The sequence below is a fragment of the Camellia sinensis genome, chromosome 1, assembly GCF_055761805.1.
Source record: "Camellia sinensis isolate YWXY chromosome 1, ASM5576180v1, whole genome shotgun sequence".
Classification (NCBI taxonomy): Eukaryota; Viridiplantae; Streptophyta; class Magnoliopsida; order Ericales; family Theaceae; genus Camellia; species Camellia sinensis.
This window is the reverse complement of record NC_138961.1, coordinates 238,137,967-238,210,055: the sequence shown is the minus strand read 5'-3', so window position 1 is coordinate 238,210,055 and position 72,089 is coordinate 238,137,967. Positions and strand designations below refer to the sequence as shown.

Below are 72,089 nucleotides of genomic sequence, written 5' to 3'. Positions count from 1 at the left end.
TGTGCATGAGAGAGAGAGATTTGTTTGGAAAACTTGTAAACCAAACAAGTTTTGAAAAAAAAATTGAAAAAATTTGTTTGGTTTGATTACTTTTGAAAACTTATTTGTAGAGAATTTTTCTCAAAATTTTTTGAGAAACACAAACCAAACAAGGCCTCAATTTTTAAAAAATTGAAACCAAACATACTAACTAGTTACTTCTTCAGCACTATGGCATACTTGTAAAATATTTTAGAAGCCGTAATAATAGATCTAGCCTCAACGCTAGTCCAGCGGCGAAATTCCTCTTCTAGCTTCTCAAGCCTAACTGTGTTGATCAACTATGTATTTCTTCATCTCATGGAGTATAAAATTATTAAGGTTTTTCCATTGCAGTACACCTCTGCTTATCTTTACATACCTGTAAAATTTTCAAACACACTTCTCCAATAAACAAAATTAGTGTACCACCAATGCAATTACAAAACAATAAAATATCATATTTTCTTTCGATTCAATAATCACCTCAAATATCAATTACTCAACATATCAAATGTTCTTCGCACATATATCCCACTGATACCATATATAATGATCATGCCATTTGATTGTGATAAAAATCTTTAACCATTTTATAGCTTTCTCCTCAAGTCGAGGACCTTCAAATAATAATAAACAATTCATTTTCAAAACATAACAAACTAAATAACACGAAGTTTTCACTATTATCAAATTTGTTTCAACCTGTGGAGATATATTTTCTGAGTACCAACACGTGGCAAGGTGACGCCGACGTGTCAGCCGAGGTGCCACGTGTCTTGGTCGTTGTGCCGAGGTCATCTCGGCTAGGCCGAGGTTGCCTCCGAAGATATCGAAATCCGAGATAAGCGGATAAGGGACAAGAGTCCTAGAATGAAGAGGGAATTCAACTTGGATATGGACAAGAGTCCTAGATTGGGAAAAGACTTCAGTTTGGGTAAAGATAAGACTCTTAGAGAGTTTATCCTAATCCCACTGGAAGTCCCAGATTAGCAGTAATCCTAAGTCCATTAGGGCCAGGCTCCTATTGGGACTAGGATTGTATTGGCTATAAAAGAGAGGCACCCCCATGGGTCTAAGGTATGTTTTTTTGATACTCAAGCTTGTGAGTTTAGTACTTGATTTATCTTTGAGAGATATACTGACTTGATCGTCGGAGTGCCCCCGGGTGGTCGAAACCACCGCGGGATTCTTATCTTTCTGTTGCAGGTCAGTCAGGTGCCATCTATTCTGCCAGTGCTCTCCAGCTGGTTACTAAGTGGGCAGTGTGGTCGGAAAATCACCCACACAATTTGGCGCCGTCTGTGGGAAAGAAAGAAGAATAGATGGCCAATGACGGACAGAAGGATCAGATTAGAGACAATGCTCCTGCTGGGAGTGGGAGACCTATCGATCTCGACGTTGAAGGGGACAACCGCAACACAGAAACTCGTGACCAGAGTCACGGAGTAAAAAACGGCAGCCAGGAAGGTGACGCACCAAAGACAACAGATCGAAGCGGATATCACAACGAAGATGACCTCCAGGTATGGAAGGATAATACCTGCGGAGGAACGAAGACCCTTCCAGAAGGGATGCGAAGACAGGGGGCATGAGCGCTCCCAAGGAGATAATATTCAAGTATAGATGAGCTCAACCTGAGTGAGCAAATCCCGGATCCCAGATCCCAGAAGACATGATCTCGGCCTAGATAAGTAGGTTCGAGAAAAGAAGAGCTCAACCTGAATGAGCAAATCCCGGATCCCAGAAGACATGATCTCGGCCTAGATGAGTAGGTCCGAGAAAAGAAGAGCTCAACCTGAGTAAGCAGATCTAAGATTCCAGAAGATAAGATCCCGGCACCTGAGTCCGAGAAGAGAAGAGCACAATGAGCAGATCTCAGATCTCAGAAGATAAAAAGGAAACACACAAGATCAGACTAAAGTTGGCCAGAATTGAGAAGTATGCTAGGGCCGAGGAGGACATGCCGGGAACAAAGGCGTCGGAACAAGAAAAGAGAAACGGCTCGCCGTTGCGAGGCCGAAAATCAAACTCAGGTTGGAGCCAAGTAAGATCAATAGAGAAACCAAGGCTGACAACCTCGGCTTGAATTAAACCTCGGCGACAAGGTCGAAGCTACATGTATGATGAGAACCCAAGTGGATTTTAAGTTCACACTGGGGGGCAGAGAGAAGAAGAATGTGTTTACCACTTGTTGAAATTTGCAGCAATTTACAAATTGGTTAAACCAAGACGATGCTTAACCGAAGTTAAGCCGCAGATGATGCTTAACCGAAGTTAAGCCGAGACGATGCTTAACCGAAGTTAAACCGAGACGATGCTTAACCGAAGTTAAGCCGAGATGATGCTTAATTGAAATTAAGCCGAGATGATTCCATGTCTCCACTTGTTGAAATTTGTAGCAATTTACAAGTTGGAGTCAAGCTGATTCATTGTCTTCACTTGTTGAAATTTGTAGCAATTTACAAGTTGGAGTCAAGCTGATTCCTTAATTCACTTGTTGAAATTTGTAGCAATTTACAAGTTGAAGTTAAGCCGAGATTATTCCTTAATTCACTTGTTGAAATTTGTAGCAATTTACAAGTTGGAATTAAGCTGATTCCTTATCTTCACTTGTTGAAATTTGTAGCAATTTACAAGTTGAAGTTAAGCCGAGATTATTCCTTAATTCACTTGTTGAAATTTGTAGCAATTTACAAGTTGGAATTAAGCTGATTCCTTATCTTCACTTGTTGAAATTTGTAGCAATTTACAAGTTGGAGTTAAGCCGAGATTATTGGTTCTCTTCACTTGTTGAAATTTGTAGCAATTTACAAGTCGAAGTAAAGCCGAGGTTATTGCTAAACACTTGTAGCAATCTACAGGTTGGTTAAACCGGAGAAGATGCTTAACACTTGTTGAAATTTGTAGCAATTTACAAGATAATGTTAAGCCGACATGTGATCATCTGTTGAAATTTGCAGCAACTTACAGGTTGAGTAAAAAGCTAAGTATGTTGTTTAAACACTTGTTGAAATTCGTAGCAATTTACAAATAGATTATTGTTTAACACTTGTTATGTTAATCCTTGTTGATCCCTGTTACAGTATATGTTAATCCTTGTTGAAATTTGTAGCAATTTACAAGTAGACTAAACCGAGATCACCGTTTAAACACTTATTGAAGCCTGAGACAAAGTTTGCAAAGTTAACATTGAGTAGTATATGTTTCACACTTGTTAGAATTTATGAAAAGTTTGCAGGTCAGTATCTTGCTGAAGTAAAAGTTTTATAGCTATTATACCCGAGGTATGTAACCCCGAGAAGATTACACAAAGGAGGCAAAGTATGAAAGGCATGCACAATATTCTAAGTATAGAATCGTGTAAGAGCAGTTAGAAGAAGATCAAGACAGAATTCATGGTGATTAACACGCCCTCACCATACAATATCATCTTGGGAAGGCCATGGTTGCATACAATGGGGGCAGTTCCCTCAACGTTGCATCAACTATTGCGATTCCCCACAGAACATGGGATTGAAGAAGTCAGAAGAGACCAATTGCATGCAAAGAATTGCTCCATGGCAGCAATGAAAACTATCTGTAAACATTCAGGAACCAGGGAAGGCAGAGATTGAAGACGAGGACATGGAGGTCCTAGATGATGTCGGCAAGGAGCCAGCCAAAAAGAGTGAAGAGACACTGAAGAAAATCCTCGTCCAGGAGGGCGACGAAGAGCGCTTCATTCAGAGAAGGAAAGTTGAATTAGACATTCAAGAACAAGGAGGCACATCTGCCATATGCAGAGCTTACATTATCTAAAGAACAAAAAAGTACAGGAGTACAAGCGACAAAGAAAGAAGGAAAAACTTCAAAAACTGAGATGATGCTTAACCGAAGTTAAGCCGAGATGATGTTTAACCGAAGTTAAACTGAGGTGATGTTTAACTGAAGTTAAACTGAGATGATACTTAACCGAAGTTAAACCGAAATGATGTTTAACACTTGTTGAAATTCTGAGAGAATTTACAAGCTAAAGAGTGCACAAAGTTAAATGTCGACAAAAGATTCACCAGAGTCAAACGTCGTTTTGATTAGAACCACTAAGTGCACGCCAGAAGTGGTGACCAGAATTGTGAAAGGAATAAATGCTTCAAGAAACAGCGATGATAGTTTGCAAAGGCCAAGAGAAAGAGGATCTAAAGGGGGTGAATTAAATACCAGAAGTTTTAAGACATCGGCGAAAGAAGAACACATCAGGTCTGTGACTACGGCACGAAGCCAACTTCCCTAATGTGATCCTAAGTACAACTTACGTTCACATTAGGGGGCAGAGAGAAGGTGTAGGGGGAAGGAATGATAATTAAGGAGCAAGGAATGTTTACACTTGTTGAAATTTTTGAGCAAATTACAAAGATGAGTTAACCGAAGATTATGAAGTCTACCACTTGTTGAAATTTGTAGCAATTTACAAGTTTGGTATAGGCGAGATAAACACTGAAAGACGTTTCCAAGATATGATCAACCGAGATGACCAACTAGCTTGTTAAGAGCTGAGAAAGTTGGCAAGTACAAAAATGAAGACCTTAAAAAACTAGGGACTGAAAGCAAGAACGTCGGACTAATCTACTTCGACGGACGACAATGGTTCAGCCTCGGCAGTTAGTTGGAGGAGCTTCTCTACCGCTACCTCGGCATCAATTTTAAGAAGGAAGCAAACTACTCGGCATCAGCGGTAGGTTGTGTCTCACCCCCAGAAGACAGTTGGAAAGAACTTCTCAGCAGCCTTCTCAGCCACGAGCTCAGCATCAACCTCCTGAAGAAATTGATCAAAGCTCTTCTCGGCGATTGGCACCTTGGAGTTTGAAGGCAAAGATTGAAAGCAAGAATCTGGAAAAAGACACAGAAAACAAAAACAAGAATATAATTCGTAATCAAGAATGGTGATGAAGCTATCAAGAAATCAAGACAAAAAGATTGCACAAGTGTGTCAAGCCAAGAACAGTGGTAGAAATCAACAGATGTGTGAACAGTGTGTATTCAAGAAGATGATTTGGAAATAACGGGTAAAACAAGCAATGGTGATTAACAATGAAGCAGAGCTTCTTGGAAAGCAACAAGAAATAAAACCAGGAGGAACAGTGGCTTACCAGAAAGAGGGAAGCCAAAATGAGATTTGCCGAAGTCTGACAAACAATGACAGAATGACGTAAAGCTTCACTAGAGGAGAGAAACGAAGACAGTTGCAGAAGCTTGAAAGCTTGGAACAAATGATAGATTTAAGCAAAAGAGCTAGAAAGAGAAGAAGCTAGAGGATTAAATGAGAAAAGAGAAATAGTCAAGAAGACAACAAAGTTCATGAATAAAGCCAAGTGCACAGGCACTAAGTAAGTATGTGAAGAACAAGAAAGTAATGAACTAGACATGATGCTAGCAACATGAAGCGGATATGACAAAGAACAGTTCTAGGCATTTTAGCAATAAGAAATAAAAAACTTGAAGACAGACGAGAACAGAAGGTCACAGATGGCAAATAAACAGATTCAAAGTAAATCAGAAGAGTTATAAAAGATTGAGCTTAATAGCAAGTAAAGAGTTTATGAACCTACAAAGTGAAATGAACGTCGATATGAAAATCGCCGGAGTCAAATGGATGACTGGAAATCGGGAACTCACCAGAGAATGTGAGTGGAGCAGTTGCAAAACTCTTGGAGTTTACGAATTAATGGAACCAGAGTCTCGGCTAGGAGGTGCGATTTCAAGCAGCTTGGAAAGCATGAATCTTGATACTTGACACAAGTGGACAGTAAGGTCCAGGGAACTTTGAGGTCGGCAAGTTTGATCTCGGACAGAGGGGCACAGGTGAACGAACAATGTAGGTTCCATCACCTCAGAATGCCGAGGTAATAGAACCTAGGGGGCAGTTGTGGGGATATATTTTCTGAGTACCAACACGTGGCAAGGTGACGCCGACGTGTCAGCCGAGGTGCCACGTGTCTTGGTCGTTGTGCCGAGGTCATCTCGGCTAGGCCGAGGTTGCCTCCGAAGATATCGGAATCCGAGATAAGCGGATAAGGGACAAGAGTCCTAGAATGAAGAGGGAATTCAACTTGGATATGGACAAGAGTCCTAGATTGGGAAAAGACTTCAGTTTGGGTAAAGATAAGACTCTTAGAGAGTTTATCCTAATCCCACTGGAAGTCCCAGATTAGCAGTAATCCTAAGTCCATTAGGGCCAGGCTCCTATTGGGACTAGGATTGTATTGGCTATAAAAGAGAGGCACCCCCATGGGTCTAAGGTATGTTTTTCTGATACTCAAACTTGTGAGTTTAGTACTTGATTTATCTTTGAGAGATATACTGACTTGATCGTCGGAGTGCCCCCGGGTGGTCGAAACCACCGCGGGATTCTTATCTTTCTGTTGCAGGTCAGTCAGGTGCCATCTATTCTGCCAGTGCTCTCCAGCTGGTTACTAAGTGGGCAGTGTGGTCGGAAAATTACCCACACACAACCATAATACACATACAAGAATTTTCCAAAACACAGCTATTAGTGTAACCTCACAAACACTTCATATTTCAAATTTTTGTTCACACAATAAGAGGATTATAGTTCTTTTTGGTATTGTCATCTCATTTTCCATTTCCTTTTGAGTTTGAATAGAAATTTTGGAAAAAACCTTCAATTATATAAGCAAAATAATTTCTGAATATTTTTTTTACCTTAAAATACTCAACACCAAAACCTCACATTAATCCAGATATTCAAATATATTCATCTTTTAACATTTGTAGATGGTACCATAAAATAAGAACAACTAAAGTATGACAATAATTGCATAGAAGCCTCATACATTCACATTTTTCGAACCAATTTCAACATTTAGTTTGAATTATTTTTAAATATTTGAAAAACAAAGTAAGCACTAGTCAACTATACGAATAAAGATTTAACTTCACAGTAGCAATCTTCCCAAAGACTTAAAAGAATTAACACAAAATCTTAACTTTAACAATTTTTACTACAAGGCTAGATGGCAAGTATGAAATATATATTGAACATTTTCTGTAACTAATAATCTGTGAACAACCAATGCGATGCAAGCCCACACTCAATGACCATAAGTTATAGAACATTTATAATTCTTCATTTAATTATTTGACAACAATTCATTAATCAGTCATAAATTAATCATACAATACAAATAAATAAAACAGAAATCTAAAAGAATATTGATCAAGAACATCCAATCTAATATATAAGATTCTTGCAAACACATCATGAAAACCCTTTTTATGAGCACACAAAAGTGGGCACACTTTTATTTTAAATAAACTTTAACTAAAAATTACAAAACCAAGATTAATGGTGTAATAATTCAAAACCATTTCCCACACACAAAACTAACTTCTTAACACCACGAAAGTTACATGTAACACAATAAGACATAATTAAACGAAATTGTTTCATATGAATATTGAACAAAATAATTTTTACCATTACGTTCCAACCCAAAATATTTTTCACCAACAAGGCTGAGACAACTAATTCAAGCAATAGGTATATTAGACTGCTAACTATTATAAAAAATTCAAACCCATGAATACATATTCACACATTTAAATCATGTAATTTTATGGAATATAAAAACCCTCAAATATTTGTAACTCATAAATTTGGTTTACCGCAGCTAATAAGAATGATTTCAGAGTGAAACCTACAAACATTGATCAAGCTCCAAACTAACTGTTCAAAATAATTTTTCCAACACATTGCAATCCTCATTATTTTTAACAAAATAAAATTATTAATTTACATAACAACTTTTTTCCTTTTCGAAACCAACAATCAATTATACTAAATAATGATGCCAGATTAACATTATGCTAGTACTTAGAATAAACCAATCTTAAACTAAGAATTTGTAATCATACAAATATTTTCATTCACCACATTCCAATCCTTTTTTTTTAAAAAGAAAAATAAATAAATAATTTAAAGCGAAGAAGACAATGACTCTACCAGCAATTATAATTATGTAACTTGCTCAAATAACATAATTGATCATCAATATATTCAAATGATATATTTCATAACCAATCAATTGTTTTAATATATATAAATTCTTTGTAACTCTTTACAAAAGCTATGAGGCTAATCAATTTACAATTCAAGTCTCCCATTATATATTAAATGACATTTATGGTGAATTATAAATAAAACTATGAAATAAATATTTTGGCATTTACGCATTGTAATCTAATTTATATTTTATAAATAGGAAACGTATGGCAAAATACCATCCCATCTTATATTTATAATAATTGATTATGTAATAAAGTAGAGCTAAATAAGTCATAAATATATGTATGGCTGTGATATGACCAAAATGATTGACCAAAATCAAATAAGACTAATCATATTTACAAACATCATTGCCCACACATAATTTGTTTTATTTTTTTTTTAAATAAAAGAAACCACATAAATTTCCAATCACACACTACATTAAACAATATAATATACGGGATATAGTAAACTCTCAAAATATTTGTAACCACGACATTAACAAGGCCAATGGCCTTTAATTCACTGATTGTAAAATTCATGACACACTTTAAATTTTTAACAGTTACAAAATAATTCAAATCTTAATTTTGTCAATAATGAACCAAAAACAAATCACAAACAGAACAAGTAATCTAATGTTATCATACTTTTATTATTTATCTACTCAGGTCAAACCTATTATCACATACAGAGTTGCATACATTCTATCATGTCTCAAAAATCACAATTCACTTTTAAGTTTTTAACAGTTACAAAATTTATAACACATTTCCAAATACTAATATTCAACGGTCACATGCTATCACTTACATATAATAAGTGTAAATCAAAGATTGAGCAATAAATTAAAAATGCAACTATTTCACGTAATACTTAGCAACAAATTTGAAATGTTATTTGATAACAATTATATTCCATTTCAAGTTATTTTAATTTATCATCCTTGACTATTACTATTATTTAACATTAACATTGCAATACACAATATCCTCAAAATTAACCACCAATGATTAAAAGCTACCAATTGCATGTACAATAAAAATTTCAAATATGCTATAATATTATTTATCATAGAACATATGACAGAATTATAAAAGCCACTTAACCATCATAAAAGTCTAATTTCAAATAACCTTACATATGAAATTTATATCAATCATTCTCTAAAATGTTTCACAAGTTAAACACAAAACTAATTTTCCCTTATATATATATATATATAAATGATTATAATAACTTTCTGTTGCCAAGAGATAAGTATTAATTTTCTACAAATTAGAGGAAGGCTCAGAATTACATACAACAGAAACTCATGAACCAAATAATTTAAGAGGAATTACTTAACAAACCAATTTCAAGCTACATATCTAATAATAAATAATTTACAACAATAAAAGTAGAGATATATAGTTGTATGATTCTAGAGACAAAGATACCAACTAATTTCACATATGAAGAGTAAGGGAAGACTTCAAATTCAACAACATTTGTTTTCCTTACATTTGAAATAGGTATTTAAAAAAAAAAAAAAAAAAAAAAAAAAAAAAAAAAAAAACCAACGACTTTATATTGTTAGAAAAAAAAAATTTATACAGTAATATAATTTAATTAATAAAAATGATTAAGAGATTTACAATAAATAAAATATGAAAGCAAATAAAGTCACATAGAGTAAGAAATAATTAGCCTGTGAGATTGAGTGGCATGTAGGCACTGCCCTAAAATCATTGTTGCTCCCCACCTAAAGGTACAACCGGAGTACAACGGCTCCAAAATACAACCCAAGTGCTCACAGCCTTCCTCATCCAATGTTCATGTCTACCAAAAGAATAGTCACGAACCATAGTTGCCCAGAAATACATAAAATAAATAAAGTACTCTTATGTTAAAACTCACATATGCCTTCTTGTGATTTTTATCTATCATACATATTTAGAAAACACAGGAATATATCTAAACGAAAATCTCATAACATTTAATCATTACAAAATTATAATAATCAACACCGTTGGGGAAATTATAATAATCAACACTGTTGGGGACCCCAGCACCCCCAACTCCACATGTCTTGCTGTGAGAGCAAGACTGACATATATATATATATATATATATTTGAACCTATCAAAAGCCAATGGGTTGGTGGGGTCTAGGGCATTTTCCTATAATAATAAAACTTAATAATATCTTTGTAATCGAAATATTTAAAATCAATATTAATGTTCATAACGGTCAAACAAATTAAATAAAAATAATTAGTTTTATTTTTATTAAAATTCCAACAAATTGAACCCAAAATCATAAGCAAACATGCAAGTTCTTCATAGCGACAATCAACAAAATATCAAAAAATTCCACGTCCATAGCCGAGGGTATATCCATACGGAGTCATGGACAAACCTGGCCCAGAAACCTAAACATCATGAGAAGCACCTCCAACATGCTCTCCCATGGAACTTGACCCAGCTACAAAAAACCTCGAGGGGTTCAATTCCTCCATCTGAATCTTCTCGCTTTGCTTCGCAACATTCTTCTTTAGATCCTCCATTGCAACCTTCAATTGCTCAAGTTGCTGAAGTCCAAGCTCACTAACCGGTGCTTCCCACCAACACCTGTCTCGGCTAGCTTTCCTCATCTTGTTAAGCTCTTCGCCTCTTTTCTCCTCTGCTTCCAACATATCAAGTGCTTCAGTAAGTTGCAAGTTGAGCTTGCTAACATTCGCATTGCAGGGAGCCTTGAGCGAGCCTGAATTGGGTGGAGAGTGTTGAGAGAGAAAACAATCTACAACAGTGTCAACACAAGGGTGGCCAAAAGAGAAGGCCTCTTTTCCAGGAGAGAAAACGACGATGGCAATTTCAGCACCATATAGGGTGCAGAGTTCGCTTGCCTCCTTGAATAGCCTAGAACGACGCTTTGAGAAGGTACTGAGCAGGTTGCTTTCCATGGCTGCAACTGATGAGAAAAAATGAATAATAAAATTATTAGAGAAATAGGGAATTGAAATGGTGACTATCTAATGAGAGAAACATGAGAGTATGAGTATACATAGGGTGACTCCATATATATATAACTTTAATTTACTCTGAAAGTTATTGCATATTTCCTTCCTTTTAGGTTTTAATACTATATTTACATGCCATTTAATTTAATTACATGTTTTGGGGCAAGTTACTTTGTCTCAAAATTTCCATATCCTTTTACTCTTGTATGCTGACAACTACCCAATGTGATATAAATCTCAAAACAAAAATGAGTGTCGATGCTTAAAAGCATAGCGAAAGCATGCAATATTATTTTGTCATCTCTCAAAATTAGATTATATTTGGGGCCTCATAGATTGTCAAATTATTAATTTTTTTCCTTCTTTGTACAAATGCAATCAATCATAATACTTAAATGTTTATCACTAATCCAAGTATATAATCCTTACTATGGCAATATAATTTTTTTTTTTTGCAAATTAATATCATTGTGATACATCCGTTATACCCAATATACTCGTATTTATGGCCATAAATTGCCAAATAGAATGTGATACAACTCTTCATTTTCATTAAGCTTCCTTTATTGGAAAAAAGAAAATTAAGAGAAGAAAACCACACATATAAAAAGTGTATAAATTTATTATGGTTACATTACTACATATTACCATGTTAATTATTTTGTTTTACCGCATTTTAATTGTGTTTTTGTATTTGAGCCCTCTGTAATTTTGAGTCGTGCAATCACAAATAACTTGGTTGTATATGGAAGTGATAGAAAGATAAAATACGAGAGAATAAACTCACATGGGCAATAGTGGAGGGGACTCTAGAGTATATTAGGCATCGTTTGGCAACTTGAAATTTTTGTTAAAAAGTCAAAGTCATTATAAGCTGTCATATCACTCTCTCTATTTTTTTGTACATCTTTTTAGAAAAAACCAAAAAAAATACTAAAATAACATGTTCCCAAACCAAGCCTAACTTTGAGTGGCTTAGAAAAACAATGTGAGATAAATCGAACAAGCCAATTAAGGCACTTTATTTAAGAAGGCCTCTAAATTTGTAACTCTCAATTATGTATAGATTAGACCCATCATATTTTAAAAAAATTATGGAACCCATCACGTCATACTAAAATCCACATAAATTTTAAAAAAATTATTAGTGAAATATTTAGATGATATAGCCGTACTTAAAAAAAAGAAATCAAATAAAATAAATAAAAAAATTCTTGGGGGCATAAATTTTGCAAGGAACACTTCCATTTATCCCATTATTGTTATTAGGAGTTTTAAATCCTTTAATATGTAATTGTAACCAACCTCATAAAATTACAAGACAAATGGTAATCTATTGGGCCGAGTTGAGCTAGTTTTTTAAGGCTGGCTTAATATTTTGGGCTGAATTTGGAATTTTTGTTTCTCGGCCAACCTGGCACACTAATAAAATTTCGATATGCATTGGTGGTCAGATCTGTTCGTCAATGGTGTGGTGGGAGGAGAGAGAGAGAGAGGGAGAGAGTTTGATTTGGGAACCGTTGGAAAGAATGAAAAGAGATTGACTTGGGCAGAGGAGAGAGAGGAGAGTTTTGAGAGAGAAAGAGAGAAGCCTAAGTGACCTTCACTGCCACGTCATTTGGGATCAGGTGATATATTGTATAGATGAAATATTTTTCTATAAAGCTAAATAGTTCAATAGTTGAAATTTCATGATTCTATTTTAAAATTGTTTAGCTTTGTAAGTTCTGTAATTGTGAGTGGTTTTGATCCCTATATCATGGAAAATTGATGTGTTTGAGTAATTATTTGATATTTGTATATGGAATTGTGAAAAAAAAAAAGAAAATAAAAAAAAAGATAGTTTCGTGAAATTATATAATTGTGATTCCTTTTTTCTATGGATTAAAATGTTTATTTCTAATGAAATTAAAGAGAACTTTAGGCAAATCATTATATTTTGCAAACTCACACATTGCATTGCATTTCATTGTTTTGAACTCTTATTGGTCCGTTATTTTGGATGTTGGAATATTGGAAAGGGGTTAAACGGCATAATAATCCGGATAGTGAATCGGTTTTTGAAAAATGTGGAGTACTATATTGGTATTTGTGCGGGCAATCAATGTGTCCAATTGCCTTATCGCGTGCTTGATGCTAGATTAATGTACAAAATGACGTTTTCAAGGTACTCAATTGCCCTTTTGTACTTGATGCCAAAAAATGTGAAAAAATGTTTGTATGCCCAATTGTCCTCCCATGCTTGATGACTGTAAATGTGGGGCTATTGTTATATGTATAATATATATATATATATATGTGTGTGTATGTATATGAATATGTATGTATTTGGCTCACACTATGGGATTCTAGTGCATGTTTACTGCCTCATTCTTGATATTGGTTTGTTTTAATAAAGGTGTATTAATGTATAATTCTTTTGCATAGAACAAAGAGATGAATTTTGGACATGATATTGCGTTGGCATGATCATACTTTTATCAAATGTTTATGTCTCGTTAAATACATTTATATTGGGTAATCTTACTTATTCCTATCATAATTGACACTGTCAAGCCAAGATGGAGTTATACCTCGTTGACTAGATGATGGAGATATTTTGATGGACCACAAATGCTCATTTTGATTTGCTACTCGTGACACAGCTACCGAGCTAACTTGTCCAGATAATATTGGCGCTGTTTGGGAAGAGCCGTTGGAGGCTATTATAGCCTAAAATGAAAAACAAGCCAAAAAGCTTTACTATTCACCACTTTTTACTAAAAAAAAAAAAAATAGCCTCAGCTGCCATGTCAAAGTGTCAAATTTCTACATCATGTGGAAAATTACAATTTTGCCCCTTCACATCAATTTAAAAAAATATAATTTTAGGGACAAATTTGTCATTTTAACTTCAAACATCATTTCAGCACACTTTTCAATACAACAACTCAAATAAAAATCCATCTCATCTTCCCAAACACAAACTAAAATAGCCTACTAAAATAGCCAAAAAGCCTCTAAAATAGCCACTTCCCAAACGAGACCATTCTATTTTGCGTAATCAAGACCCTTGTCTTGAAAGATGCAAGCCATTAAGGCATCCTTATTTGTATCTCTCTCTAGCTCTTTGAACTACTAGTATAATTATTTGTATATTAGAAAGATATTAATGTATTGTGAACATGTAATCTGTTGGGAAATTCATGGAGAAAGAAAAGTATTTTTAGATTCTATTTATATCTTTATTAAACACTAACTTCTATTATGAAATGGAAATAAGAATAAAAGGGTTGATAACTATAAATGATTAAAATATTGGTGTGTTACATTTTACTTTAGGAGGGGCAATACTTCGCCATAAAAGTTTGCAGTCGTTGTCCTAGCCAAGAGCTAGATGGCAATGAGAGATAAGAGGTTTAAGAGTAAATAGACCATGTTTGTCAGCCAAACAATGGAGAGAGTCATTTTGACGATGGAGTGGCATGACACCTAAGAGTAAGTGAACAAGATCCCTTAAGAGATCATATTCCCAATGGCAAAGATGATGTCTAAATTGTAGATTCCAAATTGGGCCCTCACGAGAGTGTGAGAAGATTTCAGCAATGGTATTATCTTTCTTGGTGGAAATGGAGAACAATCTGGGGAAAGCCTGAGAAAGAGGTCTAGTTAAGATCCATACATCAGACCAAAAAAAGATGTTGATACCTGAACCAAGCTTCAAAACCAGATTATTCAAGAGGAAGTCACTAAATCCGTCACCTCCCCGACCAACCTCACAAATTTCATTCCAAATATTAGAGAAGGAAGATGCTTGCATATCATATGGGAACCAACTATTGACTCTGACTTCAAATTTATTAACTATCACTTTTCTCCAGAGTGCATGCTTTTCAGAACCATAACGCCGCCACCATTTTGCGAGCAAGGCATCATTTTTTAACTTTAGAGATTGAACAACGAGTCGCCAAGCCTTCTCCATAGTTATAGCTTTCCAACTTGCAAGGTGAATTCCTCTTTTTTCGCCACACCCACCCCAAAGGAACTTTCTCTGTAATTTTTCATGTTCAGAACAAACGCTGACTGGCATCTTATAAAGAGACATAAAATAGATTAGAAGGTTGGCAAGAGATGCATTAAGCATAGTTAATCATCCTTCCAAGGATAGATACTTCCGCTTACAAGAGGATAAACGAGACTTGAATCTATTGCTAATTGGTTGCCACACCAAGACTGACCTTGGATTGACTCCAATTGGAAGGCCTATGTAGGCTAGTGGAAGATTCGCAATTTTACAGCCAAGAACCTCTGAGGCCTAATGCATGAAACTATTTTAAACTCCAATTCCACAAATGGGGCTATTGTTAAAGTTTACTTTTAACCCAGACATTAGCTCAAAACTGATTAGGATGTTCTTGACTTGATTGAGCTCCTCCAAATCAGCAGATGCGAATAGCAATGTGTAATTGGCAAATTGGAGGTGAGATTACGAACCCATTAGTACCAACAGCAACCCCCTAAATCAAGAAGACAATCAAGTCCTTCGGCCACAATCAAGAAGAGAAAGGGGGAGAGAGGGTTCCCTTGTCAGAGGCCTTTGATCATGACAAATTTGGAGGAAGTAGAACCGTTTACAAGAACTAAGACTGAAGCTGAGGAGAGACACTCGCATATCCAAGTACACCGCTTGAAGCTTGGAGTTGAAGATCATTTGGAAGAAGAACTTGAGTTTTTGGCGCATCATTCATTTTCTATTTCTTACTTCCATTTCTAAGTGTTTAAAGCTTCAAAGAGGTAGGGATTTTCTCATTTCTTCTTAGAATGACATGTTAGGGTGATTTCAAGATTTTTATTATTATTATTATTTTTTTTTATTTCGTGAAGGTATGGCATGATTTGGTATGAAGGAGCATGATTTAAATGATTTGATATGAAAAGCATGATTTAAATTGTCTTGTTTAAATCTATGTGATACATGTTAGTTTATGACACTTGAAACTAATTTTTGGGTTAGTTAAATTTACGTATTTTAGGCTTGAAAAGTTACTTAGTTGGTGGGTTTCATGAATTTGGAGTATAATGTGGCCATGTTTTATAATCTCAAAAAGTGTTATCTATGCCATATTCTAAGATTCTTGATGTAAAGGATATGATTTTTTGGAATAACTTTAGATTTTGTTAAATCTTGAAAGTATTGAAAATTTGGGGAAAATAATGTAGTTGGGCTGATAAGGCGATTAAATATCATAGTTATAAAAATGATTTGATTTGGTTGAGTTGTGCGATTGTTTCATATTTCAAAATTGAAAAACCTAAATGACTCGTGATTAGATTAAGATTTAATTGTACCAATTCCCAAAAGGGTATGAGCAAGCTTGACTTGGAAGTCTCACAATCAACGAGAATGAATACAAGAAACACAAATGGAAACACCACATTTATAAAGTGTTGTAATCAGAAACTATAGAAATACAAACCAAAAAGCTAATATTGCAACAGAAGGGGATTACAAAACAAGAAAGCTGACAAATGAGAGGGTTTTACTTTCTCTGTTTAAATGAGAGGATCAAACTATATTCATAGCATCACTAGTAGTCTAATCACAGCTCAAATATTTGAAATAAGGAAACTGAGTACTAACTATAACTATTCATGGACTGAAAATGTTATATATTACATAAATAAAATGAAAATGTTAAGTGCCGCCAAAGCTATATATTCAAGAACAAATCCAGGAAGCATTTCACGCTGTAACAAGTGAAAAACAATTAAGAGTTGAGTACTGATATCATATCCCCCATTGAAGCTAAAAAAAACAGTGCAATCTTCCTAAGAAAAAACTCAGACAACCATAAGCAACCAAACAAATCTTTCATTACACAACCCAAGCATGGCCAAAAGACTTAACATTCTATCGAAGAATTTGTAGGCAAGGGAGGAATAAGGGACTATTTGCATATTCAAATCAATGAGTCAAACAATTTAACTATATATAATATTGCTTTTAGTGAGTGAAGGAATTAGAAACAAAAAACTCTTTCTTTAGTAAAGTGTTTTTGAAAGCACGAGTAGCGGAAATTTCTTACTAAAATAAACCAAAAATAAAAAATGTAGAATCACAATTTTTCGAAAAAATAATTTACCATCAAGAAGGAATTATTCTATTGTCATGTCAAACCATCCCTAACAGATAAGATTGGGAAAAAAATAAGAATAACCTGACAGCTTTAATTGACATAATTAGCCCATGACAAAACCCATTTGAAATGAAGAAAAACCCACTAACCTAATTGACATTATTATTATTAGTAGCCAAATTAAGTTGAAAGAGTATTCTTTTACCTGGATTCGTATCCTCACATCCTTGATCTTTGGTCCCGTGTTAGCGTGTTTGTTTAAATTTGTAACCTTCTCAAAAGAAAAAGAAAAAATCAGCCTATAATAACTCTTTGGTAAAATTTAAAAAAAAAAAAACCCAGAGGATTTAAATCCATTTGCAATGCATGTTTTCCTTTCCAATAGTTAGGAACAAAAGAAGTGCTGAAATGATGTATTCATGGAAAAGGCTCATTATGTCTATATTAATTTCTAAAGTTCAAAAAAGTTAAATTGTGAACTACATTAATTTAGGGTTTTTGGGAAGTTTAAATTTTAGTTAAAAGGACAAAAAGTCATTACAAAAAGCCAACTAACTCTTCTCTCTATTTTTTTTTTTTTTTTTTTGGTAGGTCTGTTCATAAAAAAGTTAAAAAAAAAAAACTACAAAAATAGCCAATTCCAAAAAAAAAAAGGCTTAATGCACAAGACAACCAAGAATACTAAGGAAGTACCTACTGTACGGGGAGGAAATAATTCTCCTCGTAAAATCCTGTTGACCAAGTCCACGCTCCTCCGTACGACGTTGCTTTGTCACCTGAAAACACAAACGTGAGCTAGCCGGCGGGTGTGTGCCGGAAACCTCTCCGATGCCTAAGTCAGAAAACTTGACAAATAGACAAAGCTCTATGTTCTCAGAAAAAATTGTGTTCAATTACCTCCTCCAAGGTGATGTTTGTGAGCTTTTATAAGTTTCCTGTGGCACAATCCTAGTAGGACTTGTATTTCTCCATGCAGAGTCCTCCTAGGATTCATACTCCTAAGGATAATGCTTATCCTTTTACACCCTCCCCCACTGCTTAAACCAAGTGGGATGGTTTTCACCATGGCCGAACTACTATATGACCGAAATAAGCTTGGCTATGCAGAGCCACAGATAAGGCCGAACTGTCCTTAGCTCGGTCTTCTCCTCCAACTCCTTATCTCGGCTTTTCCCTGTTCAACCATGGTGTGTTTAGATCAAACTTCCAAGTAGCAAGTTCTGACCGACCTAACCAAATTATGACACGACCGGACTAAATGTAAGGCCGGACTTACTTCAAATTGCCATCGGACTGGAGTTGCTTTACACATTCTTGAACCGGAGTAACCACACCTCTCCTGGGCCGGAATAACTACACTTCTCCTGGACCGGAGTATCTATGCCTCTACTGGGCCGAAATATCACTACGGCTTCTTACCGATTCCTTCACACTTTGGGCCGCAGGGCCCAATTCACAGCTCGGCCCAATTCTTTCCCAAAAATTACCCTCTCAATTGCCCCTTAATTTCATCTGCACAGCATGACTGAGATTACAAATCCTTCAACCGAGCTGAAGTTCTACAAGTCTTTCCAGCCGAGGTAAAAACCCTTCAGCGTATCCAGCCGAGCTAGTTCTACTCCGAGCGCTGCTTTATCCGGTCAAAACGTCTCTTCAATTACGACTGTACCGCTTCACATTCCCTTGCCACGTGGCGGGCTCTGATAGGCTGTGAGCTGTTATCACGCCGCCTTCGTACTTCGAACTTTTTGAACAGTCCCGCCCCTTTTTGCCGCTTTTTTCTCTCTCCTCTTTCACAAAATAACCTTTCTTTTTCTTGAATCATTCACCTTCCATTCTTCATCTTCTCTCTCTGTGTTTTTACTGTTCTTCCGTTACTTCTGAAGACTGCTTTTGTTTTCACTCTTCCATCTCCAGTCTCCTTTTCTTCAATCTGGTAAGTAAATCCATTCTCCTCACTCTGTTTTGCTTTTCGCATCTTGCTTTCCATGTTTTTGCAAAACATACTTATATATTTTTGTTTTTGCACTTTTATGAAAAAACCAGTAGAACTTCAAGTGTGTATGAACTATTATGTAGAAAACCAGTCTTAGATCCAAAATCACATAGCAACCGAACTAGGATCCTGTTTGCTTTAAACAGGTAGATCACTGCAGTCAATAACCGAACTAGAACTTGAAAGTCTCAAAGAGTCACCAACGCCTGATTCATTTTAGCCGAAATAAGATCACCGAGTTTTGAACATATCAAACTAGGAACCTCAGTTTTCAACCGAACTAAGCTTTTGGGGCCAAGCCAGCTTTCTTAGTTTCTAAACCGAACTCAGAAAGCTGCCCCTAGAGGCTTAACCGAAGCAACTTTATTCACACCACAACCGTTTTAGGCCTTGGGGGCTAAGCCAGCTTTCTTAGTTTTTTAGACCGAACTCAGAAGGCTGCCCCTAGACGATAAACCGATCTGACGAGTAACCTGCTCAAACCGAGCTACCAAACCTCTTGATGAACCGAGGTAGAACCGGTTTATGAGGCCGAAGTAGGGCTTTTATACCTTGCTTTTGAATTGTAGCACGGTCCAACGATCAGTGCTTTAACCCCCTCTGTTTTCTACTTTGCAGACTTAGGTTACCCAGGCACTCCTGCGCGCGCTCAACCGAGCTACTGAGCACGATTTTTGCACCGATATAAATTATAAGTAAATTATACATCAGATGGGTAAGTATAGGTATCTAGTTGAGACACCTGGTGGCATGGCCGAATTTAGGAAAGATTACCATATTCCTGATGATGTTCATCTGATGTTGGCCGAAAAAGACGTTATTTCGTGGGAAAAAGAAGGCTTCGTCCCTTTTACCCTTCAATCCATAATAGAAACCGGACTACGGTTCCCCGTCCAACCATTGATCTGTGAATTTCTTAGGCAGACTAGGTTATGCCCCACCCAACTGTCCACAAATACATACCGCATTATTATGGGAATAGCCGCACTAAACCACCAAACCGGACTAAACCTTGGCCTGGCCGAAATTTTCCACCAATACTCCATCGGCTCAAAAGATGCTGGGTGGGTCTATTACCTTAGGATTCGCCGCCGTCGAGAGAAGATAGTTAAACACACACCGGACAAAGACCTTAATGACGATGATTTTTTCTAGGTCTCTGGGAACTTTGAGGATTTTCAAGCCCAAATTCCTGGCCGGCCCATAAATTGGAAAAAGGGGGAGCCCGGTAATTTGACTTCGGTCTTCTTCCTTGTATTTTTATTATTTCGGTTTTTTAGTCTATTAACCGAACTAACAGTTCTCCTTTTGCAGATTTCGCCCACCTCCGTTCCCTATATAGCTATCCCAACCTCGCGATATTGCGAGCCGCACTACGGTGTAAAGAAAGAAGTTGGGCCAAGCTTCTAAACTTTGAACCGACCTACAGATATAGCGGTCGTCGAAAAGCCCGAGTGACCGATTTCCTTCTTGAGGAAGCACCAGAACCGGACCCAACCTTACCCAAAATACGACTTGTCCCATTAACTGCTGAAGAAGAGATGGCGAAGAAAAGCAGAGTTAGGGCCCTTCTGACCGCAACAACAAGGGCCGAAGTGCAACCATCCACAAAAACGCAGCCCGCCGTTGTGGCCCTCCCTTCTCAGCAGCCTTCTTCTCGCCCCCCAAAACGCGCCCGATCTACATCGACCGAACAACAACTTGTTTATGAGGTTGAAACCATCCCCCAAAGTCCTCAACCTGCCCTCCAACCGGAGCAAACTGACCGAGCAGAATCTTCGAAATGGGCTCCGCAGCTGACCTTCAACGACCGAGACATCAAAGCTACTGATTTGGTTGTTGCCGAAAAAGATCATCTATTGGCTTTTAATCTGGCCAAAAGTGTGTGCCTCCCCAAGGACATGGAGCACCACCTCAAGCAATTGAACACCGAGATGAAGTCCATCCGGTCTACATCGAAGTCCATGATTTTGGTAAGTAGCTCTGTCCGTTTTTTCTTGTTTGAATTTTCCAACTTTTACTTCGGCTCAAGAGACTCTTCGTTTTGTCAGGCCTTACAGAAGAACAACGTAACTTACAAGAAAGTCCTGGAGCTTAGAAAAACCACAAGGCAGGCAATGGCTGAAGCCGAAGCAAAAGCGGCCGAGCTAGATGAAGCCGAAAAGAAAATGGCCGAGCTACAAGCGGAGAACGGCCGTCTTGCCGATCTGGTTAGTTCGGCCGAGGTAGAGAGGCAGAAAGCGGCTATTGCTATGAAGGACAAATATCTGCGCGAGCTGGTAAAACTTGAAAAGAGAAAAGATACCGAAATAAGCCAACTAAAAAAGAGCGTGGAGGCGGCCGAAAAGCAGGGTTACAAGCAGGGTTATAAGAAGGCGGATGAAGCATATGTGAAACAGTGCGATGCCGCCAAGGAGTTGTTCTTCAAGTGCGGCTGGAGGGCGGCCGTTGAGAAGCTCAGCCTTGATCCACAGACCGAGGTTTTCAGCCCTCCAGCCTATTTTATACCGAGCTCTCTTGCGGACTATGCCAATGCTCTGCAACAAGAGTTTCTGGAAGAGTCAGAATCTGATGACTCCATTTCTGAAGATACTCCGGTCGATAATGTGGACCAGCCAGTTCGGTCGGAGCCCATTGTGGAAGACCTAACAGTTGGTCTTCCCAGTGAAACCGTGGTTCCAGCCGAAGTGACTCTCCCTATTGTGAATGAGCTCCCTCAAGAAACCGGTCTTCAAGTTAATGGTGATGCAGCTTTTGACGCCGAGATTGAAGATCTTTTTTCTTGATTTTTTCTTCTTTTCATTTTTGCTCTTTGCCGTTGTAACCGAACTATGAACCTCCTTTGTGATAGTTTCAATGAATGAAAAATTTTGCTTCAACTCTTATTCCGGTTCTGATATGTATGTTTGTACTTTGTAATGCCTTTAGTTACTCCAACTGTTATTTCGGTTTTGGCTGGTTAAACTACGCTTACTAGCCAACCACTCCTTAGCCGATATAATTACTTCGGCTGAGGAGTACAAAGTGTTTAATCTAGCCAATCCAGCTTCAGCCTTGCACTTACTTCGGCTGAAGAGTAAGAAGTGTTGGTTTATTCCAGCCAACCACTCTTCAGCCTTGCACTTATTTCAGCTGAAGAGTAACAAGTGTTGGTTTATTCCAGCCAACCATTCTTCAGCCATGCACTTACTTCGGCTGAAGAGTAACAAGTGTTGGTTTATTCCAGCCAACCACTCTTCAGCCTTGCACTTACTTTGGCTGAAGAGTAACAAGTGTTGGTTTATTCCAGCCAACCACTCTTCAGCCTTGCACTTACTTCGGCTGAAGAGTAACAAGAGTTGGTTTATTCCAGCCAACCACTCTTCAGCCATACACTTACTTCGGCTGAAGAGTAACAAGTGTTGGTTTATTCCAGCCAACCACTCTTCAGCCTTGCACTTACTTCGGCTGAAGAGTAACAAGTGTTGGTTTATTCCAGCCAACCACTCTTCAGCCTTGCACTTACTTCGGCTAAAGAGTAACAAGAGTTGGTTTATTCCAGCCAACCACTCTTCAGCCATGCACTTACTTCGGCTAAAGAGTAACAAGTGTTGGTTTATTCCAGCCAACCTCTAAGTTAGTTTTTTCCAGCCAACTTAGAACAATGCTTGCAATATACCTAATCTTTACTAAGGCTAACTTTTATAAAGAACATCTTGTGCTGAAAAGAATTGCTTGTTTTATTGAAGGAAGAAAAAATTACACATGTTTGAAAAAAGAAAAGCTAAAAGTAAAATAACTTGAGATTGGCCGTGTTCCATGGCCTAGGGATTGCTTTGCCATCCTTGTCTTCTAGGTGGTATGCCCCTTTGCCTGCTAACCCAACCACCTTATAAGGACCTTCCCAGTTCGGGCCTAACTTGCCATCTCCTGGGTTTGAGGTGTTTCCCATTACTTTGCACAGTACCCAATCTCCAATCTTGAATTGTCTCGGGTGGACCTTTTTGCTGTATTTTCTGATTAACTCTCGTTGGTATGAGGCGATGTGAACCAGTGCTCTTTCCCTTCTTTCCTCTGCAAGGTCCAGTTCCAATGTTATGGCTTCTCCATTCAAGTCAGGATCAAAATTCTCGCTTCGAATTGTGGGGAGGCCAACTTCTAGTGGGATTACTGCTTCCATTCCGTAGGCTAAGGAGAATGGTGTTTCTCTTGTTGATCGCCGAGGTGTGGTGCGGTAAGCCCATAAAACATGAGGAAGTTCCTCCGCCCACTTGCCTTTTGCTTTCTCTAGCCTTTTCTTTAGTCCATCCAAGACAACTTTATTTGATGCTTCTGCTTGCCCATTTGCTTGAGGATATGCCGGTGTAGAATTGTAGAACTCTATCTTGTACTCTTCACAAAAGCTTCTGAAGATTCTGCCGTCGAACTGAGTACCATTGTCTGAGATCAGTGCTTTTGGTATGCCAAACCGAGTGATGATATTCTGCCAAACAAACTTCTTCACGTCTTTCTCTTTGATTGATGCCAACGCTTCTGCTTCCACCCACTTTGTGAAGTAGTCTGTTGCTGCGAGAAAGAACTTCCTGCCGCGGGGCGCTGTTGGAAGTGGTCCTACTATGTCCAAGCCCCACATTGCGAAAGGCCATGGGCTTGTCAGTGGTAGGAGTTCTCTTGCTGGTTGATGTATTTGGTGCGCGAATTTTTGGCATTTCTCACACTTTTTCACATATTTCTCTGAGTCTGCTTGCATATAGGGCCACCAATATCCTTGCGAAATAGCCCTGTAAGTGAGCGACCTTCCCCCTTGATGACTTCCACACACCCCTTCGTGTATTTCAAACAAGAATGCTTCTACTTTGCTGGGATGAACGCACTTGAGGTAAGGCCCAGAGAATGACTTCTTGTATAATGCCAGAGATGGAGATAGCCAAAATCGCTGTGACTTTGCCCTTATTCTGTTGGCTTCTTTTTTCTCTTCCGGTAGGATGCCGTCTTTTAGGAACAGGATGATGGGATCCATCCAAGAAGGGCCTAATTCTGTGCAACATACTTCTTCTGCTTCGGGGTCTTCTATGCTTGGTCTTGGTAAGAAGTCGACGAGTAATGGATGAGGGATTGATGTATCTACCATTGAGGCAAGGCCTTCTAGTTCGTCCGCTCGGCTATTTTCCTCCCTGCCAATTTGTTCTATCCTTACTACATCAAATTTCTTGATCTCTGTTCTGACTAACTCTTGGTACTTGGCCATTCTGTCGTCTTTTGCTTCGTATTCGCCAGAAATTTGGTTTACCACCAGCAAAGAGTCACCGTATACCATTAGTTCGGTGGCCTTCATGTAGTATGCCGACTTGAGTCCTGCGAGAAGCGCCTCATACTCCGCTTCATTGTTGGATGCTGGGAAGCCAAGGTTGATTGCTTGCTCTACAACCAGGCCGTCTGGAGAGATGAGGACTATGCCAAGCCCTGCACTATGTCGGTTGGATGCTCCATCGACAAAGAGCTTCCACATCTCTCCAACGAATAACTTCCAGCAAGTGGAAGGATCAGATGATGTCGTGGGGTCTAGAATGGTGTTTTCTTCAAGGTCCATGTTGGCTGTCTGCCCTTCGTCCTCTGTTTGAACTGCTGGTAAGCCTTTGTTTGTCTCTTCCTTGTTGTCCTTAGTATGGTCTGCCCTGGTGCTTGATTGACTACCTTCTACTAGGGGTTGCGCTATTCCGGCGTCAACTTCTGTCCCTAGTTCGGTTGTGTCAGTTAAGTCGACTGGGCAGATATGATGACTTCCAGGAGTAAACTCTGCGACGAAGTCTGCCAAAGATTGGGCTTTTATTGCGGTCTTGGGTTGGAACTTGATGTCGAATTGTCCCAACTCTACTGCCCACTTCAAAATTCGCCCACTAAAGTTCGCCCTTTCAAACAGAGCTTTTAATTGAAAGGCTGTGAGGACGACTATGGTGTGGGCGTGAAAGTAGTGCGCCAATTTTCTGGATGCCATCATTAATGCTAGTGCTAGTTTCTCCAAGGGCAAGTACCTTGTTTCGGCTCCCAACAATGTCTTGCTGACATAAAAGATGGGCAAGTGTTGTATTCCTTCTGCACGAACCAACACTGCGCTGACTGCGTGCTGAGAGACTGCCAGGTACAAAAAGAGTTCTTCACCAGGTACTGGAGTAACAAGTAGTGGTGGGGAAGACATGTACTCCTTCAAGCTTTCCAGAGCTCGGTCGCATTCTTCATCCCACTCAAATTTGGCCTTTAAAGCTTGGAAGAATGGTCGTAGTCTGTCTGATGACCTGCTTATGAACCGGTTGAGCGCAGCTGCCATACCGGTGAGATGCTGTACTTCTTTGACTGAGTTTGGTCTCTCCAACTCCTGGATTGCTTTAATTTGAGAGGGGTCTGCTTCTATACCTCGGTTGGTCACCAGGAAGCCCAAGAATTTGCCCGATCCAACTCCGAATGCGCATTTGGACGCATTGAGGCGCAACTTGTGTTTCTTCAGGATCTGGAACATCTCGCCTAGATCTTTAAGATGGTCATTCTCATCCTTGCTTTTGACCACCATGTCGTCGATGTAGGCCTCCATTGTTCTGCCTAACAATGGTTCAAACATCTTGGTGACCATCCGTTGGAATGTCGCCCCTGTGTTCTTTAGGCCAAAGGGCATGACCTTGTAGCAATATAATCCCCTTGGTGTCGTGAAGGATGTGACCTCCTGGTCTGGTTCATGCACGGGCGATCTGGTGGTAGCCTCTGTATGCATCCAGGAAGCTAAGTCGGTTATGCCCTGCCGTTAGGTCCACCAGTTGATCTATCCTTGGTAGAGGAAAACTATCTTTTGGGCACGCCTTGTTGACTGTTTTGTAGTCGACGCAGACACGCCATTTACCATTCTTTTTTGGCACTACGACTGTGTTGGAGATCCATCTTGGGTAGTGCACTTCTCTTATTGCTCCTACCTCCAGCAGGTTGCCTACCTCTTCTGCCACTATTTCGGCGTGGTGGAGTGCCGATCTGCGTGTGCGTTGGATGACTGGTCTGGCGGATGGGTGGACATTGAGTTGGTGACTGATGAAGTTTGGATCAATGCCTGGCATGTCGTAGGGCGTCCAGGCAAACACTTCGATGTTAGAGGTCAAGAATTCCAAGACCTCTAATCTCTCAGCGCTGGATAACGATGAGCCAAGCAAGAAGAACTTATCCGGGTTCTTCTCATCTATTTTTACCTCCACCAATTCCTCCACCGCTTTCTGATCAGCCTCTTTACCGACATCCGCGAATAGTTCATTACTTTCTGGTTCTTCCACCGAATGAACATATCCTTTGGCAGCGCGGCTGCCATTCACCGTGGCGAAACATTGTTTTGACATGATCTGATCTCCATAGACTTCTTCAATTATACCGGTGTCGTTGGGGAACCTCATTACCTGATGGTAGGATGACGCTACCGAACGCATGGCATGCAGCCATGTTCTGCCCAAGATGATGTTGTAAGTTGAGGGGACCTTCAATACCCAGAACTCCACTTGTTTTGTTACGCTTCCCGCTCTGACCGGAAGAATTATTTTGCCAACGGGCCATTCTGGCATGGAGTTGAATCCAATTAGGGGAGAAACTGCAGGCGCTAAGTCTTTGTCTTGTAGCTTCAACTGTTTGAATGTTTCGTAGTACATGATCTCACATGAACTACCCTGGTCAATCAGAATCCGCTTGACGTCAAAATCTTTGACTCGGAGAGTGACGACCAGAGCATCATTGTGAGGACAGTATATTCGATCCAGGCCTTTATCCGAAAAAGACATGACGTTTGTTGCCTCTGTCTTCCCTTTCTTGGTGGCTGGTTGGGCACCTAGCACTTCTCTAAAGTGCTCAGCCTTTTTAATTGATCCTCTGAGCTCGCATACACGCTCAGGTTCAAAAACTCCATGTATGACATTGATAATACCTTGAGGCGGTGCGTCGATTGGCATTCTGTTGGGATGGTTATTATGGTCTTGGGGGGCCGGTTGCGTCCCTCCTTCAATGTATTTGTCCAAGTGGCCTGCTGCCACCAATTCTTCCAAGTGCTGTCTCAGTGGCGTGCAATTCTCAGTTCGGTGCCCCTTTTCTTTGTGAAAGGTGCACCGTGATCTGTCGTCGTAATTTTTCTGAGCTTCCCCTAGCTTGGCTGGCCACTTGACAAAAGGCTCGTCTTTTATTTCGCTCAGAATCCGATATATTGGTTTTTTGAACACCGTTGTTATGGCAGTGCGGATTCTCAACCATCTTTTGTCTGGGTCTTCTCCGTTATGTCGTCTGCCACGCCCGTTTTTATTCTGCCGATCTACTGCATTGACCTTTGCTGAGGTCCTCTTTTCTTGTACCGCGGTTGCGCTAGATTTTACTTTGGCACGTGCGTCATCCTCTTCTACCCTGATGTGCTGATGCACTCTCTCCATCAGGGCTTCCATGGTAAGGGGTGGCGTCATAGTGATCGAGTCTCTTAGTCTGTTTCCGACTGGAAGGCCTCTTTTATACTGCGCAATGGCTAGATTGGTGGGGCAGTCTCCAATCTGGTTGAATGTCTCCCAGTAGCGACTTTTGTAAGATCTGAGGGTCTGTTTTTCACCCATGTCGATGGAGAGTAACTGGTCTATCTCCACCAGTGTTTTAGTGTTTGTTCGAAACCTCGTTACGAACGCTTCTGCCAATTGGGCCCAGGAGGCTATGTTGCCCTCTGGGAGCTTTTCGAACCAAGTCAAGCCTAGGTCGCCAAGGCTTGACGGAAAGAGTATACACATTAAGGCCTCGTTTCGCCTGTACATAGCCATGACTTGGCGAAAATGGATCAAGTGTGAATACGGGTCCTTCTTCCCTTCATATGTAGTGAATTTCGGCTGAAGGAAGCCTGATGGTAGGGTTGCGTTTTCAATTGTGGGAACAAACGGCGAAGTCTGTAGTCTTGCTAAGGCTTTGTCCGTTGGTTCATATGCTGGGTGCGGTATTGGCATTCCAACCTCGACGCTTCCATGCGTCCGAGGAGCCAACCGTTGTAAGGCAGAGACTCTGTGTGGATCGCGTGCCCTGGCATCCTCCTTGCATCGTGCTTTTTCTTCGAGCACGGTTCGTAAGTCGGATGACCTGGGCAGCTCTGTCTGTCTAGATCTGGTTTGGTGTGAGTGCGAAGGCCAATACGTGCTTCCTTCAGTGTATGATCTTTCGGATCTCGTCCTCTCAGACCTGGAGTGACGAGTTCTGGAGGATAAGGAATGAGTGTCGCCTGTCCTGAGGCTTCTGCTTTCTCCGTGGGAGGGTGTAGTATGCCTACTACGATTCTCTGAGTGGCGAGGGGGCGTCTTGTGCTTGCGCCCCTCTCCTGTCGCCACATCTTTAGTCTTCATCTGGCGTTTCAAAGCCTCCATGTCCGCCGCCATCTTCCGAATTAGTTCATCTTGCTCCTTCACGCGATCCTCCAGGGCTTGAGGATCAATCCTCCTCCTTTGCCTGTCAGGACTTTGAGAGTGACGAGGGCTGTTATTCCGCCTTCCCCTGCCACTCCTCCTGGAGTTATGTTGTTGGGGCTCCAGATCTGCCATAGGAGGGACAGAGGGTAATCCTTCTCGCCTTGCGCCCCCGTCTGGAGTTAGCCCGTCGACGGCGGACTGCGGTAGTTCTTCAATGTGTGCCATTGATTGAGAAAAGGAGAAGCTTAGTCAAGAGGTTTTTGTTCTTGTCTGTTTGTTCCCACAGACGGCGCCAATTGTACGGGAAGGAAATAATTCTCCTCGTAAAATCCTGTTCACCAAGTCCACGCTCCTCCGTATGACGTTGCTTTGTCACCTGAAAACACAAACGTGAGCTAGCCGGCGAGTGTGTGCCAGAAACCTCTCCGATGCCTAAGTCAGAAAACTTGACAAATAGACAAAGCTCTATGTTCTCAGAAAAAATTGTGTTCAATTACCTCCTCCAAGGTGATGTTTGTGAGCTTTTATAAGTTTCCTGTGGCACAATCCTAGTAGGACTTGTATTTCTCCATGCAGAGTCCTCCTAGGATTCATACTCCTAAGGATAATGCTTATCCTTTTACACCCTCCCCCACTGCTTAAACCAAGTGGGATGGTTTTCACCATGGCCGAACTACTATATGACCGAAATAAGCTTGGCTATGCAGAGCCACAGAGAAGGCCGAACTGTCCTTAGCTCGGTCTTCTCCTCCAACTCCTTATCTCGGCTTTCCCCTGTTCAACCATGGTGTGTTTAGATCAAACTTCCAAGTAGCAAGTTCTGACCGACCTAACCAAATTATGACACGACCGGACTAAATGTAAGGCCGGACTTACTTCAAATTGCCACCGGACCGGAGTTGCTTTACACATTCTTGAACCGGAGTAACCACACCTCTCCTGGGCCGGAATAACTACACTTCTCCTGGACCGGAGTATCTATGCCTCTACTGGGCCGAAATATCACTACGGCTTCTTACCGATTCCTTCACACTTTGGGCCGCAGGGCCCAATTCACAGCTCGGCCCAATTCACAGCTCGGCCCAATTCTTTCCCAAAAATTACCCTCTCACCTACATAGCTAGAAAGTGGTACCTACTACTTGTGATTTGGGCTCATTATCACTAATTAGCTGATGGAGATCTGAGGTTAACTTGTGTTGAAATTAGATCTTTGCTTGATAGATGAATTGGACACATTCTTTTTATTTTTATTTTTATTGGCATCAAAGCCCAACCAAATTGGACACATTCTATAACCATAGAATGGCAAATTGCTTCTTGAGAAGTCAATATCCATTTTGTTTGGTGACACAATTAGAGCAATACTGTGCTTACCATTTTCATTTCCCATTTGATTAGGCACTCATCACTATCGTTGGTATAATAAGTCTCGCATAAATGTTGTTAATATCCAAGGGTTATGAAATTGAAGAGTAAAAATGTTTATGTAAACACCAAGGTGTGGGTGTTTTTTGAATATGACCCATAAGACCTCATCCTCTATCTTCCCTTCTCTTCCACTCCACCCCAAATCACTCCTAACCAAGCAAAACTCAAGTTTAAACAAAAAATAAAAAACAAAAAACAAAAAACCTCAATAATTCAATGCCAACTGATTTTTGCTCGAAGGCCCATCACATTGAATTTTGCAAATCAATACTTGTACTCTTCAACAAATTTTAATTTAATAATTACCCATAGTAGAATGCAATAATGTCTCCATGATAAAAGTATAAAGAGTAGAAACTCAAATCAAGAAATCAAAGAAATTCACAAATTACAAACATTGAGAGCAAGGGAGCAACAATCTACAAATTATGAAAAACGGATGATCATATGAAAAGCAAAAATTTAGATTCCACAATTTAATAAGAACAAAAGTCCTAATTATGCCAAATCCAGTTATTTCCAACACAACCAAATTTACCTTTTCTTTAACATGTCATGATCAATTCAAACACACAAAAAAATAAAAAAAAATAAAAAAGCCCCAACATATTCGATGCAATCCAGTTAAAAAATAAATAAGCTATAACTTTGGTTTCTTACTTGATCAACAGTTAAATTAGATATTTAATGGACAACTTCAAAATAAGGGAAACACTAAAATGGTGTTCTCCCTTTGAAGCATTGGAATTCATGCTAAAAGAAGGGGAAACACAAAAAAAATAAAATAAAATTGTGCACAACTTATTTCAGCATATATATATATATATATAGAGAGAGAGAGAGACAGAGACAGAGACAGAAAGGTGAATAAAAAATGAGTAAGACCTCTCCATTTCCCTACCACCCAGATATAACCAAGCACATGAAGCATTAATCAGATGTCGATGGCTTAGGAACAATAGCATAGATTGCATTAGTTTTGAACTTTGTATGGATGGGATTTTTCTTTTTTTCTTTTTTTTTCCCCCTGTTTGGATGGTTATGAAGCTTTTCTTGGATAGATATGAAATTGGGGCTAACCAAGGTTACAATAAATTTTTGGGAAATGTTATTAAAGAGAGCTAAAAATCCTTTGTTTGAGTGCAGGGAAAACAGAAAACAAACTTATTTTTCCTACTAACCAAAAAAAAAAAAGGCAAACAAGTGAAAAAGAAGAAGAACAGGAAAGTGAAAACTAAACTAACATACATGGTCCTAATCCAAAAGTTCAGTTAGTGAGTAAATACATATAATTCCAACCAGTCAGTATATATCAGTAAACCTACGAATGTGGGTATCAAGGTTGTTAAAATCGGGAATCTAAGTAGGATCGGTGAGAGGGTCTAGTGGATCGGATTGTAGGATCGGATCGAGGATCGTAAGATCCTACTTTCTATTAAAAAAAAAAAGATAAAAATTAAAATTAAAATGATACATATTAAAAATAAGGTGAAAAATCATAAAATTTACGATCCTACTTGCGATCCTACTTATGTGTAGACGTCCCCGAACGTCCCGGGAGGGAAATCCCGTGTTGTTCGTTTGGGGTCACTACAGTTCAGGACTCAATGTCACGGTCCTGTATCTAATCTCGCAGAGTGCAATGCAAGACTGATGAATCATCAAAGAGTCCAAATCCGACAAATCATTTTTAAAACAGATTTTTTGAAAGAAGTGCCAAACATGGATTGCTTTGCCAGATACAGAGTCACCACCTAAATATTTTGTTTTTGGAAAATTTAGGAAACCCTGACTCGTTGCCTAAGGCCACGTGTCCGTCATCACCAAAGTTGCCTCGGCTCGGGAACTTGGGTACGATTGGGGAAGGTCACTTCGTGAGCACCCCCGATCAAAGATCGGTCTCTACTAACCATGATATCGAGTTTTGAAAACATTATGCGTTCTTATTCTGGTTATTAGCCTAGATTTACTATGTGATGCACACAGCATACAATTATAGACTAGGTCACCTGAATTGGAACGAAACATCTCATGTTTGTTTTAAAAAACGGTTTGCTACTCGCAAGTAGGCTAAAATGTGGATTTGCCACCCTCAGGTGGGCTTAGAAAACAAGGTAATTTGCCACTATCTAGTGGGCTTAAAAATCACAATTGATGAATTGTTCCAATCTAAATAACCCAACCTTCACCCACAGGCATTCAGGCAGGTATATCATATAAGCAAATAGCCTCATGGTAAGCATGCTATCATGGCAGTCACTCACACGCATGCAAGGATGCTAAAGCATAAAACTTACCGAGTACTCCAAACCAAAACAGAAGTTATGTTAGAAATCCATGCATGATCCTAACTATACAGAAATGCCTAATGCAATACATGCAAAATGCAACTAAGATAGGCTCGGCTATTCTAAACATGGCATATGATGATGCTATAGCTAGCACATATTCAATTTGGAATTTGAAATACAAATGCACTTACTATGATGCGCCGAGCCTGGTGCATGCAATACAGATGAATGATGCAAACATGCTATCATACTATATGCTAATTGAAACATGCCCTAATTTAACCATCATAAGCTGGTAAATAAAAGGGAGAAAGACGTGGGGTTGGAAGACATACATCACACGCACGCACACTTATTACAATTGTGCCCTCGCTCAGAGGGTCCGAAAGAATAATACAGTCCAAATAAATACAAAACCCTAATTAATTAACAAATTAATCTAGGAAAGTAGGTAAATTGGCACGCAAATCCATGGACCGCCTCAGCTCTGTTCCAAATGATGAATGATGCATGCTCGAGTTGCCTTGCGTAGAAATCCATTACGATGCCCCGATTCGCCTCTGTTTGCAATTGTTTTCGGAATATTGCGAAACGCTCTAGAAGGCCGCTGATTTCTGATTTACTGCAATAGAGAGCAACAAAGGGGCATGGTAAAGTATTTCACATATGGATGCATGACTACTCTTCAAGGAGTGTAGTCCTCGATTCTCGTGCCACCAATCACGCATATCGATGCATGATGGCCGAGGAGCCGAATTGCACGACTCAATATGAGATGAAAGCACGTGAAAACACAACAAGACCTAAACTCCATCATGGGTAATCCAGAGTGTCGGCGACAGAGAATTGAGACACGTTTCGCCACTCGGAGTACGAAACGTCCCTCGTTTCCCGTGCTCGGGCTAACTCCTATCCCAAACACAATGCAAATGAGATGGCATACACAATGCGACTAACACGCAACCTAGCATACACAATGCTATGAAATGGCATACACAATGCTCGATGTAACATGGCATACACAAAGCTCTAACAAGCAACCTAGCATACGCAATGCTATGAATTGAAAAGGCATACACAATGCATAATGGACTTATACCAAAATGAGTGGACCTCAGCCACACTCACATCAGTGGCCATTAGATGAAAATGAGACAACCGAAATGCGTGCACACATGCACGCATACCGAGGACCGAACCTAAGGCATCAAATGCCACTCTACCAAAGCATGGCAAGGGATAAAAGATGGCCTATGAATATGTAATTTCCAGCACTAAAACATGATGCTAAATGATCCTGAAACATGGAAATATGGCACCCGATGCTTGGAATAAGCCCCGAAACTCAATACTAGGCACATGCATTGAACCACAAGTATACAAAGAAAGCATTATTTGATCATGAAGTCAAAAGACAGAGCCAAGGTAGTCCCAAAATATGCACATTTCTAGTTTAGAGCATGGCCAAAAAGTGCTAACATGATAGACTAAAATGGCATGCAAATTCGGCTAGCGAGTATAGTTTACATGGCATGTATATGAAGCGAATGAGAACTCATCAAACCAGCCAAAAACAGTGAATAAAACATGTCAAAATATGCCCAAATAATCACTGAAATGCAGCCAATGCATGCAAAAATGAGGGGCTTCTTTGGAGGGCCTTGCAAGGGGTTGTTAAGCACATACAAGATAGACACTTAGCATGACCAAAAAAACTCTGAAAATGAGTTATGACAGCCCTAAAACTCACAAAATTGGCCTTGAAATCAGTCAAGGAAGCATACGATGAAAGGCCCCCTCAAAAGGCCTTGAATGAAATTGTTCTACACATGCACTATAAACATAAAATATGATCAAAGAGGCCCCAGATAGACCTAAGGTAGACCTTAAAACCCACAAAATTGGACCCAAAAAGTGACTTCAAAGCATGCAAAATAGAGCCCCTTTGGAAAGCCAATGATGCTAGTAAAGAAAATGAGGGGTGAGAGGGTCACCCCTCTATGATTTCAAAGCTCAAAACCTCATTAAAGCCACTGAAAATCCCCTGGATTTCAGTGGCTAAGAGGCCAAAACAAGTCCAATGCAAATGCTCTAATGCATAGCCCTAAATATGAAGGAATGAAGCCTGCAAGGAAGGAGATGGCTCCAAACAGAAAAGTGACCTCAAGAAAACTTAAAGAGGAGGTCAAAAAAAGGCTTTTTCCAGTTTATAACAAATCTCGAAAAAGTTCACAAGTAAGGCTAAAGTATGATGCAAAAATAGCCCTAAAAGAGAGATAGAGGGTAAGGGGAAGTAGACGACCTCAAACAGCAAAGTGCCCTTAAACAAAGTTGAAGATGATCTGAAAATATGACACTTTCTAGTTTATGACAAAGCCCAAAAATACTTTCAAGTGAAGCTAAGTATTGAAGCAAAAAAATGCAAGTTTAAGGGAAATAGGCACTTACCCTTGAAGAGCCGACCTCCAGCAGCTTTTGGACCAAGTTGGTGAGCTTTAAACCTCTGCAAATGACTTCCAAGGTGTTAAAATGGATGATGGAGGTGTGGTGCTAAGGGTTGTAGTGCAGATGGACCAAGAAAATTAGGGTTTGAAGCTTGGAATAGTGACAATGGAGGAGGGAGGTTATATGCCTTAGCAAATTTTTGCTCAACCCTTAGATGTGAAGAGGAGGGCCTCTCTTATAGAGAAGAGAGGTCAAAGCTTCTCTTGGAAGCTTCAAAGATCCTCCATATGTATGGAGGATGCACCAAATGCCCCCCAGCTGGCACAGCTATAAAGTATTCAGAGAGGGCAAAAAGCAAGAAGCAGGCCGGCTAGCTCAAGTGGCCAGCCGGCCACTCCCCCTCATCGGCCGACCAGGGGTCAAAAGGTTCAAGCCCCAAAGCTGGTCGTCCATGAAGCCCTTGAAGTTAGCTTTCCAATGCCGCAAACCTTGCATTAAAATTCCTCCTGTGCAAAATGTTATGCCCGTTTTGGTGAAGCCGCGCAGATTCGGTCCAAACGGACTTCAACCAACCATATCTCCCCTACCCGGACTTGTCCTTAGGAGATTCTTGAGTGGAAAATGAAGCCCCGGAAGTAAGCTTTCCAACGGTGGTGGCCTCATATCTTAATTTCTCCTGTGCAAAGAGGTATGCCCGTTTCGGTGAAGCCGCGCAGATGTTTTCTCTCCTTCCTAGATTCATGCTGAACCACTTTTGACCAAAAACGCTGGTTGTCCATCTGATTTTCTGGTTTTCCAAATGGCCACATTGAAGCCCCAGAAGTTATCTTTCCAATGGCGCCAACCTCGCATTAAAATTCCCCCTGTGCAAAGAGTTATGCCCGTTTCGGTGAAGCCGCACAGATTTGGTCCTATCCGGATTCATGCCGAACTTCTCCCAAACTAGTTTTGCTTTCTCTTCTCCTATTTTTCTTCAACTCCAAACCCCTAGAAAAGGTGTTTTGAAAGATTTTTCAAAGATTTCATCTCTCTTTCGTTCATTTCCACTTTGTCCTTGCTCGGTTTACCGAAAAGCGCAACATTTGACAAAATGCGAGCCTCGGAACATCGTAAAAACTTTATTTCAAAAATGTTTTGAAAGAGAGGGTTTTAAGGTCTAAAATCTTTGATCAAGATTGTTTTGGTCCAAAAAGGGGTATGAAGTTGAGATTTGACTCTCCTCTTGCCGAAGAAATCGACCCTTTGCACTGCACAACTTCCAAAACCATCAGTCGCGTCCAAGTCTTAAAGGCTGTCAAAAATGGGGTGTCTACAGTTGCCCCTCTTTGACAGAACTCGAAAGTCAAGAAGTGACAGGAGTGAGTGTCAAAGCCCAAAGACGACCCATTTTTGACAAGGCCGAAGACTTGGACAAACAAATAAAATACAGACAAATAAATGGTTGCGCTCGCAGGCTGGCTACATATCCCTTTGCAAGGAATCAAACCAGCGTAGTTCAGGGGCAGGATGCAAAATGATATGCAGAAAGATTTTGATAATTGGACTTATACGCTACGCGAAGCCGGTTTGAAAATTGGACTTATACGCTATGCGAAGCCGGTTTGAAAATTCAGGATTTATGCGATGCACTGTAATGACTAAAATGCAATGTGATAGCTAGGAAAATGGAGGTACCTTACAGGGGCAATTAGCAATGACTTACCTCGGCAATGTCCTACCTCATGCTGATGTGGAAATCTTCCTCTTCTTCTCAGTTGAACTATAGGTACTACTTTTCTCCCTGACTATGGTCGTAGCTTTCCCTATTCTCCAACAGGGTGACAGACTAGGTTGATTCGGTATCCAGAATTGAGGCGTATACATATGCTATCTCAATCTATGGGGCTGCCATATAGATTTCAAGCCGAGGATATAACCCTGGGTATTTAAACCAGACTTTAGTCTCGAAATCCCGAACCTTTACGTTCTAGGAAAGAGCCATTCAAACTATAGTTTCCACCGTCTCAGTTGGTCTCCTAGGAACTCACCGCAAACACAGGCAGGTGGCTATACCAGACCACTGGAAGTCGTTCAGGCATGACAAACACCAAAGGAATTGCACCTTTAGAGGATTTAAGGTCTCCTAGACCGAGGAGTGCACAAGACAGTGCGATGCAGAGTGAATGCACAAAACAGTGCTAAGAAGATGCACAAAATAGTGCGATGCTAAAGGTGTACAAAACAGTACGAGCATGGCGAATGCACAAAATAGTGCGATATAGATAAGGTGCACAAGATAGTGCGATGCAACGCACTAACAAGTGCAGGTAAGGTGCGCAAGATAGCGCGATGCAATGCACTAACAAGTGCAGGTATGGTGTGCAAGGTAGCGCGATGCAATGCACTAACAAGTGCAGGTAAGGTGCGCAAGATAGCGCGGCGCGATATGCAAAGCATAAGACAGTGCGATTGAGGTGCGTAAAATAGCGCGAATGTAAACTGCACAAAACAGTGCAATGCGCAAAATAGCGCGAATGATAAACTGCACAAAACAGTGCGATTGAGATGCACAAAATAGCGCGAATGGTAAATTGCACAAAGCAGTGCGATTGAGGTGCACAAAATAACGCGAATGATAAACTACACAAAACAGTGCGATGCACAAAATAGTGCGAATGTAAACTGCACAAAACAGTGCGATGCGCAAAATAGCGCGAATGATAAACTGCACAAAATAGTGCGATTGAGGTGCGCAAAATAGAGCAAATGATAAACTGCACAAAACAGTGCAATGCGGAAAATAGCGCGAATGTAAACTGCACAAAACAGTGCGATGCGTAAAATAGCGCGAATGATAAACTGCACAAAACAGTGCGATTGAGGTGCGCAAAATAGCGCGAATGATAAACTGCACAAAATAGTGCGATGCGCAAAATAGCACGAATGTAAACTGCACAAAACAGTGCGATTGAGGTGCGCAAAATAGCGCGAATGATAAACTGCACAAAATAGTGCGATGCGCAAAATAGTGCGAATGTAAACTGCACAAAACAGTGCGATGCACAAAATAGCGCGAATGATAAACTGCACAAAACAGTGCGATGCGTAAAATAGCGCGAATGTAAACTGCACAAAACAGTGCGATTGAGGTGCGCAAAATAGCGCAAATGATAAATTGCACAAAATAGTGCGATTGAGGTGCGCAAAATAGCGCGAATGATAAACTGTACAAAATAGTGCGATGCGCAAAATAGCGCGAATGATACAATGTAATGCACAAAACAGTGCGATGCGCAAGAAAGCGCGAAAGTAAATTTCACAAAACAGTGCGGTACGCTAAACAGTGTGAGTGATTACAAATGCGAAAGTGCACAAGACAGTGCGATGCGCAAAACAGCGCGATTGATTTGAACCTGCACAAAACAGTGCGATACGCTAAACAGCACGATTGATTTGAAATGCACAAAACAGTGCGATACGCTAAACAGCGCGATTGATTTGAAATGCACAAAACAGTGTGATACGCTAAACAACGTGATTGATTTGAAATGCACTAAATAGTGCGATACACTAAACAGTGCGATTGATTTGAAATGCACTAAATAGTGCAATACGCTAAATAGCGCGATTGATATGTAATGCACAAAATAGTGTGAGTGAGATACAACCACAAGATGCACAAGACAGTGCTAGTGAGATACAAAGTGTAAGTGCACAAGACAGTGCGAGTGAATGCATGTTCTATGCAAATGAGGTGCATTTTCTATGCAAGTATGGAAGAGTGCATTTTCTATGCAAGAAACAGGAGCATATTCTATGCAATATTGAAAGCATATTCTATGCAGAATCGAAAGCAAGCATATTCTATGCATGAATCATAACGATGCGCGTCACACATGTAACAGAAGTGTATATGAAAGTGCACATTCTATGTAATGGAAGGGCATCAAACATGTACTCTGGTGCCTCCGATTTACCTTTCGGAGGACTTTGTAACACACTCAACTCGAAAAGGGTACACCCTGTTTATATTGGCAAGAGATAACATCTGCATGTGAAGACCCTCGGGTGCTGCTTGGACTGCCATTCTGACTTGAAGTAGGCTTACACTTGGGGTCGAGATACACTCATACTCCAGAGGAAGGCGAGGCCTGACAAGATGCACCTGGAATGCAATCTCGGATTTTGCTAAAGTTGAAACAAGCTAAGATGCTCCAAATTTTCCCTCTTTTCTTTTGCTTTGCAGTCCGGAACCTAAATAGCTTCAGATAGGTCCTTGCTTTACTATTCACACTTATCGGGGGTGGACCCTGCAATTTTAAGAAAGAACAAATTCTTGTTTTGCACAAATGTGGAGAATGGCACAGCACTCTGAGCACAAAACGATTTGATTGAAATTGAGAAATGAGTTCTCGATCGGGTATTAAGCCTACGACTGAACACAGCGCACTACGACTCAATAACGGAAAACAAAAAAACAACCAAAACATAACTCAATAAAGGAAAAACAAGGTAAAATGACCTAAACATCTATTGACACTCAAACGACTCAAAACAAGAATCGAGACAAACCAAACGCACAAACACAACACTCAGCTGTGTTACAAAGGCAAGAGACCTCTCACATCACTCGGCCCTCAGGCTCGGTTTTTTCTGAAAAAGCCCTTGTCCTCACTTTTTCTCTCAGCGCACATCTTTCTATTCTTTAATCTCTCATTTTTTTTCATCCCTCCCCTGGGTGGTTGATGGATAAATAAGAAGTTGCGGGCTCTTGCCTCTAGCATTCTGTTAGATTCTCTTTCTTCTGCGCACAGCTAGTGAATTCCTCCCACAGAGGAATTGCGCTATAACTGGGTGTGTAGCAAATCTGCAGCTGACATCGGTTGACGATGCTCTGCTGAGGAATTTGGGCGTGATTAGATCTGCCCAGATGAGGGAGTGGAATATCTTGCTCCATTCCAATTCGTGCTTCGCACTTGGCTTGATACCTCGTTGCTTGGAGGATGTGAGAGCTTTCTGCCCTTTTGCGGTCAGCTTCCGCTGTGCCCTTTCTAGCGAATACAGTGCCCTTTCCGGCAAGTAGAGTGCCTTTTCTGGCAAGTATGTTGACAATGGGGGAAAAGACAGAACACCTGACTCAACTGTGCCCGTAGTTCATCATTTTGACCATTTTTTGTTTTTGGCTTTCCACTAAAACAATTTTGACCAACATGAGAGTTAGATTAACATGCTTGTTCAATTTTTTGATTTAAAATCATGCAAGTCAGGTTATGAGCACTGAAAATTTTCCTTTTTTTGATCCAAGAAAAAGGTCAGTTTTAGAAAAAGATGGAATAATTTTCGAGAAAATTAGTCAACCTCAGTAAAAATTTTCAAAAACTATTTTTGCAAACGGTCAATGCTCAACAAGCACAGAACCTACTCTTGAGGTGCACAACCTCAGATCCAAACGAAAATTGCCCCTTGCTTAAAGAGAGTTGTACGGCAACGAAAAGTTGCCCCTTGCTTGGATAGCATCGCAGCGCATTGTAATCAGTCCTCAGAGTGACGATGACAACCAAACTCTCGAATACAGAAGATGATCAGAACCATCACATGGACATAGTTGAATTTGAAGTGTTTTGCGGCTGGATTTCAGAATGATGTTGCCTACGTATCCCAAAGATGGGAATCAAGCCTTACATAGTTTGAGCTTAAGGTACACTCGGGTATTAACCTCTCCTTTTGCGCTCTAACTTTTGCTAAGGCTGCCCTTCCGGGTTTTCAACCTTGCGAGCTCTGTTTTTCTTTTCTTTCCAATTTTTTTTTTATTTCTTTTCTTTTCTTTTCCTTTCTTTTCAATTCAATTTTTTCTTCATTTTTTGCATTTTCTTCATTTCATTTTTTTTTTTAATTTTTGCTTTTTTTTTTTGTTCTTTTCCTTATTTTCTTGCTCTAATTTTTGCCTGGGTCGCCCTTCCGGGTTTTCGGCCCAGCGAGCCTCTCAAGGGTAAAAGTGTAGCTTTTGTCCATATGGAATGGTTTGAGATCTCGAAGCCATCTGAATCCAGGAGAATAGATGTTGTTCGCTGATGATGTCAGAGTCCATCCAATGGGGGGCTGAATTTGCCCCTAGTGTTGTGGATAGGAACTTGGTTGTCCTTCACCAATACTTCATTCTTTTCTCCCTTCTAGGATTTGGCATTCCCGCTGATCTTCATCTTTGACTCTTCGAGCACATTTGAAATTCTTTTGCCCCTAGTTCGAGGGGTGCTCCTAATCCAACTTTGCAAGTTTCTGTTAACGACATTTGATCTTCTTGATCTGATTTCCATGCCCCTAGTTCGAGGGCTGCTTCAAATCTGGCCACATAGGCCTCACATCGTGATTGACCGTTGAATATTCTGAATCTTAGTTCAAGGTTTTGAAAGCAGAGGGGTCGAGTCTCGAGGCTGAGAGTGATCCTAAGCTACACAATCTCAAGAGCGATTCTACACAGGTCTTCGTAGGACCGCGCAAAACATTTTTCGAAATGTTTTAAGAAAGCGAACAGTCGCCCGCACTAAAGACAGTGTAGAACCAATCTGGATCAAGCCAGGATCCTTTCCAGTACTCATACTAACAAGCATGATTTCATTCATTAAGGGCTTAGCATGCCTTTCTTTCTCTCAATTGATCAAATTTTTGCAAAACTCGAGGAATTCCTTCCTCTTCGTTTTCACTGCAGTGTTCAAAAAGTTTTTGAAAAACTTAGGTCAATGTAATAATTTCAAGGCACAAGAGAGTAGATGGAATGCACTGCCGTTTCATTCAAATCCCGGCACAACTAGCACACGGCAGAAGCAAACACAAAAGTGCGAAAATTACTGCTGTTTCATTTCAGATCTGTTGGCACAACTCTCTCCATGGTAGAAACAGACTCAAGACAAAACGAAAAGACAAACACAAAACAAGATAGTGATGTCCGAGGTAACACCCCCGGAACCACCCGACTCCTATACAACAGGACTGTCTCGATACAACAAGACAACCCAAAACAAAAAAACTGACTCAAAACAAAAGGACAGACTCAAAACAAAACAACAAGACTGACCCAATACCCAAGTTAGAATGCAAAATTAACAACACTTGTACATTGCTCAAAACAGTGCATGCCATCCACCACAGCTAGAGTAAATCGAGCGCCGCCCGCAGGTGGTTCATCCTCCGATCACATCACATTATCCCCCCAAGTTCACCGATCCAGTGCCGATAGACTTTGCTGAGCTCGGTGGGAGGATGACCCCGTTGTCAAATAGATCTTGTACTTCGTGGCGAAGATGGAAGCAGTTGTCGGTAGTATGGCCAGTTTGCTGATGGTACGCACAGTACTGGGTAGCATCATGTGTAGCCGGAAGAGGGTTCGGGAGAGGCCGAGGCTCAAGGGGTTTGAGATGGTCGTGTCCAACAAGGATTTGGAGAGCTTTGGACAAAGGCATATTGAGGGCATGGAAGACCCTCCGACCTCGGGGTTGGTACTTCAAGGTTTATGGATTTTTGCTGGGCACACCAGAAAAGAGATTGGCAGGTGCTGGCCTGGCTTGCTGATCTCTTCCGAGTGGAGGATTAGAGCTAACAGGATCGTTTCTGGTACAACAGTCTTTCTCCCGGCTTGCCCCTTGATTCAAACTGCCCCCAACTTGAATGGTGAAAATGTCATCCACATCCTTTACAACAACTGCAATCACTTGCTGTTTGTTCAGTTCTTCGGCTTTCAAAGCCTCAACAGCACACATGAGGTGTTCATGGGGATCAATGTCTACCCCTACCTTGTTCTTACCACTGGCCTCCACTTTATCAAAAGATCGGGTCGCTATATCCGAGCGGAGCCCAGTTGTTGTCGACACGCCAATACCCAGATTTGAGATGGCTTCAGGTTGGCCCTTTTCAGTTGCAGCTTGCTCCAAGATTAAGGAGCCTTTTGGATTGAAACTTCTAGCCTATGATGTGGTCGATGATGGAGCCAAAATTCCAAAGGCTAAGTCTGCCACAGTTCTCTAAAGATCTTCGATCATTCTCATCAACTCAGAAGTGGTGGGCTCACAGGTTTGAGATGATTGGGGTTCAGATGTACCCATCATGCATAAGTCCATGCTTTCTGGGATAAACACCTCAAGCTTGGGTAGATGGACTGGGGTGATGTATATGCTGGGGTCGTAAGGGACGGTCAGTGTATGGATTAGATTGAGATGTGGATGAGGTACTTGGTCATTGGGGTCTAAAGGTGGAGCTATTGTCCGCTTGTCGATGAGATTTGGGACCTCGTGACGAAGGCGGTAGCAACGGTCGGTGCCATGACCGCGCTGCTGATGGTACACACAGTACTTGGAGGGGTTATGTCTGGCTGGGAGTGGGTCAGGCAGAGGTTGAGGATCGAGGGGTTTGAGATACCCTCTTTCCATCAAGACTTTTAGTGCGCTAGTCAGGCTCATATAGAGAGGGGTGAAAGTTCTACCCTGAGCTCGGGCTGGGCCGGCGGTTTGTAGGCTTGGATTGGCAAAAGGGTTGGCTGTGGCGACTGTATTGATTTCTGCGGGTTTGGGAATAGCGCTACTACCAGCATTGGCACTCCCTGAAATCACCCTCCTTGTCGCTTCACTTGTTCTGGACCTGTTGAACGCATTCTCGATCTGAACCCCTAGTTCATGCAAACTTTTGAAAGTGAATAGTGGAGCGACTATCAACTTTTACAACATATCACGCTCGAGGTTTCGCACTATCATCTGCACTTGATCCCTCTCAAAAGGGCGACGATCTATCATTTGTGCTACATTTGCTCTCCATCTCGCAACGAATTCCACAAAAGGCTCTGTTGGGTTCTGGCGAGTTACTTCAAGCTCTTGGATGGTCATTTTAACTTGGGTATTGTAGGAATACTGATCGACAAAGGCCTCAGCCAGTTCTTCCCAGTTTTGCTTCACTATATCCTCCAATTTGGCATACCAAGTGGCTGCTACGCCCGAAAGGATTCTTCCATACAGAGAGAGTTTCTGTGGCTTAGTCAGACCCATCGGCTTCAGGATATCCAAGAAAAGCCGGATATGTACCATAGGATCTCTAGACCCGTCGAAACGGTCAATATGTGGCATTTGAATCTGTCTGGAAACCGTACAGCAGCCTCGGTGTACCCATCCTCAATGTCGGGAATGGAGTTAAGGCCCTGTGCCTTTTTGAATTGCTTTTCAAGGTTTGCGATTTTCACCGCAGTCGGATCGAGGTCACTAGCATCAAGGGGATAAAGCCTCTCATTAGGCTGCACCAGGGGTCTAAAAACTTGGGCTTGAGCCAACCCTACTCGAGGATCTGGACCTTGCAAATCTTCAGCTGGCAAAAGTGGGTCAAAGTTAGGTTGGGGTCCCAAAGCTGGATGTGAGGTAGATGCCCCAGATGGGCGCTGCGTTTCAATACTGGTCTCGGCCTGCATGGCAGTTCCCTGATTTAACGCTGCTATCACGGCCACAAATTCTTCCGAACCCTGTGCCATCACGGTCTGCTGAGTTCGAACAAAGGTGATGTGACTGGCGACTAACGGATCAGATGAACCGGTGAGCCCCGACTGGCCTTTCTTTGCCTTGCCTCAGTGAAAGAACACTAGTTGCCATGAACTGAGTCTCTGACTGGACAAAGTCTATCAGCACTAGTCCAATGTACCCGGGGGATATTGGAACCTTCTGAAGCTATAATTCCAGGACTACCTAGCAAAAGAGAAAACATGCAGCATCTCAGCCCATTTTTTCCAAAACAGATATGAGCGTAGCTGAATGACCGTGATCTCTACCAAATTCTGCCCAAAAATCCGCCTGTAAACTGATACCCTCAGGTAAAACTGATTCCTAGATACTAATGCATGCAGGCCTAATACCCAGACTTGCAAACTGTTACATGCATTCATGTAGGGACACACCCTAAAAGCACATAGCAAGCAAGTGAGAGCCAAAACACCCCTATGTTGGGGTAGGGTTTCCCTGTCCTATTTTGTCAGGAGCTAGGATTTCACTACGCACGCAGTGGTTTCAAACAACCTATGATCGGGTAAGCAACCTGTCCTAATTTGGAATGGTCACTATGGATTCCGATATGCACTAGGTCGAATGGTCAAAAAGGGTGCCCCAGTAAAACCGAGGTTTGTGTTCCCGTCGTGGCAGAGCCCGCAACCGGTCAGCCTTATGGCACGCTTCGCAAAGCGAGCCTCCGGCAAACCGTTCAGGAATAGCATACGGCAAACACAGTGTCCTAGGCGCACCAATGCAAATGCAATGCAAAGAAACACATAAGTGTAATCAAAACAAGATATCATGAGTTCGAGTCAAGTTCTCTAAATCCCCAGCAGAGTCGCTAGAAACTGTAGACATCCTCGAACGTCCTCGGAGGGAAATCCCGTGTTGTTTATTTGGGATCACTACAGTTCAGGACTCAATGTCACGGTCCTGTATCTAATCTCGCAGAGTGCAATGCAAGACCGACGAATCATCAAAAAGTCCAAATCTGGCAAATCGTTTTTTAAAACAGATTTTTTAAAAGAAGTGCCAAACATGGACTGCTTTGCCAGATACAGAGTCGCCACCTAAATATTTTATTTTTGGGAAATTTAAGAAACCCTGACTCGTTGCCTAAGGCCACGTGTCCGTTATCACCAAAGTTTCCTTGGCTCGGGAACTTGGGTACGATTGGGGAAGGTCACTTCGTGAGCACCCCTGCTCGCCCGATCAAAGATCGGCCTCTACTAACCATGATATCGAGTTTTGAAAACATTATGCGTTCTTATTCCGGTTATTAGCCTAGATTTACTATGTGATGCACACAGCATACAAGTATAGACTGGGTCGCCTGAATTGGAACGAAACATCTCATGTTTGTTTTAAAAAACGGTTTGCTACTCGCAAGTAGGCTAAAATGTGGATTTGCCACCCTCAGGTGGGCTTAGGAAACAAGGTGATTTGCCACTATCTAGTGGGCTTAAAACTCACAATTGATGAATTATTCTAATCCAAATAACCCAACCTTCACCCACAGGCATTCAGGCAGGTATATCATATAAGCAAATAGCCTCATGGTAAGCATGCTATCATGGCAGTCACTCACACGCATGCAAGGATGCTAAAGTATAAAACTTACCGAGTACTCTAAGCCAAAACAGAAGCTATGTTAGAAATCCATGCATGATCCTAACTATACAGAAATGCCTAATGCAACACATGAAAAATGCAACTAAGATAGGCTCGGCTATTCTAAACATGGCATATGATGATGCTACAGCTAGCACATATTCAATTTGGAATTTGAAATACAAATGCAGTTAGTATGATGCTCCGAGCCCGGTGCATGCAATACAGATGAATGATGCAAACATGCTATCATACTGTATGCTAATTGAAACATGCCCCAATCTAACCATCATAAGCTGGTAAATAAAAGGGAGAAAGACGTGGGGTTGGAAGACATACATCACACGCACGCACACTTATTACAATTGTGCCCTCGCTCGGAGGGTCCGAAAGAATAATACAGTCCGAATAAATAGTACAGTCCGAATAAATACAAAACCCTAATTAATTAACAAATTTATCTAGAAAAGTAGGTAAATTGGCACGCAAATCCATGGACCGCCTCAGCTCTGTTCCAAATGATGAATGATGCATGCTCAAGTTGCCTTGCGTAGAAATCCATTACGATGCCCCGATTCGCCTCTGTTTGCAATTGTTTTCGGAATATTGCGCAACGCTCCAGAAGGCCGCTGATTTCTGATTTACTGCAATAGAGAGCAACAAAGGGGCATGGTAAAGTATTTCACATATGGATGCATGACTACTCTTCAAGGAGTGTAGTCCTCGATTCTCGTGCCACCAATCACGCATATCGATGCATGATGGCCGAGGAGCCGAATTGCACGACTCAATATGAGATGAATGCACATGAAAACACAACAAGACCTAAACTCCATCATGGGTAATCCGAAGTGTCGGCGACAGGGAATTGAGACACGTTCTGTCACTCGGAGTACGAAATGTCCCTCGTTTCCCGTGCTTGGGCTAACTCCTATCCCAAACACAATGCAAATGAGATGGCATACACAATGCGACTAACACGCAACCTAGTATACGCAATGCTATGAAATGGTATACACAATGCTCCATGTAACATGGCATACACAAAGCTCTAACAGGCAACCTAGCATACGCAATGCTATGAATTGAAAAGGCATACACAATGCATAATGGACTTACACCAAAATAAGTGGACCTCAGCCACACTCACATCAGTGGCCATTAGATGAAAATGAGACAACCGAAATGCGTGCACACATGCACGCATACCGAGGACCGAACCTAAGGCATCAAATGCCACTCTACCAAAGCATGGCAAGGGATGAAAGATGGCCTATGAATATGTAATTTCCAGCACTAAAACATGATGCTAAATGATCTCGAAACATGGAAATATGGCACCCGATGCTTGGAATAAGCCCCGAAACTCAATACTAGGCACATGCATTGAACCACAAGTATACAAAGAAAGCATTATTTGATCATGAAGTCAAAAGACAGAGCCATGGCAGTCCCAAAATAGGCACATTTCTAGTTTAGAGCATGGCCAAAAAGTACTAACATGATAGACTAAAATGGCATGCAAATTCGGCTAGCAAGTATAGTTTACATGGCATGTATATGAAGTGAATGAGAACTCATCAAACCAGCCAAAAACAGTGAATAAAACATGCCAAAATATGCCCAAATAATCACTGAAATGCAGCCAATGCATGCAAAAATGAGGGACTTCTTTGGAGGGCCTTGCAAGGGGTTGTTAAGAACATACAAGATAGACACTTAGCATGACCAAACCAACTCTGGAAATGAGTTATGAAAGCCCTAAAACTCACAAAATTGGCCCTGAAATCAGTCAAGGAAGCATACGATGAAAGGCCCCCTCAAAAGGCCTTGAATGGAATTGTTCTACACATGCACTATAGACATAAAATATGATCAAAGAGGCCCCAGATAGACCTAAGGCAGACCTTAAAACCCACAAAATTGGACCCAAAAAGTGACTTCAAAGCATGCAAAATAGAGCCCCTTTGGAAAGCCAATGATGCTAGTAAAGAAAATGAGGGGTGAGAGGGTCACCCCTCTATGATTTCAAAGCTCAAAACCTCATTAAAGCCATTGAAAATCTCCTGGATTTCAGTGGCTAAGAGGCCAAAACAAGTCCAATGCAAATGCTCTAATGCATAGCCCTAAATATGAAGGAATGAAGCATGCAAGGAAGGAGATGACTCCAAACAGAAAAGTGACCTCAAGAAAACTTAAAGAGGAGGTCAAAATAAGACTTTTTCCAGTTTATAACAAATCTCAAAAAAGTTCACAAGTAAGGCTAAAGTATGATGCAAAAATAGCCCTAAAAGAGAGATAAAGGGTAAGGGAAAGTAGACAACCTCAAACAGAAAAGTGCCCTTAAACAAAGTTGAAGAGGAGCTCAAAATATGACACTTTCTAGTTTATGACAAAGCCCAAAAATACTTTCAAGTGAAGCTAAGTATTGAAGCAAAAAAATGCAAGTTTAAGGGAAATAGGCACTTACCCTTGAAGAGCCGACCTCCAGCAGCTTTTGGACAAAGTTGGTGAGCTTTCAACCTCTGCAAATGACTTCCAAGGTGCTAAAATGGATGATGGAGGTGTGGTTCTAAGGGTTGTAGTGCAAATGGACCAAGAAAATTAGGGTTTTGGAGCTTGGAATAGTGACAATGAAGGAGGGAGGTTATATGCCTTAGCAAATTTTTGTTCAACCCTTAGATATGAAGAGAAGGGTCTCTCTTATAGAGAAGAGAGGTCAAAGCTTCTCTTGGAAGCTTCAAAGATCCTCCATACACATGTATGGAGGATGCACCAAATGCCCCCCAGTTGGCACAGTTGTAAAGTATTCAGAGAGGGCAAAAAGCAAGAAGCAGGCCGGCCAGTTCAAGTGGCCGGCCGGCCACTCCCCCTCGTCGGCCGACCAGGGGTCAAAAGATTCAAGCCCCAAATCTGGTTTTCCATGAAGCCCTTGAAGTTAGCTTTCCAATGCCGCAAACCTTGCATTAAAATTCCTCCTGTGCAAAAAGTTATGCCAGTTTTGGTGAAGCCGTGCAGATTCGGTCCAAACGGACTTCAACCAACCATATCTCCCCCATCCGGACTTGTCCTTAGAATTCTTGAGTGAAAAATGAAGCCCCAGAAGTAAACTTTCCAACGGTGGTGGCTTCATATCTTAATTCCTCTTGTGCAAAGAGTTATGCCCGTTTCGGTGAAGTCGAGCAGATGTTTTCTCTCCTTCTCAGATTCATGCTGAACCACTTTTGACCAAAAACGCTGGTCAGCCATCTGATTTTATGGTTTTCCATATGGCTACATTGAAGCCCCAGAAGTTAGCTTTCCAATGGCGCCAACCTCGCATTAAAATTCCTCCTGTGCAAAGAGTTATGCCCGTTTCAGTGAAGCCGCGCAGATTTGGTCATATCCGGATTCATGCCGAACTTCTCCCAAACTAGTTTTGCTTTCTCTTCTCCTCTTTTTCTTCAACTCCAAACCCCTAGAAAAGGTGTTTTGAAAGATTTTTCAAAGATTTCATCTCTCTTTCGTTCATTTCCACTTTGTCCTTGCTCGGTTTATCGAAAATCGCAACATTTGACAAAATGTGAGCCTCGGAACATCGTAAAAATTTTATTTCAAAAACGTTTTGAAAGAGAGGGTTTTAAGGTCTAAAATCTTTTGATCAAGATTGTTTTGGTCCAAAAAAGGGTACAAAGTTGAGATTTGACTCTCCTCTTGCCGAAGAAATCGACCCTTTGCACTGCACAACTTCCAAAACCATCAGTCGCGTCCAAGTCTTAAAGGCGGTCAAAAATGGGGTGTCTACACTATGATCTTATACGATCCCATACAATCCTACACGATCCCATGCGATCCTACATGATCCTACTTGTAATCCTGTTATAACATCGATCCTACAACGATCTGGATCGTTTTGGCAAAGTAGGATCGTAGGATCGTACAATCTTACGATCCGAATCACGATTTTAACAACCATGGTGGGTATCAGATTATTCCAACCAATTTGCTTCATATGTGGAAAAGTTCACTTAATTCATAACTAAAACAAACATAATATACAGTTCTTATGATAGAATTACTACATAGATATAGATTCACATACACACAATATTCACAATATTCATCAAACTAACTTATTAACCAAATTCTACAGAGATAAACACAATACTCACCTCATCAAATCAAATGCATCAATATTAGCTGTTGAATCCAAAGACCTTCAAAACCCTATAATATTTTTCATAAATCCCAATCAGTATATCAATACCAAAAAAAAAAAAAAAAAAGAAGAAGAAGAAGAAGAAGAAGAAGGAGAAGAAGAAGGAGAAGAAGAAGAAGAAATATCAAAACAACAATAAGTCATTTACAAACATATAAAGCTTTAAAGAGTCAAAACTTTGTAAAAGGCGTATGTGGGGGTAGGAGTAGTGTGACGCAATTGTTCCATGGGTGTATGAGGATGAATAATTCTGTAACAGTATTGTTCTTACAAACGTTCCATGTGTGTAGTTTCTTTATGAATAAATCACGAATATACCTACATTTGAGTGTTAGCCCCCAAAAAATAAAAATTAGAAAATAAAAATTGTAATTAGTTTACAAAATTTGAATCTCATTCCTTTAAGAAAACTAGAAATGAATGTTTGTCACATACTATTTTTCAAGAATTTATTAGGACACCATTATTAGTAGAAATTACCTCCCTAGGACCCTTTCCCCTCCACAAATTAAATGCATATGTTTTGACATAGTTGAAGTTTAGATTTCTATCTAAAAAATGGCCAACCAAACAAGCTTCCCATTTTTTAATGTTTTCCCAAGGTGGGAGATCAACAGCAATGTCAGTATTGCTATCAGGTGGAAAATACCTTAGTTTCACAGCAGATCTCTGATTTGTAGCTACCACCAAGGCCCAGGTCTTCTTCTCCTGCACAACTGGGTTTGCCACTGGGATAGAGTAAAAAGCATCATTACCCTCCCCTTGCTCGCTTTGATTTACTAAGAACCCAGTCTGCTGCCCAACACCTCTTCCACCCCTTCCACCTCGTATCCCCTGTTGCAGACCAGTACGTCCACCCATCTGAGGGAAAACATTTCTCACCCCCAGATCTTCTCGATTACTCAAACTCCTTGCCTTAGGGCTCACTTTATCCTTGCCCACCCTATCCATGCCCATTTGAGGATCTGAAAGCTTCTAAGACGTTATGTCCTCATATACAATCTCCGATTCATCCAGATTGGAAACCATATTCCTAGCCCTAGCTATAATCAAGCTATCAGGTAAATCCCTAAATCGGTTAATAACAACTTCCTCATTACCCTCTTTCTCCACAATATCGGACCATCTCGATTTCCTCCTGAAACAAAGGGGTTAAGTCTTCACGATTCACACCTGAAACATTGGCTTTCACTACGTTGAGTTTCTCTCTAAAAGAACTAGGGTTCGTGACTGTCTTTCCAGATTGACCACAACTGATGGGCACCTTTCATACCCCCGAAACCCTGATCAAACAGCTTCGGAGAGTATGATTTCACAAACCCTGTAGTACATCCATCAAGAACCCCCACAACCTCATTAGACACCTTCATGAACTCCGATCCCTTTTTTACTTTCAGTACATCTACTTCGCCTCTAGAAGAATCGACCACACGAGTATTAAGAGAATCAGCCATAATCAATGAGAGATCGATGAAACCCTAGAAACGAGATGTTTCTAGAGAGAAGGCAGATATTCTCCCTCTAACCCATATAACTTTTTTTGTTTCATTTCAACTTTCCGTTTGGCAAGCAAGGTTAGGGCTAAAATAGCCACAAAAGACAAAATAGGCTATTTTAGCCACAACAAACAAAATATCACATCCAACCCATAATCATTACACTCTTCTCTCACAAAAAAAAAAAGTCAAAAAAGCCAAAAAGCCAAAAAGCCAAAAAACCCTTCCCAAACCAAGCTTTTTAGCCCAGGCTAAAATAGCCAAAAAAGCCAAAAAGCCAATCCACTTCCCAAACGGAGGCAACTGAGTCAATAGCTTCCCACCATTGTGTTCAACTTGAAGAGGCTTTTGCTTCTTGGAGCTCTTGATGTCGATTTGGGTTTGGGTTTGGGGTTTGATAGAGAGAGAGGGAGAGAGAGGGAGGATTTGGAGAGTATTTTCTATGTTAATGTTCTTTTAAGAGATGATGAAGGCAGAGAGAGAATGAGAGATAGTGTGGCAGAGAGCTATCAAACAAAAGGCAAAAATTATTCTTCACTCTGTGTGTGCACCAGGGTGTTGGACGATGAAACCCAGATTTGTTTTTTAGATTCATATTGGCTCCGCTTGGGAAGGAAACACAGGCCTTGTTTGGTTTGTGTTTCTCAAAAAATTTTGAGAAAAATTCTCTACAAATAAGTTTTTAAAAGTAGTCACAATTTGTTTTTTGTTTTTTTTCCTCCTCCTCATCCTCCTCCTCCTCCTCCTCATCCTTCTCCTTCTTCTAAAATAGTCACAAAAAAATAAAATAAATTTTTTAATCTAATAAGATAAAATATCATATTCAATCTATAATCATTACATTTTTTTCTCACAAAAAACTCAAAAAAATCAAAAATTCTTCTCAAACGAAACTTTTTAGCCCTAGGCTAAAATAGTCAAAAAACCAAAAAATCAACCCACTTCCCAAACGAACCCATTGGGGTTGAAGAGTTGGGATTTTTGAATTTTTTTGGTGTTTGGCGCTTGAAATTTTTTATTTTCGCATTATTTTTGTTTTTGGTCGTATCTTTCATAACAGCAATTGCGTGTCGTGAAAATTGCAATATTTCAAACAGTTTGCTTTTCGTGTGTCATGGAAGGTGTAATTTTTAACGGTTGATTTTTTGTGCGCCGTGAAATATTCAATATTTTTAGCAACTGGTATACCCGTGTCATATGTAGTTGATGTATTAACGCCATGTCATATGTACGTTATAGAAAATTTTATTATTTTACGACTAATATTGCAAGCCGTAAAAAAATAATCGTTATTAGCATTCACGACCTACGCAATAAACACGTCGTCGTTGGGAAATTATTTACGACATGCAAAAAAAGTAAATCGTAAAAGTGAGAAACCACGGCTTGCATTTACTGTATGTCATTAATGTGAAGCCATAAGAAACCAGTTTTGTTGTAGTGAAAATTTTGCTTTGATCTCCCTATTAGGATTAGGGGTGCAACTTGGGCGGGCTCAACCCGAGCCCAGCCCGAATTTTTTTAGGGCTTGGATAAAATATTTTCAAATTCGGTACGAGCTTGGATAAAAATTCAGAAACCCAAATTAAATTTGGGCGGGCTTGGGCAAAAATGTCAAACAACCCGAGCAACCCAAAGCCCAAATTATACATATACAAATATATAAAAATATTAAATATACATATAAATTATTAGCCATTACATGATAGTAAAGTAATTTATATTATTAAATCATATTGAATATATATTATTTATACAAATAATATAAAATCTTACTTTTTTTCTTTTTATTTTTACTCATAAATTGTAAGGATTACTATAGTGGCATCTCTCTTACATTACATAAATTATTTGTTTTGATGATATTAATGATTTTCTAAAAAAAAAAAATTGTAAATAGAGTCAAAATTTAATAATTTAATAATGTAGTTGCAAAAAAAAAAAAAAAAAAAACTGAAATTCATTTACAATTCGAGCAACTCGGGCAATTCGGATTTAACTCGGGTCTAGCTTGGGCAGGTCTCAGCGCAACTTGGGCTGAGCTTGGATAACCTTCCAACCCGACCGAACCTGCCCGAGTTGCACCCCTAGTTAGGATCAAACACACCAGAAAATATATCTCACATACACAGAGAACACAAAATTTACGTGGTTCGGCCCAATGCCTACATCCACGGACATAAATGAGAATTTTCACTAAAACGGAGCAAAATACAAAACAAAGGAGAAGATAAAACTTTCACTCAACTCACAGCTCTCTCTCAAATTTCTAATACAAATCACCCTCTCCCTCTCGTCTTTATTTATACACACACAGAAAGAGAGAGAGAGGAGACAAACCCACATAGTTTTCTACATTCTTTAACGATGAGGGTGAGTGTCAACAATGCCAACAACGTGAAGGGAAAAGAGAAGCTTGCAAATATGCCCAGCATAGACTTTCACTTCCAGTGGAGGTCTTCCTACGCCATCTTTGTATGACTCTCTACATGCATGCATAGGGGTTGGAGCAACACTCCCGAATGTCGTGAATATAGAGAACAAAGTCTTGGATCGAAAAGCCAGTGCAATCCGAGTTGAATTTTGTCCATAAGACTAAATGAACTAAATTTTCCAAATTAGGTTGGATGCCACTGAATATCAGAGAGTTCCTTGCTAGCCATAAATTCCAACATACGCATGGGAACAGAGCCAACCAAATGATTTTCTTCAGATTTCTGAACCGAAATCTTGACCACCAAGAGAAAAACGACTCCAAAGAATGAGGACAAATCCAATCCATACCCCACACACTCCAAAGAATGAAACATGCTTAAGGTTGAAAACAAAAGAAATTATTCAAAAAGAAAGTTCTCAAATGAGTAGTTTATTCTCTTATTTTTCTCATTTCTCTTGTCTTTGGCTAATTTAAAATTCAATTACATCCTAATTTAAAAATCCAAATACATCCTAAGTATCATCAGAGCTAGAATCAGTGAAATCATAATCTGTTTGATTATCCCGCCTCATGTCATGGAGAACATCCAACTTAAGAGGAAGTGTAGTCTATGAATGATCCAATTCCTCGTCTCTTCTCTGAACAGAAACCAGGCTCCCATGGTAAATAAAAGCCTGAAAAGCCACAGTTCCAGCTCCTTCATCTCAAGGGTAATAGGGTCTGCTAAGACCAAATTCCCATCCACAACTTGAATGAGGATTTCACCATTCTTCCAAAATCCAAATGGAATTGCTCCTACAAAAGGTCCAGTTATTAATTCTCTTGTCCAACATTCTTCTTTCCATACCCAAATGTTGAAAACGTTTGGTGTGTCCAACTTCTTGGATAACATTGTATCCAAGCAAGACAGCCTTTGTAGACCCCAAAATAATGTTCGACGAGATTAGTTCCTGGGTGAGGGCAACCTAGCTCTGGTATCCCTTGGAATGGCAATGGTCTAGTATGTTCATCCTGCTCCAATATCTTCTGAAACACCTCATAGCCCATATGAAATGAGAGTTTCATAGAATGCCCATTTTTGTCATATGCACACCAGTAGTAAATTCCATCCATGTAAGTGTAGAACTCAAAAGAAGAAAACACAAAACATTCAAGAAAAAAACCCTTGAAATCTCTCCAAGAATCATCACGCAACGAATATATAGCAATATGTTTAAGGTAACATGTTGGAGGAGTAAAATTATACGGATCATCAAGGGTGCTATCCCAGTACATCCTAATCGAAACCACTTTATAATCATCAGTGAAAGGATCCATCCCAAACCCAAAAGCATTATTCTCGAGTTCCATTCTTGGAGGAATGGTTTCGGGGTATGTTTGTCTTGGAAGAGCTCTGAATTCTCTGTTTGCCGAATTCCACAACGCTATAGAAACGGCATTGATTAGGAGACAAAAAATGCCTTTACAAGGACCCATAACTCGTGCTTCAACATTCAACTTTAGACCGAGATATTCAAATACTGGAACTGTAAGGGTTTTATCCCTACACACAGCAAAGGTATATTTTTTGTCATTGTAATCAACGTTGTGAACCAAGAGGCAACCATTTTCCTCCTTGTTACTGTTAGTGAGATACTTGGCTATGAAACTGGGATTTGTAATGAGAGAGGACCAAAATTTGAAGACGCACTTAAATCGCAACAAAGATTTGACAGGCAATTTTACAAGAATCCCAACCATCACATCTTCATGTATGTAATGACTCACCATTTCTTTTGTTTTTTCTTTTTTCAACAAAGATGTTTGGCAAAGTTGGATACCTCAATCAAAGCCAACGAATTTGCGCACCATTTTCTTCAATACGTAAATGAAAGTGGTCGGTTATAAGAATTATAATGAATGAACGCAAAAATGATTTTTTTTTTTAATTTTATAATACTCGAGCAATTACAACCAATAGCAATAAAAATAAAAGAAAACAAGAATCCTGAAAAGCCCAATCAATAATATATAATAGACACACCACCTTTACACCATTTAGACACTCATAAAGTCTAGAGAGAGGGATTAAAACAAGGTACTAAATTATTTAAAAATTAAATTTTCAGTAGTAGTTGCCAAAATATCCTTTTTTAATCCTAAAAGGAATATATATAAATAATTTTATTTCTTTTTATTTTTCTTCTCAAATTCAAAATTTAAAATTTTAATGTAGCATATGAATAAATTTTTGGAGGTGAATCCCCTTCAATCCTTAATCTCGATTAAAGGGCACTGTTTAAACTCGTAGGCAGGAACGGACCATAGAAGAGATAGTGAGGGGCCATGGCCCTCTGCTCACTTAAACATATTGTTATTAATATTTACAAATAGCCTGTAATTTTCATTTTATACTTATTTGGCCCTTCCCCATGGAACATCTATGAACTCTTTTCCTATCTCAAATCAAAAAACTTTGTTTGTTCTTTTCCTTTATTCATTAGTTGGACTTAGAATATTAATCTATGATCAAATATCTTTTTATATTAAAATATGGTTTACATTTATTTTATCCAGAGCACTTTATCTCCCTATCGTTTAAATATAGCTAGAAAACTTCCATGTAATTTTGAATTAAAGTGTTACCGTTAAGTTTTTCATCCAAATTAACAAAATGTGTATTTTTATACACACCATTTTTTAGAGTGAGTTTGGATTTCTGAAAAAAATAAAGTGAAATTAATAGAATAAAAAGACAACTTTACCCTAATTTTCTCCTAAGATTTTATAAGATAAAAGACATACAATATTTTCATAATAGTTTCACAAAAAAAATTTGACAAAGAGCAATTTCGCTCTGACACAGAGAAATTTTGTTCCAACATAGAGAAATTTCATCGAGGGACCTTATCTAATAAAAAAAATATTGAATCTCTCCTACTACCCAAAGTTGGATAGGGATTTTTACTAATTTTCCCAAATTGGATTAGTATGTTAATTAAAATAAAATAAATTAAAATATAATTAATGATTGATCTAGAATATAGAATATAATTAAGAATTTATTTATAATATAATTAAATAAAAATATAAAAATAAATAAGTATTAAGAATTGATCTAAAATATGATTAAAATAAAATTAGATTAACATGTTAGAAATGACAATAAATAATTAATTGTGATATAAAATATAATTAAATTAAAATTAGATTAAAAATTTAGAAATTACAATAAATAATTAAATATAGGATTAATTGTGATAAAAAATATAATTAAATTAAAATAATAAATAAATAAATATGTAATTATTGTGATTTAATTGAATTAATGTTAGACATTATAAATTATATGTATGAGAGAAGAGAGAGAAAGAAAATAACAAAAAAGTATAAGATTTGAGGGTATTATAATCATTTCACATCTATTATTAACAATGTTAATAGTTGTACTTTAGTCCAAAATCACATGGAGCCTTTTTGATTATATTTGAACCACAATGGGTTAAAGCACTTTGGCTCAAACCATAAAGGAGATAAAATGAAGGGATTTTTATTGATAAGTCCAATTTGGAAGTGTTTTAACCCAAGAAGTCCATGAAAGAATTTTTTAACCCATTTAGTCCTATGTATATATAGTTTTATTCCATAAAGTCCATTTTCTTGATTTACACTATTTTCTTGGACACTTATGCCCTTATATTTAATTTTGATACCCTTATAAATATTTTTTCAACGATTAGCAATTTAATGATGTGAACATTCATATTTTAAAATTCACATTTGTAGGAATGTAAATTGGCCCATGGATGGCCCGAAACCCGCTCGCAAGCCAGGGCGGGCCCGGCCCGTTGACAATGTGAATATTCACATTGATATGTTAAAATTCACATTAATAGGAGTGTAAAATTGGCCCCCGTCCCGTGGCGGCGCGAAACCCGCCCGCGGCCCATGGGTGGCCCGGGATGGGCCCGGTCCGGCCCGTTGACAATGTAAATATTCACATTGACATGTTAACATTCACATTGATAAGAGTATAAAATTGGGCCGCGGCCCATGGGCGGCCAAAAGCCCGCCCGCAGCCCGAGGCTGGCCCGACCCGTTGACAATGTGAATATTCACATTGACATGTTAATATTCACATTGATAGGAGTGTAAAATTAGCCCGCGCCTCGTAGCTGCCCGAAACCCGATAACGGCCCGTGGGCGGGCCTGGCCCGGCCTGTTGACAATGTGAATGTTCACATTGACATGTTAACATTCACATTGATAAGAGAATAAAACTAGACAGCAACCCAGGGCGGGCGTGACTCGGCCCGGCCCGGCCCGTTGACAATGTGAATATTCACATTGACATGTTAACATTCACATTAATAGGAGTGTAAAATTGGCCCCTGTCCCGTGGCGGTGCGAAACCCGCCCGCGGCCCATGGACGGCCCGGGGCGGGCCCGATCCGGCCCGTTGACAATGTGAATATTCACATTGACATGTTAACATTTACATTGATAAGAGTATAAAATTGGCCCACGGCCCATGGATGACCAAAAGCCCGCTTGCTGCCCGGGGCAGGCCCGGCCCGTTGACAATGTGAATATTCACATTGACATGTTAACATTCACATTGATAAGAGTGTAAAATTGGCCCGCAGCCCGTGGGCGGCCCGAAGCCCCACCGCAGCCCGAGGCGGGCTTGGCCCGACCCGTGACAATGTGAATATTCACATTGACATGTTAACATGCACATTGATAGGAGTGTAAAATTAGCCTGCGCCCCGTGGCTGCCCGAAACCCGTCCATGGCCCGTGGGAGGCCCGAGGCGGGCCCAGCCCGGCCTGTTGACAATGTGAATATTCACATTGACATGTTAACATTCACATTGATAAGAGTGTACAATTGGCCCGTGACCCGTGGGCAGTCCGAAGCCCGACGTCGGGCCAGGGCGGGCCCGGCTCGTTGGCAATGTGAATATTCACATTGACATGTTAACATTCACATTGATAGGAGTGTAAAGTTGGCCCGCAGCCCGTGGACGGCCCGAAGCCCGATCGCAGCCCGAGGCGGGCTTGGCCCGACCCGTGACAATGTGAATATTCACATTGACATGTTAACATTAACATTGATAGGAGTGTAAAACTTGTCCGCTGCCCGAAGCTCGCCCGCGGCCCGGGGTAGGCCCAGACCCAAACCCGGGCTAGGCCCAAACCCAAACCCGGGCCATCCTGGGCCGCCCATGGGACGCGAGTCAATTTTACACTCTTATCAATGTGAATGTTAACATGTCAATGTGAATATTCACATTGTCAACAGGTCGGGCCGGACTCGCCTTGGGCCGCCCACGGGCCGTGGGCGTGTTTCGGCCAGCCACGGGGCACGGGCTAATGTTACACTCTTATCAATGTGAATGTTAACATCTCAATGTGAATATTCACATTGTCAACGGGCCGGGCCCGCGTCGACCCGGGGCTAGGCTTCAGGCTGCCCACGGGTCACGGGCTAATTTTACACTCTTATCAATGTTAATGTTAATATGTCAATGTGAATATTCACATTGTCAACGAGCCAAGCCGGGCCGGGCCCGCCCTGGGCAGCAGGCGGGCCACAGGCCGCCCACGGGCCACGGGCCAATTTTACACTCCTATCAATGTGAATGTTAATATGTCAATGTGAATATTCACATTGTCAACGGGCCGGACCAGGCTCGCCCCGGGCCGCCCTTGGGACGCGAGTCAAATTTACACTCTTATCAATGTGAATGTTAATATGTCAATGTGAATATTCACATTGTCAACAGGCTGGGTCAGGCCCGCCCCGGGCCGCCCACGGGCCGTGGGCTAGTTTCGAGCAGCCACGGGGCGCGGGCTAATTTTATACTCTTATCAATGTGAATGTTAACATGTCAATGTGAATATTTGCATTATCAACGGGTCGGGCCGGGCCCGCCCAGGGCAGCCCACGAGCCGCAGGCGGGTTTCGGGCCGGCCACAGGCCGCGGGCTAATTTTACACTCCTATCAATGTGAATCTTAACTTGTCAATGTGAATATTCACATTGTCAACAAACTGGGCCGGACCCGCCCTGACCCCGTCCCGGGACCGTGCTTCTGGCTGCCCACGGGTCATGGGCCAATTTTACACTCTTGTCAATGTTAATGTTAATGTTAATATGTCAATGTGAATATTCATATTGTAAACGGGCTGGCCCGGGCCCGCCCCGGGCGACGGGCTGGTTTCGGGCCGCCCACGGGCCGCAGGCCAATTTTACACCCCTATCAATGTGAATGTTAACTTGCCAATGTGAATATTCATATTATCAACGGGCCGGGTTGGGCCTATTTTTTTGGCTTGTGGGCCGGCCCGGTCTGACTCGAATTTTTCCGGGCACCCACGAGGATCGACATGAGCCGGGCCCCTACACATTGACGATATAAACATTTATATTGACGGTGTGAACATTCACATTAAGAGTATTTTGGTAATTATGTCACCCATATGACTTATTGAAACATAAGAAAATAATGTGAACTAAATGGAACATAAGTAGATGAAAAGGGTATTTTGGTCTTCTTATCTCAAATTGGACCTAATGGAATAGTCAAAAAGAATATGGATTGGATGGAATAAAACTCTTAGAAAATGGATTTATCAAAAAAGCTTAAACTGAATTTTACCCTTAAAATATCTTGTAATCAATCAATTTATCTTAATTGATTATATATTTCTTTATTCTAGTTAATGGACAACGTGGAGTTAATTATATATTTTTAAAATTCATTGTTAGGGAAAGGCTATAATATACCTCCTGAAAGAAAAAATACTTTTGTAATTTTACTACATTGGTTCGTGACAAAATCAGAATGATTCATAACTTTTCTCACTATAATAGTTTGTAACATTTTAAAATTTATATATAACGACAATGGTTTATAATTAAGATTCATTTATTTATGATGTGGCCTTAATATAATCACAATTGTTCGTAACTAATGTCACAAAAAATTTTATTTATTTTATTTATTATTTTTACAATAAGAGATGCGAGTGTGTACCATAATCTTTTCATTGTTATTACTATGTTCTTATATTATTGAGTATTTCTCTAGTATTTCTTATTGAGTATTTCATTTTTGAGTATTTCTTGTTTTTGTTTTAAAATTTACATTATTCACTACTACATTGAATCTTTTATTTTTCATCAATTTTGTCTGGAGCATTACTGCACCACTACTGTAAATCCATACCCCTATTTAATGACCCACTGCCCTCAAAAGTCTAGTTTCGGCCCTGTCCGTATTGTAACAACTCAAAAATTTAAGTTGTTCTTTAAATTTTATATTAGTATTATTTAATAAATGATTTCAAAAAAATAATTTTTACTTTATATTATTATTCAATATTACTTTCTAAGTATTATGGTATTTTTATTATATTTTTTCCTAGATTAAAATATACTGAAATACAATATTTTGTGTACAACAAATTTGCGTGCCCCCAAACTGTCTTGCAGCCCACGCCTTCCTAACTCTATATATATAGATGTGCAAATCAGTTGAGCCTCATCATCTTTTCCGAAACTCTCGAACTCTCTCTCTCCCTCCTCACTAGTGTTTTGTTTTATATATAAAACTTTGAATTTAGTTAGGAGTATTTAGTGGGTCGCAGTGAACGAAAGATAAAAGTTGGAATTAACAGTAAGGTGAGGTATATTACATCTTGAGTCATTATAATATATTTTACGTATGTTTTGAGTTACCATAATTTATTTTACGCAATTTATATTTTATAAATTATATTAATATTTCAATTACGTTGATTATTTTCTGAACCCTATTTGCTAAAACTAAAACTCATGGATATGTTTGTTTAAATTTTAATAATTATTTGACAATGATTTCATAAGCAATTATTTTCTGTAAGTACCACCACGAGAATCTCACGCCTTGGGGGACTTAAGTAAACCACTGGCTTCTGATTGGTCACCTTGTGGCCTTTTGTTTGTCATTGATCTATTGACCTCTGTTCTGTACGGAGCAAAGTGCTGTGCGGAGCTACGTGCTACACTATTATAGGATCCACCTCTAGAATCCATACAAGCCACCTCTTGAATCCTTACCTCTGTATTATTATGAATCCATTAACCTCTGTTCTATTCTGCACTATAATTATGGTTATATATTTTAGTATAATATCATATGATTTCTGAAACGGATTTTTGTTATAACATGAGCAACTTATATACTCTAATAGAAAGATATTCCATTTTATCTATTTTAAGCCTAAAGCTTATCCATGGTAATTATGCTCTGAGTATAATATTCTCACTTAGCCATGTGTTTATAGGTGTTTATCAATTTTCAAGAAACAATGCAATTCAGACATAGCTTTTGGAGAGTCTTAGACGCGGGGCAGCGAAATAGACGCACATAGCATTTTTACAGTATTTATAATTCTATTCTTCATATATAAATATCGATTTTTTTGGTCAATACATTTTGTTATAAAAATAGAAACTCCGATGATTATTTTGGTACCCTCACTTAAATATTATTTCCACTCGCGTTTATTTATTTGTTCAAGGATTGGCCGTAAGTAACTTCAGTTACTGGCTATCACGATACTTAACCCTTGGATATGGGGAGCGGGCCGTGACAAGTGGTATTAAAGCCAGATTTTAAAATTATTTTTATCAAAGCATTGGAGCATAAGACACATGCATAAACAGGATAGGGGAAACGTTGAGCTAGATTACAGGTTGTATTTAAATTAAATATTTGTATAGCAACAATCGCGGTATATATAATTATGGTATTTCATTAAATTTTGTAATTAAGATGAGTTATTTATTACTTTATATATAATTTTATATATCTTTCATGTATATGCTGAATAATTTGAAGGGGAAAAAAATTACAAAAAAAAGAAAAAACAAATTCCGTATTATATGTTCCGTAGCATTTGAAAAAAAAAAAAAATCATTTGACTTTTTAGAAGTGGGCTCAAATTTATAATCTTTCAAAATTTATAAATTAAAAATTATAAAAATACGGATTTTGAAACTATTTCCCATCAATAGAAAGTTCACGGATAAAAGCTATGGAAGTTCATCTCAAATTGCTTCAACTCTTGCATATGATTCTGTCATTTCATTTCCAGTCGCTTGTTTAATTGTGTTCTCATTTTATTTTATTTTTATTTTTGGAAACAAGACCAATGAAAAGTTTTTAAAGCCACTCATTGTTTCTCATTTTGGCCCAAAAAGTTTTAACAAATAAACAGTGAGTTATTTTTGGTAAAAAAATTTTGAGGTAATATTTTATATCAGATTAATCATCAAATATATATTTATCAGAGCGTGCAGTGGATAGCCTACACATATTACAAATTTCGAGGATGAAATTTTTAAAAGGAGGGAAGATTATAACAATCCGAAAATTTAAGTTGTCCTTTAAATTTTATATTAGTATTATTTAATAAGTGATTTCAAAAAAATAATTTTTACTTTATATTATTATTCAATATTACTTTCTGAGTATTATGGTATTTTCATTATATTTTTCTATATTTTTTCCTAGATTAAAATACACTTAAATACAATATTTTATGTACAACAAACTTCCATGCCCCCAAGCTGTCTTGCAGCCCACGCCTTCCTCACTATATATATATATATATATATATATATGGATGTGCAAATCAGTTGAGCCTCATCATCTTTTCCGATACTCACTCCCCCTCTCTCTCTCTCTCTCTCTCTCTCTCTCTCTCTCTCTCTCTCTCTCTCTCTCTCTCTCTCTCTAGTGTTTTTATATATAAAACTTTGAGTTTAGCTTGAAATATGTAGTGGGTCACAGTGAACGAAAGGTAAAATTTGAAATCAACATTAATGTAAGTTATATTATACATTGAGTCACCATAATATATTTTACATATGTTTTGAGTTGTCATAATTTATTTTACGCAATTTATATTTTATGAATTATATTAATATTTCAATTACGTTGATTATTTTCTGAACCCTATTTGCTTAAACTGAAATTTATGGATATGTTTGTTTAAATTTTAATAATTATTTGACAATGATTTCATAAGCAATTATTTTTTGTAAGTACCACCACGAGAGTCTCACGCCTTGGGGGACTTAAGTAAACCATTGGCTTCTGATTGGTCACCTTGTAGCCTTCTGTTTGTCATTGATCTATTGACCTTTGTTCTGTGCAGAGCAAAGTACTGTGTGGAGCTAAATGCTACAGTATTATTGGAGCCACCTCTTGAATCTGTACATCTATATTGTCATAAATCTATTGACTTATGTTCTGTTCTGCACCGTGATTATGGTTATGTATTTTAATGTAATATCATATGATTTCTGAAATAATTTTTTATTATAATATGAGCAACTTATCTACTCTAATAGAAAAGTATTCTATCTTATCAATTTTAAGCCTAAAGCTTATCCATAGTAATTATGCTCTGAGTATAATATTCTCACTCTGCTATGTGCTTATAGTTGTTTATCAATTTTCATGAAACAATGCAATTCAAACATAGCTTTTGGAGAGTCTTAAATGCGGGGCAGTGGAATAAACACACATAGTATTTTTATAGTATTTATAATTTTATTCTTCATATGTAAATATCGACCTTTTTGGTCAATACATTTTGTTATAAAAATAGAAGCTCCGATGATTATTTTGGTACCTTCACTTAAATATTATTTCTACTCGCGTTTATTTATTTGTTCAAGAATTGGCCGTAGGTAACTTCAGTTACTAGCCATCACGATGCTTAACTCTTGGGTACGAGGAGCGGATCATGACACGTATGGTCCATTACGTGTACCATTTTAATGATTTGAAACGTTTATTTTATCGGACAGTTTCTGTATATTAATCATAAAAAAAAAAAAAACAAAATAGGTTGATATGATAATTATAATCTATTCAATTTGTTGCGTTCGTCACTAAAAAAATGGACGACAATTGCATTTTTAAAAATAGATTATTCATATTTTTAGTGACAAACGTGATAAATTAAATATGTTATAATTGTCGAATTGACCTAATTTTTATGTGATTGATATATACAAAGTGTTCGACAAAATGAATAATTTCAAATTATCAAAACAAGACCTATAATGAATCTCATGATTCCGAACAATGCTCTCCAGCCTAAATTAACAACTAGGCTCCAGGTGCTAAACTTTTTAAGTAAAATTATTTCTCATTCAAGTACTTGAAAGAAACATAAAAAAAAAAATTAATAAAAAAAGTATCCATTTCAGCTTAATGCATCCATTTCTACGAAAGGTAAATCAAAAGAACTTTGCTACAAAAAATATTAATTACTTTTTTTCAAGTAAAGTAATAAATTTTATAATTTTTTTTACGCATAGTTTTCTTGAACTAGAACAATTAAACAAAACAAAAATGATTTATGTACACAATTTTCTCCCATGAATTCTCTTTGAATGGATTTTTAACTGATAAAAAAATGACTTAGTACTGATCAAAAATCTACTCGGGAGATTTAGAGAAAAAAGTTGTATGGATATAACATACATATATATATATATATATAGAGAGAGAGAGAGATGGCTTATAGTCTGTGGCGGAGCCAGAAAAGAGTAATGCTAGAGACCCCAAATATTCTACCAAAAGTTTTACCAAATGTCTGTGGGTCCCACACCCATGTGAGACATTTGGTAAAACTTTTGATAGAATTTTTGGGACCTCTAGCATTTTTGGCCAGAAAATTAAATTAGAAGGGGTACTTATTAATTACAATAATTTTTATAAAAATATTTCACGCAAGTTTTTACGATTGATTTCAAGAAATATCAAAAAAAAAAAAATCCTGAATGACACTACAACAAAACTAACTATTCACGGCTTCAACTTTACGGCATATATTAAATACATGTCGTAATTAGTGCATTTTATGGCATTTTTTTTTTGCAAGCCTTAATGGTTTTTCAATAACGACATACATACCATGTAAGTTGTTAATTCATATATTTATGGCATACATAAGTATGCCGTAAAAAATGTATATTTGCACGACTTAAAAAATATATCATAAAATATTTGCACTTAAGATGACTTTATTTCATGTTGTAAAATATTATAACTTTATACGGCATGCATTAATATGTTGTGAAAAAAAAAAAAAATTCAATTCGATTTGTTTTATGACATGCAAAGGCATGCCGTAAAAAATTCATATTTTCACAGCATACAAAAATATGTCGTAAAATCTTTTTACTTAAAACGACATGCATTTCATGTCGTAAAATATTATAACTTCACACAGCATGCATTAGCATGTCGTGAAAACTTTTATTAAAAAAATTTCAATCCATTTTTTTTTATTTAAAAAAACCAACAATTTCCAACCAAGCTTACCTTAAATTTTCCTAATTAAGGACAACATAAAAAATAATTTATACACTATTTTATAATTTAGTGTCTTCTTTTAAGGGATAATTGAACCAGTGGAATTTTGGGGAAAAAAATTATGTATTCATGAAAAAATTTACAATTTTAATTATTAATATTTATATTGCTTCTCACTAATTTGTATTTATTTTTTTTAAATTACCTTGATTTGATATTTTCCTTTCTTTTAATAGTTTATTTATTTTTTATTTTTTAGATGTGCCTAATTTGGATACAGCTAAAAAGTAAAATATTTATAAAAAAATATAATACATATGAAATGTATTGAATTTTATATATTTTTGAATTTAGTGTTTTTTTAAAAATTAAAAAATATTTTCCTTCTATATATATGTAAATTATTTGAATTTAAAAAGTAAAAAAAAAATTATTTAAAATATTTAAAAACTTACAATAACTATAAAAAAGGGCATTTTTTTAAGGTCCCTGATATTAAGATTTTATAACATAAAGGACACTCAATATTTTCATAATGTCTAAGGTCCCTCAATATCAATCCAGAGAAAATTCGATCTAGAGAATTTCTCTAGACAAAAAAAGTTTCAAATTTCTCTGGACCAACACCAATTTTCTCTGGACACATCACCAACACCAAATTTCTCTAGACATATCACAGAGAAAATTTTACACATCACCCATACCAAATTTCTCTGGACACATCATAAAGAAATTTTACACATCTCCAACACCAAATTTCTCTGGAAGAAAATCTGAGAAAGAGCACAGATTATGATATATTAGCACTACAGAAGAACAGTTGAAGAAGAACCCAACCCATCAAGTAAATTAAGAAAGAGATCTTCTAAAACAGCTTTGAAAAAGTATCCATAGATATCTACAAAAGCTCTGATCAACAATGGCCTTTTTTAAATTTCCCTTCCAACCCAGATAAATTTACAAAAACCCAGAGAAAATTCCCTCCAATCTAGAGAAATTCACAAAAACCTAGAGAAAATTCCCTCAAACCCAGAGAAAATTCCTTCTAATCTGGAAAAATTCACAAAAGCCTAGAGAAAATTCCCTCAAACCTAGAGAAATTCACAAAAACCTAGAGAAAATTCCTTCTAACCCGGAGAAATAATATTGTGGATCAGAGAAAATTCCTACTACAGGTCTAGATATCAACTAAACACTGTAACTTTAACTTTGGATGTCCAATAAGAAGCATTTTGTGGTAAACTCAAAACAACAAGACAACAACAGTCATGAAGGCACATTATATGTGCACAATGTTGATTTTGATACATTTAGGTGCCGTTTGGTAACACTTACGTTTTCAGTTTTCTGTTTATATTTACAAAAATTTAAAAAACTCAAATAAAAACTTGTTTGGTAAAATTTTTGATTTATAAATCAGTGGTCTCAGTTTATAAATTTGGCCAAAAAATGAAAACACAAAAAATGTGTTTCCATTTTGAGTTTTCAGTTTTTTTTTTTTTTACCACCCAACACTAGCCACCACCCGCTACCATTTTCCACCACCGTCTTCCGCCACCACCACCCACTACTCACCCCCACCGCCACCACCACCACCACCACCACTACCCACCACCCACCTGCCATTCACCCGCCACCACCCACCACTTGCCATTACCATCCACCGCCCGTCACCACCACCTACTTGCCACCACCACGCACCACGCACCTACCACCACCACCACCACCAGTCACCTGCCACTCACCCGCCACCACCACCCACTACCACCACCACCACCACCATCACCCACTACCCATCCACCTGTCACCACCACCCGCCACTACCACCACCACCATCACTACCCACTCGTTACCACCTACCACCTGCCACCGTCACCTACCCACCCACCCACCACCACCACCACCACCACCACCATCCGCTACTTACCCGCCACCACCCACCACCACCCGCCATCCGCCACCCACTTGCCACCACCCCCCATCATCCACCACCCGCCGCCACCACCACCACCACCGTCACCCACCCATCCACCATCACCACCCACTACCACCCGCCATCCGCCACCCACCTGCCACTACCATCCACCACCCGCGACCGTCACCCACCCACCCACCCACCCACCCATCATCACCACCTGCCACCACCTACCACCACCCACCTGTCACCACCACCCACTCGCTACCATCCACCACCCGCCACCGTCACCTATTCACTCACCACCACCACCACCACCCGCCACCACCACCCACCTGCCACCACTACCCACTACCCGCCACCACCACCACCACCGCTACCACCCGCCACCATCATCCATCCACCCACCCGCCCACCACCACCACCACCACCGTCACCCACCGCCACCACCCACCACCACCAGCTACCCACCACCCATTGTCACCACTTTTCACCACCGTCTTCCGCCGCCACTTGCCACCACTCGCCATTTCTCACTTTTTTTTTATATTTTAAATTTTTTTTAAACATTTTGTCAATTACCAAACGCGTTTGTAGTTTATGTTTTTCAAAAAATAAACAAAAAATAAACAAAAACCAGTTTATAAAATTTTTGTAAATATAAACTGAAAACGTAAACGTTACCAAACACATTGCATTTATGTATGGTGCAACACAATACAATAATTAACTTACTATATCCTTCCATGGAGATGGTTTGCAAGGAGTTCTTAACCAACTCAAAAACCATCATATATAAATGCGTAAGAACATACCTGCTATGAAAGCAAATAAAGTTAATGTCAGATCCGACTATGGGGCTGTTGCAGGAGTCGGGTTGGGAGGAATTGAGGAAGGAGGCTTGCAAGATCAAGGGGGATCTCGACGTCAAGCTCTCTTCTTACGCCAAGCTTAGCTCTAGGTTCTCCCATGGAGGTTTCCTTCTCTCTCTGTCTTTCTCTCTCTCTCTCTCTCTATATATATATACATACTTATATATGTATCTATTTATGCATCTTTGATTCGCAGATCTTGCTCTACTTTATGAATTTAGTTTGCAAATGAGGTTTGATTTGAGTCAAATTTTTCTGTGATTTATGAATATAGGGGTTAAGGGACTTTACGCATCATAAAATAATATTGTAAATCTTTTTCATTACTAAAAAAGAGAGAAAAACCTTGGACTAATTTTTCCCAAAAAAAAAAAACCTTTATTTTAAGGCCCGTCTCTTCCTCCCATTCTATCTATACATGTTTTTGCCCCAAACCCTCTCTCTCTCTCTCTCTCTCTGCGTGCGAGCTCTCGAGCTCTCTTCGTTCTAGTCTGTTTAATGTATGTTCTTCGAGCATTGCCTTGATCGATCGGGCCTTGGAGGTAGGTTTTGATCAAAAGTCAGATATTTTTCTTCTTATCTTCGGTTCTTCAAAGGTACAGTCAAATCTCTGTATATGCGTACATTTGTATGTATTTGTCTCGATTGATCAATTTGTGATCAGTAGATCTGATGAGTTTTGAAGCATATGATCGATTCTTTGTTGTGGAAATGAATTTTGGACTGTTTGAATATGATCGATCAGGATAAATATGTGCTTATATGTTGTGTTTATTGATGGATTTGTTTGAAGTTCATCATCAAAGCTGGTTATCAATTGGTCTGATTGTAAATTCAACAAAAATGATCTCTGTTTTTGTAGTTTTTTTTTCCTTCTTGAATTGTTACTTTTAATCAATGTTTTAAAAACCGGACCGGTGAGTGAACCGGAAAAATGATCGGGTGGACGGGTCACCGGTTCAACCGTCGGGTTGAACCGGAATCGAACCGTGACGTCATAAATATATTAAAATTATATTTAAATAAAAATATAAGTAATAAAATTATAAATTAAAAATTTTAATAATCTTAAATATTTCTCTTAATACTTTTTTTATTAAAAAATATATTTAAAAATATTATTAATTTTAATTTTGGAAGAAGAAATCAAATATTCAATATTCCCTCCATATGATTTTAATTCAAGTAATTTGATTGAAAGAAAAGCAAAACTTTTGGAGGGATATCAAAATTTTAAGTTTCCCTCCAATAAATTTGATTGAATCCCACATAGATTTCTTGAGTTTTTTTGGGAGAATTTTTTTCTTATAAATAGATAGAAGTTTTCACAATAATTTCAAGCTCTCAATGGGATTCCTCACAAGAGGAAACCCTTAAAAGAGAGTTTCCAACTAAATTTTTATTATATATATAATATAATATATATATATATATATATATATATAAAATAAGAAAGAAAGAAAAGAAAGAAAGAATAAAAAAAAACAAAGAAAAAACTGTGAAGTTTGATGAACTGTGAACTGTGAAGTTTCATATTATCTTTTGGATGGATTGGAGTGTTAAAAATGATCTGTTGGTAAAATTGCTTCTTGCATAAAACTCTGTTTTCGTCAAGTTGTTTGTAGTTCATTTGTTTTTGTTTTATTTTCTATTGTTTTCTTCTTCTTCCTTCATTTTTTTTTTTTAAACCCAAGATCAAATCTATATTGCTACTTGTGTGATGCCATTTATTTCCTCAACACTTTTGTAACATATGCTATAGGTGGTCAATCATTTACACATAAATTCAAAGTGGAGAAGTTCAGTATGGGAAAAACTGGGAAGTTTGAGATGCAGTAATTTCTTTATATTTAACGCCTTTAAACTCTTATTTTCAAATATTTTTCTTGTATTTGCCTTTGTGTCTTGGAAAATGGAATTGCATTATTTTCTGCAAATGGCATTGATGCTTATTTGTCATTTCAAATTTTTTTGTTTGTCTTGGTTCTTCTAGTCCTGCCTTTTTATCCTCACTACAAGAGCCTTTTAGTTTTAAATTAGCTGCCTTGGTTATTTCCTCTTTGTAATTGATAATTCTAGATAGTTAGGAGTAGCACGTAGTTTATGTTTAACTCATAAATAATAACATGGTTTGAAGCTGTAGGTGCATTTATTGCTGTCATTTGTGATTTAAATGTGTCATTATCTTCATTTAGGGTATTTTCCCATTAAATTTTGTTGGATAGAAGAGGGCATTTTCTCATATCTTCGAAGTATCTTTGGCTTGACGTGCATGTCCCTTTTCAGGTGGTTCACTTTTTCTTTTTGATCTGGGGGGTTCAAAATAAGGTCATTGGTATTACAAATTGCTTTTTATTTCCCATAATAAATACTAGACCATGTATGTTTATTTTAAATGTGAAGATTTGTAACAAACCAGGTCGGTTGGAGCAATCTGCTGCTCTGAGAACCAAAAACTGAGATTATGTCCATACAAAGGGTTAATATAGATGATTGCCATATTACCTTAATATTTGATATGCCAATTCAAATAAAACAGTGATGTCTCTTGAAGCTCCTTGTTTGAGTAGTTGACTTAAAGTTCTTTGTTGATCTTTTTAAATAGATGACTGGAATGGCAAGTTGATAGATTTCAAACATGAGTGCAAAAACTGATCACTATATATTTGTTTTATTGCTCTATGCATGCAGGAAACTGAAAATACTGGTGTTCTCTACGCAATGAGAAAACTTCTTGTGATGTTACTCTTCTGTGTGTTTGGCTCTATTTTAGCGCCATTAGTTTGTTTCTCTTTGATTTGTGTGAGAGAATTCAAAGTCCAAACTATTAGTTATGGTCCAAGTACTGCACTGCCTACTCTTAACCTGTAACAATGAGGTAATTTAGTCTAAGAAAATAATTCTTTTAGCTTTCTTAGACGGAGTTCTATTTTATTTCA

The 72,089-nt window shown here is 39.0% G+C and overlaps 1 protein-coding gene, 1 long non-coding RNA gene and 1 pseudogene across 8 annotated transcripts in view; 1 reads left to right on the top strand and 2 right to left on the bottom strand.

Moving 5' to 3' along the window:
- Positions 1–10,478: 10,478 nt before the first annotated feature.
- LOC145822837 (agamous-like MADS-box protein AGL62 pseudogene) lies at positions 10,479–19,172 on the bottom strand (annotated as a pseudogene).
- A 35,008-nt stretch (positions 19,173–54,180) lies between these two features.
- LOC114276455 (putative F-box protein At3g16210) lies at positions 54,181–55,769 on the bottom strand. Its single transcript, XM_028218240.2, has 3 exons — positions 54,878–55,769; positions 54,650–54,794; positions 54,181–54,373 (listed from the first exon to the last, which is right to left on the bottom strand). Exons 1-3 carry the CDS (start codon positions 55,767–55,769, stop codon positions 54,181–54,183), a joined length of 1,230 nt encoding a protein of 409 aa, XP_028074041.2.
- Positions 55,770–69,042: 13,273 nt separating this feature from the next.
- The window catches only part of LOC145804653 (uncharacterized), a 5,727-nt gene continuing 2,680 nt past the window's right edge, over positions 69,043–72,089 (top strand). The window contains exons 1-3 of one of the 7 annotated variants that reach the window (XR_014346865.1): positions 69,289–69,746; positions 70,913–70,985; positions 71,842–72,028. This is a non-coding gene — a long non-coding RNA (uncharacterized LOC145804653). Of the gene's footprint in view, positions 69,254–69,280; positions 69,747–70,597; positions 72,029–72,089 lie in introns of those variants that run through there. The other 6 variants (XR_014346861.1, XR_014346857.1, XR_014346860.1 and 3 more) reach the window with 6 other exon arrangements.

Bases quoted from the DNA above. Each gene is read 5' to 3' on its own strand.
- LOC114276455 (XM_028218240.2), bottom strand. From the start codon at position 55,769: ATGGTGAGTCATTACATACATGAAGATGTGATGGTTGGGATTCTTGTA. The intron at 54,795-54,877 runs GTTGGACACACC...GACCTTTTGTAG, and splicing joins GATACAATGTTATCCAAGAA to GAGCAATTCCATTTGGATTT. The intron at 54,374-54,649 runs GTTTCTGTTCAG...TTCAACCTTAAG, and splicing joins TTATTTACCATGGGAGCCTG to CATGTTTCATTCTTTGGAGT.